Source organism: Ipomoea nil, unplaced genomic scaffold (assembly GCF_001879475.1).
Source record: "Ipomoea nil cultivar Tokyo-kokei standard unplaced genomic scaffold, Asagao_1.1 scaffold1576, whole genome shotgun sequence".
In the NCBI taxonomy this organism is placed as follows: Eukaryota; Viridiplantae; Streptophyta; class Magnoliopsida; order Solanales; family Convolvulaceae; genus Ipomoea; species Ipomoea nil.
In genome coordinates this window covers 1,667,950-1,731,988 of record NW_017618004.1, presented here as the reverse complement: position 1 = coordinate 1,731,988, position 64,039 = coordinate 1,667,950, and the positions used below count along the sequence as shown (strand labels likewise).

The 64,039-nt window shown below is 33.3% G+C and overlaps 3 protein-coding genes across 5 annotated transcripts; all 3 read left to right on the top strand.

Annotated features, from left to right (window-relative positions):
• Window positions 1-3,778: 3,778 nt before the first annotated feature.
• On the top strand, window positions 3,779-23,998 carry LOC109190225 (uncharacterized protein At4g26485-like). 3 transcript variants are annotated; one of them, XM_019340681.1, is made up of 5 exons: window positions 3,779-3,983; window positions 5,261-5,459; window positions 5,602-5,967; window positions 23,405-23,870; window positions 23,910-23,998. In XM_019340681.1, the coding sequence occupies exons 1-4, from the start codon at window positions 3,821-3,823 to the stop codon at window positions 23,778-23,780; spliced, it is 1,104 nt and encodes a 367-aa protein (XP_019196226.1). In that variant the 5' UTR covers window positions 3,779-3,820; the 3' UTR covers window positions 23,781-23,870; window positions 23,910-23,998. The 3 variants fall into 3 exon arrangements, with proteins under 3 accessions (XP_019196226.1, XP_019196227.1, XP_019196228.1); XM_019340682.1 differs by lacking the exons at window positions 3,779-3,983; window positions 5,261-5,459; window positions 5,602-5,967 and adding exons at window positions 21,344-21,576; window positions 22,287-22,485 and having other exon boundaries at window positions 23,039-23,870; XM_019340683.1 differs by lacking the exons at window positions 3,779-3,983; window positions 5,261-5,459; window positions 5,602-5,967 and adding exons at window positions 21,641-21,695; window positions 22,287-22,485 and having other exon boundaries at window positions 23,039-23,870.
• Window positions 23,999-32,783: 8,785 nt separating this feature from the next.
• Window positions 32,784-33,140, top strand: LOC109190303 (heavy metal-associated isoprenylated plant protein 16-like). The gene has a single exon (XM_019340776.1). The coding sequence runs from the start codon at window positions 32,784-32,786 to the stop codon at window positions 33,138-33,140; it is 357 nt and encodes a 118-aa protein (XP_019196321.1).
• A 7,433-nt stretch (window positions 33,141-40,573) lies between these two features.
• Window positions 40,574-41,650, top strand: LOC109190265 (heavy metal-associated isoprenylated plant protein 47-like). Its single transcript, XM_019340740.1, has 3 exons — window positions 40,574-40,674; window positions 40,805-40,883; window positions 41,307-41,650. The coding sequence occupies exons 1-3, from the start codon at window positions 40,669-40,671 to the stop codon at window positions 41,588-41,590; spliced, it is 369 nt and encodes a 122-aa protein (XP_019196285.1). The 5' UTR covers window positions 40,574-40,668; the 3' UTR covers window positions 41,591-41,650.
• The last annotated feature ends 22,389 nt before the right edge of the window (window positions 41,651-64,039 follow it).

Genomic DNA, 64,039 nt, shown 5'->3' with positions numbered 1-64,039 from the left:
TAAAAATACAAAATAAAATTTACAAAAAATAAAAAATAAAAAACAAAAACCAGTTCGAACCGACAATTTGAACTAGAATCGTCGATTTCATAACCAGATGTGGAACTATTATTCAAGGTTCGGTTCCAGTTCGACTGATTATGATACAAGGAATTCTTATCTTCACTTAGTAATGTCAATTGTACTCACACTTGACGGGGAACCCGATTCCCCGTCCCCGTAGGGATGAGGGCAATTTTGAATTCCCCGCGGGAGACGGGGGCGGGGATGGGGAGTACTCTCCCCGCCCCGTCCCATCCCCGATAAGTGTTCATGTGGGAATAAGTGTCTAGGAGAGAAATGCGAACCAATCAGCGCGCGCCACGTGTCAGCATTCATTGATTTGGTGCACCTACTTTCACCTACAAGTGCACCTACTTTTGCCTACAAGTGTATGTAGTTTTTGCCTGCATTCATTGATCAGGTGCACCTATTTTCACCTACAAGTGTACCTACTTTCGTCTACAAGTGCATGTAATTTTACCTTGTTAACATTCATTGATCTGAGTTCGTTCTGTTTGGCATCGTTTTTGTTCTTGCGAGGAGTTCAGCAGGTAGTAGTACCCGTGAAAACCACCCGCAAACATTCATGCACATAGGTGCAACTACTTATAACTATATGTGCACTTAGTATTGATGCTCAGTGTAAATTTTACTTGCACCTATAATACATTTTACATGTACTTATAATACGTTTTACATACACTTGTAATACATTTTACTTACACTTCGACTAAACGGGGTGAAGATTCACCATCTCCGAATAATCCCCATCTTATCTTACTATATAAAAAGCCACACACCTTGGGATACACAATAGAGCCAAAAATTCCCGCTCAATTAAAACGACAGTGTTTTGGTAGCATTAAACAATAGTAAGAAATATCTGCGTTAAAAAAAAAAAAGAATGATAGACTTTTGGATTCCCGATCTACAACCTTTGGTTATCCGATTTCCTATAATTTATAAGATGTTGGATAACCAAAGGTTGTAGATCCGGAATTCAAAAGTTTGGTATCCAAATTTTTAGCATTAATTACCTTTAATAGCAGAGTTCATGTACACCTATAAAACACGTATTGATATCAAATACAAACACTTGAAAATTAAAGATATTATCACAATACAAATTTCAAGCATCATTCCTCCGAAAAGCAGCCGTGCTATAAAACACATCTCTGCCTTCTTGCCCGTAAAATCTCTTCTTCGAAAACCAACCGTGCTATCAAAGCTTGATGGCTGCGTAAATATGAAATTCCAGAAAGAAAAGGCAGTGAATCAATCAATTATAAAAACTGTGTTATCCATGATCAAGATTCGAGAGGTATGCATAGTAATGGTTTCTTATTTAATTTTCTGTTGTTTTTTTCATTTGTATAAACAGAGTATACTATGAAAATTCTCAATGATCGAGAGAATTAGTAGATGTTCATTGTCCGGAGTTGCTTTATAATCAAGACAAAGATCTAACATCTAAGTTTGAATCCCAAGAAGAAAATGGAGACTTTGTCGAGGTACAGTTTCAGTCAAACTGATTAGTGTTTGTTCTTTTTTTTTTAGTAAGATTTGTTATCATATTTTTTTAATAAATGGTATTGTCTGGTGGCTACTTCACTGTTGGTTTTCTATTTTTTTGGTTGTTTCAGCTAACAAAACATTTAATTTGTCATTGTGAGAAGGCATTAATGTCAGTAGTAGTGTAAAGAAACAGCTATCCATCATGATCAATGGGAGATTCATTGACAGATATTTTATCTTTATGCTTGGCCTAGCAATGTTTTAAAATATGGAGCTTTTTGCCAACTGTTTCTGGGATCAAATCTGTCTTTTTTCATACTCAACAATTGCATATACATACATTTTTTCATCAAATCTGTCTTCTTTCATACATTTTGTACATTTCATACATTTTGTACATTATAGCAGAGAAGCTTTTGCATGCTCATCTTTCTATAGAGCATGTGTCTTTAAGTATACAAATAAATTTGAGAAAGGCAATGTGTATTGTATTAAAAATTTATTAATTGTCACGGTTCCATGACAAAGAGCTAATCTGTAAGTTTTAGTTTTCTATGCAATCTAAATTTATTCTCTGTTTGTAACAGCAGTACTAAGGGCAAAATACCCAGAGATATATTCTTTGCTCCTGTCACATTGTGATGCTAATAATTTTGTATCTATACATTCTGGTGTTAAAAGTCATCTATTTTACCATAGAAGATGCAAAGTATTTAAAACTGTTTATACTTATCTCAGTAATACTTGGTTAATATTTTGTGAAAATATTAGGTTGAAGTGTACAGTGTGGGATGATCAAGTTTCAAAGATTTGAGTCATGGTTTAAATCTAATAATGGTCCTGCGTTAGTTCTCTTGCAGTTATGTAGAGCCAAGCAGGCAAGCACTGCATAAACTTAGTCTACATAACTGTTAAATTAGTTTTTACTGTTTCTTTTATAATTTGATGATTCTATACCTAAGTTCTAAAGTATTGCCAAAACTATTTATATTTCTAGAAAAAGTATATAACGTATTTTATGTAAATTGGAACTCATTTCACACTGTTAAAATCATATAGTTCTTGAGCATGGGTATCATACGCGTATGTGTATATATATATATATATATATATATATATATATATATAAACTTTAGCTGTGTATGGTCTTTCACTTTATATATATAATACGGATCAAGATTTGTCTTTATTTTGCTCTTATATTTGGCTTATATATTAATTATTACTTCTTCGTATCTAATTTTATTTTATTTTTGTAGAAAATTGTTCTCCTACATGCTATAATGTACAAACGAACACAAGTCGATCATTGGTTTATGGCATTTTCCAACGACAAATTTTGTTTGGGCATTGCATGGATAATTTAAATAGATAGATCTAGGATGGAGAATCGAGTAGTGAACATCTACATGTGGTAAACACGGTAATGTTGTTGAAAACCATGCATTAACATTGAAAGTTGGATCACCAATAATGTTGTTGCGAAATATAGATCACTCATTAGGCTTATGTAATGGTACAAGATTGGTTATTACAAGATTGTCTGAGCATGTTATTGATGCCAAAATAATGACTGATGACAACGACGGGAGTTTGGTATTAATACATAGAATGTTTATGACTTCATCAGATACAAAATTGCCTTTTAAATTCTAACGGTGACAATTGCCATTAAAGAAATCAGTGTTTATACACGAATAATTGTATGTGGATGCGTAAGTTAGCAATCCTAAGGGTCTAAAAATTCTAATTTGTAATGTTTTTTATAAAAAGACGTACTTCAACAATTAATGTTGTTTATTAGAAAGTTTTTAATAATTTGTAAATAAATGTTAATTTTTCAACTCAATATCTTTTCGTTGATCTTGCAATATCCTATAATAACTTATTACAATGTTATATCTATAATTTATTATCATATATTCAATTAGTTTATTTATTAAAATAATATTTTAAATTAAAATAATATAACACGGGTACAATGCTAGTATAGATAAGAATGGGGAGATTTTTTCCTTCCCCTATAAGAACGGAGACGAGGACAGAGAGTCAGAGAGTGGGAAGAAAGTTGGGGTCCCCCATCTTGCCTCGTTGACATGTGTATCTCCACCTACTGCATGTCTGCGTCCCAAACCCCCCAATGCATTTAATAATAATATAATAAATGCGACATAGGACTATAGGAGGGACCAACACAAATAATTTTGATTGTCTGGGAACTGCAGGCTGCCATTGTTGACTCCTCAACTTCAAGAAAGAGAAAATGGTATTACAACAGCAAGAATGCGAAGAGAGATGGCTGATGCATTACTCCTCACTTCATCAGATTCTTCTAGTGGGCGATGGAGACTTCTCTTTTTCTGTGTGTTTGGCCAACTCTTTTGCCTCTGCTTCTAACATTCTCGCTTCTTCTCTCGATTCTTACGGTACATACCCTCTCTCCAGTCTCCACTCACACACACAAACGCTTTTTACTGCGTTTATATCAACATTTTGCTACCATCTTTAGGGTTTTGGAATGATATATATATTGTGCTGAGATTATCATACACTCCACTCCCATTCCCTGTATGCTCTCTGAAGTTGTCGTTTTCAGCGGAAAAGAGTTCAAATTTTCATTTGTTTCTTTTTGGGGATTGGGACTACATGGTTTATTGAATATCCATTTAGTTGACTTTTGAAATCATTTTTTAATCTGTGGTTCTCATGTTTTTTATTATGGTAAAGCTTATTTAATCAAACGATTGATATGATGCCAAAGATTTTGTCATCAAGCTGTAATTTTCACTCATCTCAGATGTACTAAAGAAAGAAAGAGTGAAGAATCTTGGTCCATTTTCTATGAGTTTAAGTTTAGTCCCACTATATTAGCAAAATCACAGTTTTGGTTCACATGTTTAATTCCTATTAATTTACATTTATGACTATTCTTTTAGTACCAATTTTTATACACAACTATTGTTGTAGTGTCAAAATTAATCTCGCCGGCCAGTCACCCTTTTAAAGTTAAAAGACGTGCCAAAAAATCTAAAAATTTTAAGGGTATTTTTTTCATTTTCAACTTAAGATCCCAATTTGAGCATGAATAAAGGGATTTAAACCCTAAGATCGATCCCAATTCGCAGTTCTCATCATCATCCTACCTTAATTTGAGGAAGAGAATTGTGAATTGAGATCGCTATTAGAGTTTAAATCACTTTATTTATGCTCAAATTGGGATCTTAATTTGAAAATGACGAAAATACTCTCAATAATTTCATATTTCAGCATGTTTTAAACGAAAGGGTGACCACGTGACCGGCGTGGTGAATTTTGGCACTAAAACAATAGTTGTGGACGAAAATTGATACTAAAATAATAGTCGTGGATGAAAATTGGTAGGAATTAAACATGTAGACCAAAACTGTCATTTTGTTAATACTCGTGGGACCAAAATGGGTATTTGCTCTTTAGTAAAAGTTTACCAAAATGGAGATATTGAATAACTAGCTGCTATTAAATGGTTTTCATTTCATTGAACTTTCCCCATTTTACTTGTAATTATGGGTACCCTTTTCATCCCCTTTCCCCTATTGTAAGGCAGGATGTTGGTTGATATTTAAGATTTTGGTTGCCATTGCTTTCAATTTTTTTATGCTAATCACTCTTGGAGTCTTGGGTTTTTGACTTGAGATACTGGTATGGTATCATTTCATATATGCAGATATGGTGACAAAAAAGTACAAGAATGCAAAATCGAACTTAGAAAAATTGTGGCATTTGGGAGCCACAATTTTGCATGAAGTGAATGCTATCAAAATGAAGCAGCATACTGATCTCCGGATGAGGAAATTCGACCGCATTATGTTTAATTTCCCCCATGCAGGTTTCTATGGGAAGGAAGATAACATCCATCTTATCCAGTATGTCCTCATCTGCTATGACTTTATTATTACTTGAATTAGGTTTTAATCTATTAACTATTTAGTCTTCCCACTGTTTATATGACTTGCTGTAAAATTTTCTTGATTTTGAAGGACAACCTAACATTTCGTGTATGGACAGAATGCACAGGAATCTTATCAGTGGGTTCTTTAGGAATGCAAGTGGCATGCTCCGACCGTATGGTGAAATTCATGTCAACCACAAAACAACAGGGCCATTCGGTCGCTGGAATCTTGCTGAATTGGCATCAATGAGTTCTTTGGTTTTGATCGATTGTGTTGATTTCAAGAATGCAGATTACCCTGGTTACAATCATAAAAGAGGACATGGTTCGAGGTGTGATGAGCCTTTTCCCTTGGGCAAGTGCAGTACCTTCAAGTTTATATTCTCACCATTTGCAAACAAAATTCCCAGTTCTTTAAATCACAATGGATTAGCTCAAAGGCACCCCAGAGTTTCAGTTACAACGCCACAACTTTCGACCAAATTTGATGCTGTGATGAATGGCTCTTCTCACTGGGCTGGATTACTGCAAACCTCAGAGAAAGAATGTTTACATATCTTCGGTGGGTATTTTAATCACGCCAGGGAAACGTTTGGGATGATGGAGTATAACATCGAATCATCTGTTCGTAAACAATTATATCATGCAAACGTGAAATACATGGTGGAAACGCCAGGAGGTAGCTTGAGTGGCTATATCAATCTTTTGGAACAGCTTCACCATTTGAGCACATCAAGATCAGCAGGGTTGAGAGAGAATCTGGTTTTCCTTAATCAACAACTCAGGCAAGCTCCTCACTTTTAGTTGAGGAATTTGATGGCACTGCACCTTGCTATCATGTTTGTTATTTATGCGTTTATGTGCATTTATATTGAATTTGGTTTGCTGTTATCGTTATTGACTGATGTAGGACCTATGTTATCGTCATATTGTATGTGTTTGGGACCAAAGAATATTCTATGTGGGGAACTAGGGTTTTGTTTATGTATGTGGGGCTGTGGAACTTAGAATGTAGTTAATGGGGACCGGCCTTGCTTGAAATTTAGTTTATGGGCTGGTCCCCATTAACTACATTCTAAGTTCCACAGCCCCACATACATACGAACAAAACCTTAGTTCCTCACATAGAATATTCTTTTGGTCCCAAACACATACAATATGACAATAACATTCTATCTAGCTTGATTTTCATTTGTTGGACATAATTAGTCATCTTTTTGAATTTTTGTCATTCCATTATTTAATAAAAGTGATTAACATCTATTTTCGTCATTTAATTAAAAGAGTAAAAGAGGGTGAGAAATTACATATTAACTAGGACAAGATGCTTAAATGATACGGAGTAAAATTATATGTTGACCTTTTGACAAAAATAAAGGATGTTTGGTTGACAATCACATCGAAAGTAACTGAAACCTTGCTCTATTATATCCTTACCCTTTGTTCAATTTGGCTGAAATGTTTGGTTGACAATCACATGGAAACTAACTGAAACTAATCATTAATCATTAAATAAAAATTAATGAACCTTTTATGATGATGACCAAAATGATACTCCGTACTAAACAAAAAAAATCTTGCTTCAAATTTAAAATTTACTTTATTTTATAATTCTAAACTATATTGTTGCTTAATATATACACTAATATCCTTAATTTGTGAAATCGATTTGATTAATTCAACCTAGTGTAAATTAAGCTTCATTCGGAGTAGCTCAGGTTACTCAGATCTTTTTCATCCACTTGGGTTAATATAATGTCCCCTCTTATTTATTTGTTTTTTTTTTTTTTAAATTATTGCAATTAAAATTTGTCAAAGCAAATTATTCCAGCTGGCAGCTTGTTTTATATGGATAAGATAGAGCTAAGAAGAAGTCGTTTTCCTATGGCCTCGCAAGGGCTTGATATTATAAAGACTTTAAAATTGATTAGTGGCTTGCACGATGATCCAAATTGATGGCTAATTAAATCACCTTTAATTTGACCTTTCATTTTAGACTAAGTCCATATGCTCTTACTTTCATTCTTTGGGTATACCCTACAGAGTTTGATATCAACTTCTAGGGATGGTTATACTGTGCATCCGTATGCACCATGCATGGTATATACGGATGCAAAAACGACGTCGTTTTATTAAAAACGCGCATTCCATTTTAAATGTAATCAGTTACTCCTATTATGCTTAAGACTATGATTCCTAATTAATATGATATAATAACGTATTAGGACTAAACTAATGTATCCTATTACGAATAAACTTAGTCTAACAAATGTAATCAGCCATCCATGCCGGTTTCCTTCGTTCTCTCCTTGGCCTAGTAGCTTGGGTTGTTTCTTTTCTTTCTCCCAATTCTTGATTTTCACCTTCTTTCACTGTGGATATACTCGTATCACAAATATTTAATGTTTATTGATTAATAAGAAATTGATCAACTACATTACTCCTGAATTAATATGAATAATAAAGAAATGATACGAATGATATAGCGAAGGCCGTGAGACCGTAAATTGTATTAAATGCCGTGGAATTGGCTATTACAATGATTCTTCGGTACAAAGTGTGTCCGTAAAGTAGATCGTGTCCTAACTGGACAAGGTGGAGGGTTTTTATACAACCCCGCCCCTAACCGCCACCCCCTAAAGCGAGGGGTGGTTAGATCCGAGTTGACCGCGCCCGGTCTCGCGACCGGGCCGTGCTGTGGGGCCAGGCCAAGCCCGTCACGGGCTCGGGCCGAGCCCATTTGGAGGTCGGCCCGGCCTCCTGGAGAGGCCGGCCCGGCCTCCGACGTGGCCCGTGCGGGGGCCACGTGGCGAGGCCCCGTCCGGGGCGGGTACGTGGCGCCGCCCCGGGACCCGTTCTTGTCCGCGCCCTCGGGTCGGTGCGGGTCGGTTCCTAATATATCAGTCACCACCTAAAATCAAAACTCCACGTCTAATCGTTGTACAAGTTAATGGGTTCAACAAGAAATGGTGCGTCGAAGTACAATACAGGTACGATTGTCTTCATTTTTTTGTTTGTTATTTATGCGTTTATATTGAATTTGGTTTGCTGTTATCGTTATTGACTAATGTAGGACCTATGTTATTGTCATATTGTATGTGTTTGGGACCAAAGAATATTCTATGTGGGGAACTAGGGTTTTGTTCGTATGTATGTATGTGGGGCTGTGGAACTTAGAATGTAGTTAATGGGGACCAACCTTGCTTGAAATGTAGTTACTAGGGTTTTTTTATTAGGTAGAAGACATTGGGGTCCACTGTGCATTTGGTGTTTGCTTTATGAGTATTGCAGGTGTGTTGTCTTCTCTTTTTTTAATGTAAATGTATCTACTTTGACCAATTATGCCTAAAAGCATGTGTTGTGCACTGTGTATGAGGCTTATTGTTTTACCAAGCTTTATTATAAAGAAATGAAAATTGTTAGTTAAATACAGCAGCACAGTGTATTCACTTTGTTTAAACTGGTTTTTGTCTTCATCATTGATTATTTTAGGTGGAGTAGAATCCTACAATTTCACTCTGTTTATAAGGCATGGAGGTATGATAGAACAATCTATCCCACCAAAATATTTGGGAGGTAAAATGAATAGCTTTAGTGGGATACATTCTGATGAATGGGGTTTTATCACCCTAAAAGAGAAGTTTGGTGAATTAGGGTATAAAGATGGTAACTTTGGGTTCTTTTTAGACTCTGATAGACAACCCCCATTACCACCTTTATACACTACAAAAGTTGGAAGACCAAGGAAGCTTAGGAAAAAATCTGCCCATGAAGTCAAGAAAACTAACAGCAGATGGAGTGCATGTAACACCCCGTGTTACGGTCCCTAAAACCATTTAATTAATCAATCAATAAGTCCAAGAGAAGGAATAAATCATAATGATTAATTAGGGAAAAAGGCCCACCATAGTCCATGGGCCCTCATATATAAACCCAACCCCTAAACCCAATCCTTAGTTCCGAAAGGAATAGAATTAGCAAGCCTATAATATTAGTTCCTAATTAGGACTCTTAAATATATAAATAAGGGACTTAGGAGACACCTAGAACTTCCCACACGCCTAAACGCCCCACCTCCCCAGGAGAGCTCCAAGAATTCCCCTAGAAGAAAGCAAGAAAGCAAGAAAGCTTAAAGAAAGACCCTTCATAGCCAAGGAACTAATTAAGGCTAAGAGGTAACCCATGTCTCAACAAAATCTATTTTCATAGCTATGATTTCCCCCTTAGGGTTTCCCCATATTATTGTGTATTAATGACTTGTGATAATTATTGTTGATGATTGATGTGATGATCCCATGGGGATCTTGATAATCTTGATATTTAGAGATTCTTGATAATTATGATATTCTTGATGATTATATGGAGTTCCTGATGATTATGTGTTGTTCTTGATAATTGGGTGATGATCTTGATGATTATGTGTTATTCTTACCGAATCTTGCAATTAGAAGACGAACTGTATTCTTGTTGATATAAAAGTGATTAGAACCCTAGGTTGTATCGTATGATCTTATTCTTGGATTATCGGGTGGGGAAATCGCATGTTTGGGTGTTGATTATACTTAGAAAAGCATGATAGGTTATGTGCCGTTCGTTCCTCGTATTTGATTCATTAATTGTCTACGGGTTGTCGTTAATTGTGTTGTAAAGTGTCTAAGCATGGTTTCGGGTTCCATAACGGTTCCCGGGGCGTAAAGTGTGTGAAAAGAGTCAGTGGGGGGTAGGGGACCCGCCACCTACCCATAACCGTAAACCACCGCCTGGCAGCGGGTGGCCGGCGGGCGGGCAGCTACCCGCTGTCCGGAACAGTAGAAACCGGCGGGCAGCCCACCACCCACCGGCTACCCGCTGGAAAGTCGTCCCACCCGGGACCCCGGCTTCCCCGTTTGACGTTCCCCGTTCCCCGTGGTGTCCCAACGGACCCCGTTTATCGTGCCTATGTCTAGTTTGATGTTTCGGGTACCGTTCGTAGGTTTATGAGTCTATTATATTGCATGCTGGTTGAATTGGTACCCCGTTGACCTAGGTGGAAGAAGTATGAACCCCTTAGGACTGTTCTTAGTATGTGATGGATCACGCATAGGTTTTGTTATGCGCTTTCTCCCCCTTCCTAATGTGTAATGTGGGTACACCGTTTGGTTGCGATCAAACGTTTCTATACGAGCTGCGGTTCGTCTTTTTTCCTGGCTGCGGTCAGATGACATTCTCTTGGGCTGCGGTCCACTGTTTGGTTGCGATCAAACACTATGATGAGCTGCGGTTCATCGGTCGGTTGCGATCGACCCCTCCGTGTTACGATACGGGGCAGGGTGCTGCGGGGCCGTGTCAGAGCTATATGCGCTGACCCTCATGTATGGGCATGCGATTGGTCCTGTGGCGCCAACAAAGTGTGTTATGTGTTGTGATATGGATGAGTTGTGATTATGAGTGTCTTGGGGGATGTGACTATGGGATTTATATTGGGGATTGTTCATGTTGGGTTATGATTATCGTTTATGCTTGCCTTGTCCGCCTTATCTTTTGTGAACTGCATATGCTCGTTATAACTGTTGCTTGTGTCTAGCCTTATCTGTCGAGTCATTCCCGGTTTTAAAGCTAGAGTTCGTAGGATATATCTTCATGCTCATAATGGTTTTCGTATATCTATATATATATATATATCTCTATATGTATTGTATTTCAACGCGTTGGAGTGGGTTACCAGCATCTCTCGCTGAACAGATATATTTGGCTTTCAAGCACAGAGGACTAGAGCACTGGAGCGCGCTAGAACTGGAGCGTAGAAGTAGAGTAGTTTTCCTTTCGGCCTGCGTGCCATGTTATGCTTTGTGTTTCAATGGATATTAGTTAGACAGCCTGTGCACCTGGGTTCTCTAGCCCAGGTGTAGCATAGCACCCCGTACACTTATGATATACTTTGGGATGTAATGAGATATTACCTTTATTATATAAGCTTAAAATGTCTTGAAAATCTGGGGTGTTACAGTGCATGTTTCTAGAACAAATGTGAAGCTTCATTGTAGAATATGCAAGAAAGGTGGTCACAATAGTAGAAGATGTCCTCGATCAGGTAACTTTAACAAATTCTAATTGATAAATAAATGATTTTTTTCCATCTTTTATATAATAATATGCAGAGGAACATGCAACCTGAGATGGAAGCACAAAGGCAAGGCCAACCTGAAGGGATTGCTGATGATGAAGAAGCTCAAATTAAAGAGATGTGAATGTTGAAGGGACTGCTGACCATTATGACCATTATGTTTCCATTTTGTATGACCATTTCCTGATCATTTTAATACCATTAAGATCAACAGTAAGTGAGCATTATATGGCCATTTCCTGATCATCCTTACTGTACTGCAAAGCATACTAGTAAAGCTTATTAGATGCAAAGATTTAAACATAATTCCATTTCACAACCAACATATTACACCATACACCCAAAACACCTAAATCCATTCTTCCATTACCACATCATTTAGTAAATTAAGCTAGAGGAAGCCTAACAACCAATTTATCCCTACTATCACATGTGGATATCATAATCCAAAGTATACATACACTGACCACAATGGTTTAGTACATTTTGACTTTGTCTTCACTACAACACATCTGCTTCTTCTTAACTTCAAATTCAAGCTCTCAATTTCTTGCTCATATCGATTTATCTTCCTTATCAATCCAGAGATTATCACCTTTGATCTTTGACACATTGGGGCACTACAAGAAAAATGCACATAGACAACACTAGAAAGACAACAGTTTTTAAGAAAAGTGTTGTCTTTTGTATAAAAGACAACAGTTTGGTCCAAAACCGTTGTCTTTGATGCAACACTTTTGTCAAACACAACGGTTTTTACTTAACCGTTGTTATAAGTGTGTTGTCTTTGTGCATTTTGTGAAAAGACAACACCACAACGACAACGGTTTTTAAAAACCGTTGTCTATGTGCGTTTTTTTTTTTTAAATAAGACAATGGTTTTTTTAACTGTTGTCGTTGGTGTGTTGTCTTTAAGCGGATTGGAATACACAACACTAGAAAGACAACGGTTTTAAACAACCGTTGTCTTTGTGCGCTCTTTTTTTAAAAATAGACAACGGTTTTATTTAACCGTTGTCGTTGGTGTGTTGTCGTTAAGCGCACTCGAATACACAACACTAAAACGACAACGGTTTTATATAACCGTTGTCTTTGCATGTTCTTTATTTGTTTAAGACAACGGTTTTATTTAACCGTTGTCTTTGATATGTTGTCTTTAAGTGTATTTGAATACACAACACTATAAAGACAACGGTTTTAAAAAACCGTTGTCGTTGCGCATCATTATTTAACATGTATATAAAATAAAAACAAAGATGTTAACTAGAAGAATTGAACCTTTGACCTCATGCTTAACAAATACAACGTTTTACCAACTACACAACACAAACTTTTATATCTTAAGGTGCAACATCTGGTATATAACTGGGTTTCTTCTGTGTTGTTTGTGAAAACCAAGACAACAATTTTAGATGATAGTTGAAGAATTCCCCCAGGAAGAATAGAACCTAAGACCTCTAACATAATAAACTAAGCTAAACCCACCAAGCCACAACAACACTTATTTATTCAAGTGCAACATCTAGTATATTACCAAAATAGTTCTATTTTCGTTCATATTTAAATATAAAATTATTCACCAAAATTTCAAAGTAAATTCATTAAAGTTTTATTTTCAATTATATTACAATAAAGGCCAATCTATGAATTCAAAATAATAATAATAATTATCAAGTATAAAAAACAATATGGGGTGGTGTTCATAATGGTGCGGTATATATGATGTGTAGGGGTTTAGGGCGGTATATATGATAGGGGACGGGGTTGGTAATCGACTATTCCGGCTAGCGCATGACTAACAAGGTTAGCTATATGTTGGTAATTAACCCTTACGGCTAGCGCATGACTAACAAGCTAAGGTTAGCTATGTGTTGGTAATCGACTCTTCCGGCTAGCGCATGACTAACAAGGTCGAAACTGTTGGTAATCGACCCCTCCGACATGCCTGGAACACGTTGAGAATGGATATGAAAGAGTAGTTGATCGATGCCGTACAGTTTGCTATATCCCATTTCTTTTGCCGCGATCTTAATTAATTAGCTCTATGTTCATAATTACCAAACTATATATTCATAATTTTTGAATTGAAATGCATATTCATAATGATTGAATAACTCTGATCTATATTCACAATTACAGAATTTTGTGTTTATAATTTGCGATGTTAATATTCCCAAGTGTTTATAACTATACATTTTAGAAATTGTGAATCAACAATACAGATTGTGAATATGCAGTATAGAAATTATGAATTTATTGTATAGAAACTATTAATCTATACAATGGTATTTAAATTAGAAATATACTGTATAGAAATTATGATTCTACATTATAGAAATCTATGAATTTCGTGTTCTGTACCTATATACCCGGTTTTATTTTAATTGACCGGATGTAGCGACTCGAGTAATTAAACTAATATTTTGTTACGAAATTTCCCTCTAATTAAGCTAAGACAAATTAAAATTTCCCCCTAAGTCAAAATTTCCCTCTAAGACAAAATTGGGAATTTTTTGTCTTCCCTCTAAGACAAAATTACGCAAAGGTCGTAGGTTAGTCCAAAATTTCCTCTCCTTCAGGCTTCAGTTCGCCGACCGCCAGTCTCCGCTAACAGCTCGTCCGTGTCCGGGGGGTTTCTGCCGGCTTCAACAACACCAACGACACAGCTCGTCCGTAGGTCTCCGCAGTGGGTGCTCTCCGCCGACCGCCACTAGCCATCTCCGCCGACCGTGTACCGCCGCCGCGTCCAAGCTTCGACGCCGTCGCCAAAGCCCAACCTCTTCGGCCATCGCCGCCGCCATCCTGTGTCGCCGTCGGTCCAGCTGCCGCCGCCGTGAGGTATCCAAGTTATTTTAAGGTAATAATCTGTCAACTTTATCCAAGCTAGGATTGTATCAATGTGTGTATCAATACAATATTTGTTTTTTTGTGTGAAAATATGATAGAAATTTAAATTATGATCTCTGGGTGTGATTATTGAATTTTTCAATCTACTCTTGCATAAGAAAGAAGTTGTAGCGTTGACAACTTGTTTATGCTTGTTCAATCTACACTTTCTGCTTCTCCAGAAACTTGTTTATGCTTGTTTTTGGTATACTTTAAATTTACCACTTAGATAGCTACATATTAGTCTCTATGAATATTATGCATCAATGCACCATTCTCTTGGTAGTTGGATTCCACTGAATTCTGTATTGTTGGTAGAGGTGAGCAAAAAATGAAGACCGAAAAACCGAGGCCAAGCCCATACATTTTAATACCTTATAAGCTCTAATACTCATTTATATAAATATATTAGTTTGCTTTTAGCCCCTAAGCCCAAACTGAAAGTGCCCAACACAGTGAACACACATTGATATAGAAAATAATCTAATTCCCTTAACCACTTAGTTAGTAGTTAGTGACTCAGTAGTTGCTTACTGCTTAGTGAGTTAGTGTAGGCTGTGTAGTAGATTGCTTCATCACATATTAGTGAATTTATGGATTGTTAAACATTTAATTTTTAATACTTTGCACATTGGCAGTGAGCAGTGAGCTCATTTAGACTTTGGAGCATATTTTAAATTATGAACTATTATTAGTTTGTTAGACTTGTGATTTTTATTATTTATGGACATTTGATTTTGAAATCTTTATGTGATTGAATGTTTTAACTAGTAATGTGTTTTTAGTGTTAATTTTGAAATCTTTATGTGCTTGTCTATGAACGAATATTGTTATTCTGCAACTGCAAATTCTGCAGTAGATAAGCTCTTATGGTGATGATAGTAATAACACAAAGGAAAAGGCAAAACATGTAATGTTATATGTGAGTTGTAGTGATGATGTTAGTTTTTTTTTTTTTTTTTTTTTTTTTAGTAATTTTGTACTATTTGGGGTGGGAGAATGTCTAGTGGGTACTGACTGGGAAAATGAGCTCATCACTTCATTCCATGCAGTTTAATTTTAGTCTGTTTCTTTCTGCTCAGGACCACCTCATAAGCTGATCAATAAGAACTTCAAGTTAAAATCCTTGAAAACTTCAAAAAATCCTCAGCTTTGAAAATATATATACAAAACAAATGAAATCAACAACAACTGGTGCATGTCTTGCATGCAATTTGCATCCTAGATTCTTGTTTTTACACACACATACAGATCAATTATTAATTGCTTCTTTGAATCCCATTATATATATATATATATATATATATATATATATATATATATATATATATATATATATATATATATTCTCCCATGCACATATGTATGAAAGAATTGACATTAATCTACCTCTTAATATAGCCAAATTACAAAACCAAATTAAACTTCTTTCTTTCATATAATGTGAAAAAGAAGAAAAATATTGCATGCTTAATATAAAAAGTTACAGCTTTTTGGAGTTTGGGTCAGGAAGGGAAAGAGAAAAAGGAAAAGTTGCATTCTATTTGACTGCTGCTCTGTTTTACTGATGTTACACTAAAGTGCACATCATTCCTGTGCTAGAACTCACACGAATTGCTGGACAGACCACATTATGCTGTTCATTTGTGTTTTTTTTTTTTTTTTTTTTTTTTGGTTTTGTTTTCAGTCTGATCAATAGATTATTTTTCACAGTATTATTGTGATTTCTGATTCTTTTGGTACTTTGTATTCGAGTTGATGAGCATGTATTCAATCTCTGGGTATGCCTGAATATATATATATATATATATATATATATATATATATATATATATATATATATATATATATATATATATATATATATATATTATTTGTCTTGTTACTTGATTATTTTTAAGCGACATGAATTTATTTTTCTTGTCACTTGACTATTTTGTAGCATTGAAATGGACAAAGAATGGATGTCAAAAGATAGATTATGTTATGAATATGAGGTTGGAGTAGAATCTTTTTTAGAATTTGCTAAAAAAAAATGTCGTTGATCCTAATTCAATATCATGCCCATGTGCAATATGTGGCAACCTAAGGAAGCAACCTATTGATACTATAAGGGCACACTTGTACCGTAATGGAATGGATGCAACGTATGTGTCATGGATATGGCACGGGGAGAAGGCCACGTTTAACAACTCAATAGATGAGGGATGTCAAATTAGGGGAGAGGAGCAAATGCTTTTTGATGAAAACCCTATAGATATGGTAAATGCTGCTTATGACGAATACGTTGAGGATCCCAACAAATTTAGTAAATTACTAGAAGATGCAGAGAAACCGCTATACGCTGGATGTACTACGTTTACAATGGTTCATGCAATATAGGGTAAGAATGGTTACAATTTACTTTCAATTGCATATATTGTGTTGATGTAATATATAATTATGTGTTTGTGTGTGCATAGCTTCCATTGGGTTCTGACAGTTATCAACATCACTAAGGACTTAGTTTATGTGTGGGACCCTCTTAATCATCGCATTCACGATGATGATTGGAAGCGTGTTGTAGAAATGTAAGTTTTTATTTTTTATTTTTTTTTATTTTCATTCTTTCGATTTATTATTACATAATCTGAATATATATATATATATATATATATATATATATATATATATATATATATATATATATATATATATATATGAAGGGCTATTAAAATGGTTCATGCATCCACTACGAATGCAAAGAAATTAAAGGACGCAGTAAAACTGCTTGGGAAATTGTCAAGGTAATTTCATATTTTTAACTATATAAGTGTTTGTATATAGCTAAATTGTAATGCAAATATTATTTAACATTTGTAGGCTCCTCGTCAACCGGATAGTAACCAATGCGGTTTTTTTGTCATGGCGTACATGAAAACTTTAATTGAGAATATGCCAGACTTCGAAGATAAAAATTCTGTTCAAGCACTGGTATTACATTCCATTTCTACTCTCTCTTCCTTGTTTCTCGCTGTTATTTAATTGCAGAATGGTTCTAGGTTTTTAATGCTTTGTTAGCTTGGATTTAAGCCTCTCTCTTTTTCACTTGATTTGGACAGTTATTGATGATAAATTTGATTTTTATTTTTTATTTTTTATTTTTTAGAATAAGTTTGTTGCTCTGAAATTTGGGTGTAGAATGTGTGTGAAAGCTCGAAATTTTGGGCATTTTAGTGCTTGATGTTTTGTAATTAATAAGGGATTTCTTTGTCGTTTGTGTTTAAGTTTCATGCATTATATTCTCATGAGATTTTATCTGAATTGTTTATCAAATTTGGGTGTCTAGTAATCTCCCAAAGACTTGAAGGCTAAGACAAGAACCTGAATCATGTGTATCTGATCTGTTAACATTTTTTTTGGGGAGTGCATTTGTATTGCTTTTTCAAGTGTCTTTCTTTACTTGTTGGCTACACTTGTTATGATTCTCTTTAGGGAACTCATTATCTTGTTATGAACAGCTTGAGTATGAATGTGGTGAGAGTAAGAGGGCAGTTTCATTTCATTGCAAATTATTTATATCTATACTAATTTATTTTCTTACTTTTTACATGTAGTTTCAACAAGTTGATTATGACAAAGAGGTTATTGATCTGGTGCGATCTGAATGGGCCGATATTCTATCAAGTCATATAGAGTAGGTATGATTTGGTCATTCGAACGTTGTGATCATCTAGACTTGAATTGGTTCGGGGAATTGTTTTTTGTGTAGTAGTATTATGACTTGAATGATAATTAGAATTGGTCATGGAAGTATTTTGACTTGTTATTTTGAACCTTATTAGCTTGTGCACAATTATGTAACTACACTTTGCAACATATGGTGAATGGATAATTTTTTTTTTATACGATTATAATTTAAGCAGGTGAAAAACGGTTAAAAACCGTTGTCTATTTTACAATAGACAACAGTTAGAAACCGTTGACTTTTCTACAAAAGACAACAGTTTATGGGTGTTTCAACAACACACAATAGACAACGGTTTATAACTGTTGTCTTTTAAAGAAAAGACAACAGTTAAAAACCGTTGTCTATGTACGTGACTTTTAACAACACTGGTTTCAACAACGCTTAATAGACAACAGTTAAAAAACCATTGTCGTTGGTAGAAAAGACAAGGGTTATTAACCGTTGTCTATTGCGTGGCTTTTAACAACACCGGTTTCAACAACACTTAATAGACAACAGTTAAAAAACCATTGTCGTTGGTAGAAAAGACAACGGTTAATAACCATTGTCTATTGCGTGACTTTTAACAACACCGGTTTCAACAACACTTAATAGACAACGGTTAAAAAACCGTTGTCGTTTCTAGAAAAGACAACGGTTATTAACCGTTGTCTATGTGCATGACTTTTAACAACACCGGTTTCAACAACACTTAATAGACAACGGTTAAAAAACCGTTGTCGTTTCTAGAAAAGACAACGGTTATTAACCGTTGTCTATGTGCGTGACTTACAACAACACCGGCTTCAACAACACTTAATAGACAACGGTTAAAAAACCGTTATTGTTTCTAGAAAAGACAACGGTTAAAAAACTGTTGTCTATGCGCGGGACTTACAACAACACCGGCTTCAACAACAGAAAGTATACCCCTATGACAACGGTTATTAACCGTTGTCTATGTGCATTTTTCTTGTAGTGGGGGGTCAAACCAACGAACAAATCCACATCCACCACTAATTCCTCCATATAACAAAAAAAAAAAAATTATAAAATTATCAAATCAAATTGGATTATAAGCCAACGAACAAATACTCACATTTTCGGATTCGCACAGCCAAAACCTACGGCCTAGACTGTCTTTAGTCCATGAAGCACATATCTTGAGTTGTTGACCACACTGGCAACTATGCCTCGTTGAAGATTCTGTATTTTCTAACACCATTTTCTTGATTTTGGACGATGACCCATAGCTATCCTCACTGTATTTTTCTTCCATAGTAGACACGAGAAATATGATAGATGAAGAAAACTAAAATTCGAAGGAAACACAAGCATAGACTGATAAAATTTGAAAGAAACAATCTGAAGACCTAGGTTTATAAATGCAAAGAGAGGAATGCCTGAGTATTATTTGAAGTTCCTAAAATACCCTTGCATTTTGACGGTTAAGTAGACTGAGGACCAAATCGGTTAACGGTTAGTATAGTTGAGGACTCAATTGGTCACTTTTGAAAGTTGAGGACCAAAGTGGTGAAATCCTCAAAGTCGAGGGACTAAATCGGTAATTAACTCTTGTTTGATAGAATAATTAGTTTATCAGTCAATTTTGACTTATTTGACTTAATTAAACAGTCCATATAACATTTTCAAAAAAAAAAAAAAACAGTCCATATAACTATTTGATTAATAAAATATTAGAGAAAATTACACTTTTGGTCCTATGACTATAGGGGGGTTGGTAATTTCAGTTCGTGACTTTTAAAACTAACAGATTTAGTCCTTTTAGTATGCTTTTTTTCACACATTAAGTCCTTCCGGCTAATTTGCCGGTAGATTTTCGCCGGAAAAACCTATTCATTTGTTTATTAATTTTTTGGAGGGGTAAAATGGTCACTAATGTCTGAGAAAAAAGGGGATAAACGGTGGCTTATATTTCCTACCTTAAATAACGTCCACCTTAAACGTCAATTAAGGACTGGAAACACGTTCGATAACTTTGCGCTGGTGAGTAGAGGTGCAAATGGGGTTCAGGGGTCTGTGTTGAACACGACTGGTCAGCTTGCTATAGTTGCTAATCCTCCGGTGAGTTTGGGTGTCGGAACAGGGGTTGTGCGATCGATTTCTGGGGTGATTAATGCTCAGGGTACCCAACGGAATCTGGGAACTAGTAATACGAGGGAGAACAATGGCTTCTCAGGTGGGGATATCGCAGGGTCTTCAGCTGTTCCGGTGAACATGAACGGTCAACAGATGGGCGGGAACACAGTTGACTCATCTGCCTCCCGTACGCTGGGTTCGACAGATACTTTTTCGATGGATAATGGGCGGATAAGGATGAAGTGTTTGGCACAAGAAAATTGCAGTGGGTTCCAAAACAAAATGTTAACAAGAAGTAGACCACAACTACGGCCAACAGAATGAATATTCAGAGACCGATTGTTGTTGGGAAAGCGATGGAGAGTGAGATTGCAGGCTGGAATTTATTGAATCTGAAGAAGAAATTTTCCAACTTGAGAAGGATGAGGTGTTGGAGATTGAAGAAGTCAAGACATACTGCTTGTTGGGTAGGTTTGCAGGCTGGTTTCCCGGCATGAGAGCTATCCAAGAACTTGCATGGAGCTGGAAGGTGGATTGCAAACCAGAATATGCTCTAAACGACCATGTGTTTTTCTGGTTTAAGAAGGAAGAAGATGTACAGAGTGTGATCTCAGACATTAGTGACCATTTTACCCCCCAAAGAAATTAATAAACAACTGAATGTATTTTTCCGGCCAAAATCTACCGGCAAATTGGCCGGAAGGACTAAATGTGTGAAAAAAGCATACTAAAAAGACTAAATTTGTTAGTTTTAAAAGTCACGAACTAAAATTACCACCTCCTCTATAGTTATAGGACCAAAAGTGTAATTTTCTCTAAAATATTATTCCCAAACGTTAAAATTCAAAAAGCTGATCAAAGTAATTTTTTAAAAAGTTCATTTTATAATACTATTAATTAGTCAAATTTACTAACATAATCAGCTATCAACTAACACAATGATTTAAACCAAAATTTGGACGTTTGAACATAATGAGGGTTTATAAACGATGGTAATGTCTAATGGTAAACTGGTACTTCCATTCAAAACCTCTGCATTTCAAAATTCGAATTCCAAGAAATTTTGATTGGGGGCCGGGGGGGAACTGCAGGCTGCCACTGTCATCCTCAACCTCAAAAAAAGAGGGAAAATGGTATTACAACAGCAAGAATGCGAAGAGAAATGGCTGATGCATTACTCCTCACTTCATCAGATTCTTCTAGTGGGCGATGGAGACTTCTCTTTTTCTCTGTGTTTGGCCAACTCTTTTGGCTCCGCTTCTAACATTCTCGCTTCTTCTCTCGATTCTTACGGTATCCTCTCTCCACTCACACACACAAACGCTTTACTGCGTTTATATCAACATTTTGCTACGATCTTTAGGGTTTTGGAATGATATATTGTGCTGAGATTATCATACACTCCACTCCTTGTATGTTCTCTGGAGTTGTCGTTTTCAGTGGAAAAGAGTTAAAATTTTCATTTGTTTCTTTTTGGGGATTGGGACTACATGGTTTATTGAATATCCATTTAGTTGACTTTTGAAATCATTTTTTAATCTGGGGTTCTCATGTTTTTTATTATGGTAAAGCTTATTTAATCAAATGATTGAAATGAGGCCAAAGATTTTGTCATCAAGCTGTAATTTTCACTCATCTCAGATGGATGTACTAAAGAAAGAAAGAGTAGGAAGAAGATTCTTGATCCATTTTCTATGAGTTTGAGGGAGATAATGGATTATTGATTCAACAAAAGTTCTCAGCTTTCTTAAAGCAGGAATCACAAAATTTACCTAAATGGAGATATTGAATAACTAGTTTCATTTCATTGAACTTTCCCCATTTTACTTGTAATTATGGGTACCCTTTTCATCCCATTTCCCCTATTGTAAGGCAGGAGGATGTTGGTTGAGATTTAAGGTTTTGATTGCCATTCCTTTGAACATAATGTTTGATGCTAATCACTCTTGGAGTCTTGGGTTTTTGACTTTAGATACTGGTATGGTATCATTTCATATATGCAGGTAAGGTGACAAAAAAGTACAAGAATGCAGAATCAAACTTAAAGAAATTGCGACGTTTAGGAGCCACAATTTTGCATCGAGTGGATGCTATCAACATGAAGCTGCATACTGATCTCCGGATGAGGAAATTCGACCGCATTATATTTAATTTCCCCCATGCAGGTTTCTATGGGAAGGAAGATGACAACCGTCTTATCCAGTACGTCTTTATTTGCAATGACTTTATTATTACTGGAAATTAGGTTTTAATCTATTAACTTCCTTGTGGCATTATTGTTGTATGATTAGCCTTTACCTGGCCATGAATCTTTTTGCACCGGTTTTCAATTTTTTTGGCATTTACTTGTGTTATTTGAGCTCATCATAGCAAATTATTGTTATTGCTTATTAGATTGAAAGGCCATTACTTGGTAAAGGTATGTTTATTCAACATTACGTATTACTTTTCCTGCAATGAATGAACGATTTGCATTGTGGGGTAATGTTGTCTCGATTCCCTGTAGTTGAATTTATTGCAATAATAAAGGGGAGGCTTGAGGTGATATAAAGTACTGATGAACCACCCGTTTTACTTGTGCCATATATCAGAATGTTTATAGTTTTCAAGTGAAGTTATGCACAGATAATTGTATCCAAAATTTGGATTAAAAATGCATTAAATTATGGTGGTTTCGTGTGAATTATTTCGCCTTCCCTCTGTTTATATGACTTGCTGTAAAATTTTCTTCACCTAATATTTCGTTTATGGACAGAATGCACAGGAGTCTTATCCAGGGGTTCTTTAGGAATGCAAGTGGCATGCTCCGAGCGGGTGGTGAAATTCATGTCAACCACAAAACAACACCGCCATTCTGTCACTGGAATCTTACTGAATTGGCATCAAAGAGTTCTTTGCTTTTGATCGAGTGCGTTGATTTCAACAGTGCAGATTACCCTGGTTACAATCAGAAAAGAGGAGATAGTGCGAGGTGTGATGAGCCTTTTTACTTGGGCAAGTGCAGTACCTTCAAATTTATATTCTCACCCTCTGCATACAAAATTCCCAATTCTTTAAATCACAATGGATTAGCTCAAAGGCATCCCCGAGTTTCTGTTACAACCCCACAACTTTCGACCAAATTTGATGCTCCGTATCCTTTCAATGCCCATACTGCGATGAATGGCTCTTCTCACTGTGCTGGATTATCGCAATCCTCGGGATGCTTCCAGATCTTCGGTGGGTATTTTAGTCATGCCAGGGAGACATTCGGGAAGGTGGAGTATGACATTGTATCATCTGTTCGTAGAGAATTAGATCACGCGTACATGAAATACATGGCGGAAAGGCCAGGGTGTGGGTTGAGTGGCTATATCAATCTTTTGGAAGAGCTTCTGGATTTGAGCTCATCAAGATCAGCATGGTTGAGGGAGAATCTGGTTTGCCTTGATCAACAGCTCATGCAAGCTCCCCAGTTTTTGTTGGGGAATTTGATGGCACCTTGCCATCATGTTTAAGCTCTAACACAAGTTTATGGTCATCTGAGGATATGATGTTGAGTCTGTGTAGCATGGCTAACAAGTTTTATCCATAGTATCTAAAACATGTCTTTTGTTTTTGGGGTATACCCATACTTTCCACCGTCATCTTTTGTAAGTATTTGTTTATGGTTTCCTAGTTGGGTGTCCAACTTGTATGAGTTTGAGAACGGTGGCTATATTTGAATGATGTTTCATCCCGATTAAAATATTAAGTTGATAGTTGGACTATACGTTTATGAACAATATGTGGGTTATAGTCCTTCTTTTTTTTTTTTCATAAAAAAAATAAATAAATTAAGTTAGCACTATGATACTAAATTGAATGATCTTAATTGATAGTTAGATTGTACATTTGTGTTTAGATATTAAATGTTCATCAGCTCTTAACATTTAGTACCTAAAGAATGCCACAGATAAATACATCACTTCAATATTGTCTATAGATTACTTCTGATGGGTTGAGTTTATTCTTTGTCATATATAAAAACAAGGAGTTAATTCCAACAATGGTCATCCGAGTATGATGATTTTCCACAATTGGTCCTTGACTTTTAATTTGGACAATTTAACCATACGACTATTAAAATCTTTCCAATTGAGGTCCTTCTGTTATATCTTGGTTAAGTAGACCTTTATTTGAGGGGTAAAAGTGTCTTTTTAGGTTCTGAGTGTATATTTCATCTTCATTTCCCACCGTTGATATTGGAGTTGCATACGCGGCGTAGGAGCAATTCCTCTTGCACATCGCCGTACACTCATGAAGCTCATGCCGGCATCCACAATCAAACTCACTTCATCTAATTCAACGCCAAAAACCCATAGTTTTCACATTCCAAACCATGAACTCTAACGCACCCGTTTGGGGAGAATTTGTTCCAGATTTTGTTGGTCAAAATCCACATGTACCGCTCTAGGTACTCGCCATGGCTGACATGCAACTTGGAGAATATTGTCTGGTTGTGGAGCTCAAACGTGCAGTAATTCTCGGATTTCGTGGAGACAAATGAGAATGTTATGGCCGCTGTCAGATTCATTTTTGGGACGCCACTAAACCGGATTCCATTCCAAGCTTTGCTCCCGTAAATTACGTCGTTTTTCTTCCTCAAGAATGCTTCCGGCATGCCGTTGGGCTGGGTCGATACGTTGACCAGATTGAATTCCCACCTCCATACACCAAATAAATATTCCCATCTTCGCCGATTCTAGAATTCCCCGGCCGGTGGCATTCGTGAGAGGTGTGTCCCTGTTAGCAACCCAAACAACGGTCTTCTCTTTGATGTCCATGTAGCATCGGTCGGAGTTTTCAGGGTGAAGAAGCCTATCTCAAAAAGCGCGCTGGAGGAGACTAAGGTTTGGTCTCCGGCGAATGGGTGCGTCAGGGTGATGCAGTCGAGTACAAGAGGTGCGGTGAGAGTTGGGAGGATGAGGGTCTGGAAAATTATGAAACACCAGATGCAGAGTTAATAACAATATGAAATAATTCATAATATCTTTTTAAACTCCCAATGGTGTAGTGTGTTATCACCACTGCAATCTGGCCTCGTCCAAATGGTTTGCTATGGCGACGGGCAGTCCCGGTTTTGGTCATTCCGTCGGCAGGGGTGACTGGTGAAGGTTCGAACTGCATCGTGACGTACTCAGGCTTGGCAACCTATACCAGCAAATTAAAGTGTGGAAGTGGGCATGATTGAAGGAGGAGAGTGTGGTTTTTCGGTGAAGCTCCCACCAATCATTCCCCAGCTCAAAAGCCAGAAAACTCAAATTCTTTTGCAATCACACTTTCAGAATCTTGGCTGCTCGGACCACCGGATTTTCCCTCGCAATCGCCTCCTGGCTGGCCACCTTGTAATCAAACAAACAGTCGTAGCCATCGGAGTATCTGTGCTTCAGTGCTTAGAGTAGAACACCTCCCCGCACCGGCACCGGAATCCCACTTGCCCAACTTTCCGCCGTCATCCCGCTCCCGAGCACCGGCAAACCGCAAACGTCCCTCGGCCTCTTCAAGGACCGAATCTCCGACGCCTCGGAAGCGTTTTTTTGTCTCCGATCTTTTTGGCGACCATGCCGGGTTAGATCTCAAGTCACAACCGCCGGAGAGTTTCGGATCTGAGCTCTTAGGTGATATGGCAGAAGTAAAAGACAGAACGCTAAATGTCCTTAGAGATAGATGCCTCAACGTTATTGTCTGCCTTCTGTTATCATATAAAACGTTGGCTGTGGAACCAAGATGAAACTATACACTCAGAACTTGAAAAGGCCCTTTTACCCTTTAAATAAACATCCACTTAACTAGAATATAACGGAAGGACCTCAATTGGAAAGATTTTAATACTCGGATGGTTAAATTATCCAAATTAAAAGTCAAGGATCAATTGTGGAAAATCATCATACTCGGAGGACCATTGCTGGAATTAACTCTAAAAACAAGCATGTAGTAGTAGGGTGTGACATGGTAAATTACAATATGGACCATGATCCACATTGCAATGTGGATCATGAATAAATGTGTTTTTTTTTTTTTTTGGGAAAATAATGCTCATTTTTAATATAGTGAGTTTTTATTATTTTTGTACTCAATAATGTTCATTATTTGATAGTATACTAAATAATGAAGCTCCGTTTTCAAAAAAATAAAAATAAATAATGAAGCTTCAGAAAATGAACATTTAATATATTAAAAATGAATTTTAGCATATTAAAAATATATCTTATGTAAGTAATCCACCTTACAAAACGAATCATGGTCAATAGTATATTAATGATTGGTGTGACTATTATTATTATTATTATTATTATTATTATTATTATTATTATTAGAGTGAATTTCATTTTTGGTCCTACTGTTATATGGGCGTTTCCAATTTTAGTCCACCTTAATTTTTTTTGCCACTTTATAACCACTATTATTGAATGTGTTCCACTTTTAGTCTCACCGTTAGTATTTCCATCAAGAGGCCGTGTAATATAGGAATATTTTGACCTATCTTCTCATCCAAGAATATGTTTGACTAAAGAAATGAGAACATTAAACCTAAAACCTAGGAAACCTCGCTGGCCCATGTTGGAACGAACGAACGATGTAGCTTTGGCTTCCCATTCTCATTGTTCGAAGAACCATCTTCGAATATCGGAGGAGGAGAACGAAGCGCCTGGATTAAAAGAGAAGAGACAAACATAAAAATACCAAAATACCCTTTGATTATACGGCCTCTTGACGGAAATATTAACGGTGGACTAAAAGTGGAACACATTCAATAACAGTGGTTGTAAAGTGACAAAAAAAATTAAAGTGGACTGAAATTGAAAACGCCCCTATAACAGTAGGACCAAAAAATAGAATTCACTCTTATTATTATTATTATTTTCTTTTATATAAGTTATCGGGCTAATCAAGCCAACCCAATTAGCCGGAGAGCACAATTAGTTGTTATACCATGGATCAGAGTCCACCTTGCAAGGTGGATCCTGATTCAAAATACACAATTTACATATTTTTTTTTTGAATGCTACTAGCTCTATTACAATGTAGTATCTGTTTATATACTTTCTCAACCTACTGAAACACAAAGAGATAACGCCTCAACTGAGGCTCGAATTCACAATCTTTCAAATGGAAGTCCAACCCGGGTACCATTGGACGAACATAGTCCTGGTTCAGAATTTACATATTAAATGTTCACAAATTACTTTTTATAAAATTGTAAACATTCAGTATGTAAATTGAACATTTTTGAGCCGAATTTATCTTGTAAGTGGATCAAGGTGGACCCGGGTTCACAGAATAATTTATCAAGCACAATATAGTTGGCTTGATTTCTTATTAAGTTTATATTATATTGATCAATTTTAACTCATTAATGTTTTAATTTTATTCGATCAGCCCATCAATTTAAGGTTACAATTGACATTCCTACGTATTTTTATTTTTTATTTTTTATTTTTTTATATAAAATAAAAGAGGTTAAAGACTTTGCTTAGAATCTTCATGTGTTAAGAAATACTTAGGGTGTGTTTGGTTCGCACATGCGAATCAGTATTGAAATGAGAATCAAATACTTGGTAATAGTAATGAGTTTTGATTAAAGTATTTTGCATGTTTGGTAGTAGGATGGAAAATTGGAATGATTACCAATATTGATGTTTGGTTATGTATGATCCTATAATGGGAATAAAAGTTTTAAAAATACAAGAACAAAAAATCAAGACAATTTATTCTAATATAAAGACATCCAAGACACCAATATAAATTTAAAAAAAAAAATTCTAAAATCACTAATCCAAACTTAAATCAAATTACCGATTAGGAGGGAGAATAATGGAATGAAACTCTTATTTTATTAGGGAATGCATTTTCTAATTAAGGGGTAATCAAATCCATAGTAGTATTCTAGAAACCGGTCAACCAAACAATAACAATAACTTTAATTTATAACTAAACTCATGAACCAAACACACCCTTATTTTCAAAAAACAAAAGAAATACTTTAGAGTTTAGATTAATAAGATTATTATATATAATTAAAGGAAGTTCGTAGTGGTCAGTGACGGATCCAGAATTTTTTTTTTTAGTGGGGGAGAAAAATAAAATAGTCATAAATATTGTTGAATATATGCGAAAAATAAAATACCCTCATCAAAACTTTATAAAAATATCGATATAACAAAATATGAAACATAATTAATTTGATAAAATAATTCAAGTAAGAAACACATTATATATATTAAAAAAGAAGCAGTTGAAATGAGCAATGAGGAGTAAGGGATTCAAACCTTGAACCATTTCTAGCATCAGACATGCTTTTACCAACTCGTCCAACTTAATCAATCTTTGTTTAGTTTTATCTGTTTGCATATATTTATATCTAAAACATGTATTATATATACATATATATATACACTAGGACTATATATAGAGTAGGGGTGGGATGAATAGAGACAGCTGACCCAACTGACCCCACTGTAGCTACGCCCCTTATAGTGGTTGCATGTTTATTAAGTTACAAGGAGCTTTTGTTAGAATAGTGATTCCATTTATGATTATATTCCACATTCCATTATTATATTCCACATTCCATTTAGTGCTCATAAGCTTGCTAAACATGTTGTGAATCAGGCAAATTATTTGTATTGGGACCGTATTCTTCCTAGCTTCGTTACGAAGCTCTTTCATTAATCTATTTGCTTTTCTTTCAAAAAATATTCCACATTCCATGCATGACCTTTTTAAAACTCAATTCTCATCATTGGAAAACATTCCACATTCCATGCGTGACCTTTTTAAAACTCAATTCTCATCATCGCTTGCTATTTCAATGATGTTGACATTATCAACATGGATAATGGTTATTAAAAATATGATCAATGATGTTGCTACACCTACTTTGATATCCATATCTTGGCTGGATTAAGATTAAATAAATTAAACATATTAGAAAAAAAAAAAAACCCCAAATAAGTTTGAACACGGCAAATTATTGTGTCTAGCTGTATGGACCATGGTCCAAAACGACGTTGTTGAATTTTATGAGTTAGAATAATATATTGTGTTAGAATAATGTACATTATGTGTTTAGAATAATAAAACTTCTGGGGTAAAATAATGTACTTTATGAGTTAAAATAATGTATATATGAGTTATACAAATCTATGTTGCAGTGGGTCACGTGAAAAAAATATACGCAAAACGACGTCGTTTTTGGACCATGGTTCACACAGCTGTGTGGACCGCAGTCCACGCAATAACTATTGTTCAAACACCTTTAAATCAGTAAAAAAATTGTTATTTAGTTTACCGTTGATATGATTAATTTGGTGTATCCTAAATATACAATTTATTATTATTATTATTATTATTTTCAACCACCGACGACTTTTTAATAAATTTTTGATACACCAGAAAGTGTATAATAGAGAGTAAATAAGAAATACTATAAAAAAAAAAACTAAAATCAAAATAATATGAACTATTCATTTTAACAAACAATTACACCAACATTTTTTTTTCCATTAAAGGCCTAACTTTATTGGCTTTTATTATATTTGTAGATTTGTAGATATTGGTGACAAATTATCATAGTTTAAATACTTAAATATAATTGTCACAAGAATATAAATATTTGAAATTTTAATACCGGTATTGAGTTTTTGGGAACACGAATAAGATTTGGACCATTAATGTAATGGAATACTGATTATAATAAAGATTTCACAAATCAAAGATGCGCACAATTAGGACTAATTAAAATCAAAATATTAATTCTCAAAGTGCGTTAGTTGATTGAGGAATGAGGAGACGACTTAAAATTTTCAAAGAAGAAAAAGAAAAAGAAAAACAAACAAAGTGTTGATTTGATGAATGTGTTATGTGTATAGTAAATATAAAATATAAGGGTACGTATATTTACAAATATTTTCTTTATATATATATATATATATATATATATATATATATAATCGCACTCAGGTGCAAATGCTTCGCCCAGGAGCGAAATAGGAATGAATTCTGTATGTTCACGTGTCCAGATCTAATGGATTAAAAATACTGATTTTTTTTAAAAAGCGCGGTGGCATTTTCGTAAATAATTGAACATCGAAGTGCAAGTAAAGTGTATTACAAGTGCATGTAAAATGTATTATAGGTGCAAGTAAAAATTTACACTGAGCATCAATACTAAGTGCACCTATAGTTATAAGTAGTTGCACCTATAGTTCTAAGTAGTTGCACAGATAGTTATAAGTAGTTGCACCTAGGTGCATGAATGTTTGCGGGTGGTTTTCAGGGGTTTTACTACCTGCTGAACTCAGATCAATGAATGTTAACAAGGCAAAATTACATGCACTTATATGTGAAAGTAGGTGCATCTATAGTTATAAGTAGTTGCACCTATAGTTATAAATAGTTGCACCTATAGTTATAAGCACACCCAGGTAAATGAATGTTTGCGGGAAGTGAATGCTAACATTGCAAAATTACATGCATTTATAGGTGAAAGTAGGTGCACTTGTAAGTGATTTTACTTGCACTTAGATGTTCAATTATTTACGAAAATGTCATCGCTTTTTTTTTTTAAGCTATTAGATCTGGACACGCGTCACGCGCTGATTTGTTCGCATATTCCTTCCTGGGCACTTATTCGCACCTGAGTGCATCCATATATATATATATATATATATATATATATATATATATATGTAAAAATATATTTGTAAATATTTTTTTTAAAATTAATGTACTAAATAACTAATAAGTGGTTAAATATCACAAAATCTATTGAAATAAGAAAAAGAAAAATTAAAAATCTAAAATCTAAAATATTTTAAAATTTAAACATTCTAATTATTTATAATTATTCATCAACATCAATTTTCACCAAAAGAATAGAGACTTAAACTCAAACTCATTTAAATATAGGTTTACAATTATGAAGACTGAAAATCCCTCCCTAATATTTAAACAGTGTTTGGCGATGCGCAAAAAGAATTTTACTTGTTCGACATGCATTGTAGGGAAGGGGTACCGTTGATTATTCATGAGGTGTAGTCGAGGGTCCTTGAATTAATATAATTAATGTATGGTCGACACAGAATATTCAAGCTACTTCGGCTATGTTTGTGCATCAGAATCACTTTAGTTTATTCATGCATGCAGATAAAGTAACATGCCAAGTTAATGCAACTATTTTGCCTCATAGTGGTCGTAACATTAAAAAATTTTTAAAAAGCGTAGCGATGGTTACGTTGCTACAAAATTTCCCATGTAACAATGGCAAAAGCTTTTAACAGATTTTGACGATTATTGAAAAGAGATACCCATCAATGGTGCGTTTCTTATTGTTTGGGTTCGGTCAAGAAACCCAACACATGTCTAGGTTTCGAACTCATATGGTCTTTAAATATTGTGATTGAAATTAATATATGTCAATCTAATGTACATTGGTCTTTCCAATAACTTTGTGGTTTAATGTCATGGGGTGACTCCTTCAAATGGGAGATTATGAGTTTAATTCTTTATACTTCAGTAGGTAATTTAAATACGATGATCAACATTTAAAATTTTTAGATTACATTGAATAGTTAATTCATAAAAATTAAATTAAAAAAAAAAACCTTTTCATATTAAAATATAATTGTATATTCAAAGTGTGTTAGAGAAAGATAAAATTAAAATATATAAACATATATTTTAAGTGGGTTAAGAAGAGATAAAATTAGCCAGTATCTATAGTGGCTGGGGTGGGTGACGGGGACAATTGACCAGTGCCCCCCCCCCCCCCCCCCCTGTCCCCTCTAGAGCCGCCACTACTATATATATTACTCTATACTATAAGAAAACGTAACAAAATAACATTCAACATGAAGGTATGTATATATGTTAGTTTTATTCCAAATCACTTTAATTTTTACATATATATCAATCTTTAACGTTTTATAACATTGATGATTGATTTGTGTTCTTTATATATATATATATATATATATATATATATATATATATATAATTGAATTTAGCAAAAAATCACGATCAGTCTGCCGGTAAACAACGATAAATGCAGGGCAAAGGCTATGCAAATTGCAGTATCTACTCCAGGTAATTAAACTATACATATACTCATTAATTCATATCATAACATCACATCACAAAATGTCAGTTCTTTGTTTGCTTTCTTTCTTTTGGATGATGAGAGAAACTCGTCATTACAATTCGAGGGTATTTACAGGGTAAACCCCACCTTCTGACCCTAACGGGCAAAGAGGTGAACTAGTTTATAAGTTGTCCATAGCTGACCAGTTCAAACAGAAAAGGTTAGAATTCAAATTCTTGACATTGTAATTACAAGTGTGTATTCTTAGTCTATTCGTTACCAGGTTCATTTTTTCTTTCTTTTAAGTGATGAGGGAATTGAAACTTATCCCCACTCCTGAGGATATGCACATGATAAACTTGTCATGTTGTCTCAAAGGACGTACCCAAAGGAAGTAATGGTGTTTGGATGTGATGCAGGGGTGATCTCGGTTACTAGTGATGCAGATAAAAACCAGTTGGTGGTTACTGGCGACGGCGTCGATTTATTTGCGTTGATGAAGTGCTTGAAGAGGAAATTCAGATGTGCCAGCATTGTCTCCATTGAAGAAGTGAAGCCGCCGGAGAAGAAAGACGAAAATAAAGAGGAGAAGAAGAAAGATGATAAGAAGGAAGAGGAGAAGGAGAAGAAAGACGAATGCTGCAAAACTTGCCGTTATCCTTGTCCGCCGCCGGGTTACAGCAATCCATGCGTACAGTACTACCCGGTGGGTCAACCCGTTTACGACTCCTATCCTAGTTGCTCCATTCAATGAAGTCAAGCAAAATTGGAAAGTGGAATAACTTCAATTCCTCAGCTCAGTATACTTTGGGTTTTGTACGTTTTTTATGGTTAGAAAAAATCCTGAATAATTATTCAAGAGTGTGTACTAAGTAAACTCCATAAATTGCCAACTGATAATTGTTAGGTTGTTCTTATATCTTTTCATGTTAACAACTTAATTATAACATTTTTTTTTTAATTATTGTCAACTTTTTCGTCGCTTATGATAATGTTAGTGATCGAGTTTCTCAATTGTTATGTTTTGTAATACGTTTTTTTATTCCTACAAACTTACGAGAGGGGGGGACATGCTAGAAGTTGATACCATGCGCTGTAGGGTATATATGGATTTAGTCTCAAATGAAAGGTCAAAGGTGGTGCATATATGTGTATATGATTTAATTAGACATCAATTTGGATCGTGCAAGCCATTAAACAATTTTAATATCAAGCCCTTGCGAGGCAATAGGAAAACGACTTCTTCTTAGCTTAATTTCTTTTGATGATAAGTTTTTGTTATCTGCGGTATTTTCTTTTCGAATGTATGATTGCTTTCAAAAAAACTGTTTTGGTTCATTTAAAATATGCAATGATTTTTATTATTATTATTATTATTATTATTATTATTATTATTATTATTATTATTATTATTATTATTAAGTTGTTGTTGTTGTTGTTGTTGTTATTATTATTATTATTATTATTAAAACCTCACAAACCACAACCATATCTAAAAAAGTCAAAAGTCCAAATCCCTACAATTACCCAATATTCTCCCCTGAGCAATGGTGATTGGCGAAGAAGATGGTTGGCTGGGCAGCGACGATAGAAGCTCAGCGTGGAGATTGACAGCTGGCTGGGTGGCGACGGTGGGAGCTTGGCATGGTGATCGGTGGTGGCGTTGGGCGTGGCGACGGTGATGACCTAGACAAGTTTGGGGTGCGACGGCGGCTGGCAGCAAGGTGGTGGCGCAAGGCGTGGCGACAACAACAACCTGCCCGAGTTTGGGGTGCGAGGGCGACTGGCGAATGGCGACAACGGCTGGCAGGTTGGCTCTGCAAAACTTGGGTAGGGAGAAAAAGGTTTTGGAGAAAAAGAAAGAAGATTTGATGGCTCTGGAAAATGACTCATTCCCCCTCCCCACCCCCAAAAAAGGGAAGTTGTTTTCTGGAAGAATTATATTAAATTCATTTTTGGCCCTAGATTTATAGGTGACAGTTCACTTTTAGTCATTTTTTATTAGAACATCCTCATTTTTTTTTTTTGAAAGCCAACAGCATCGGCATATATTAATGAACGAACGAAGTAATAAAGTTAGGAGGGGCAGAGACCCAATACAAAGAATGTTCCTGATCAAAAGGTACCAAAGCTAATGTATGAGCATGTAAATTAATAGATCTAGAGACAACATTTAATGAGCAATAATTAAATAAAGATATAGTTGCACGACACTGGTCCACAACCATCCCAACGTAAGACAAGATAGCAGTAGGACTTGAGAGCAAGTAACTTCGCAATTGTGAGCAATCTGTGAGAAGATCTACATCTAATTCGTTTCGTTCCTGAGCCAAGATAGAGCCTCTTTGCACGCGAGCGCCTCCGCCATAAGGGGCGAGAAGCAGCCCGGGAGTTTTCCGTTTGTTGCCGCTCTGAACGAGCCATCTGGATCGAGCAGCACCACACCATATGTCGCTTCCTCGGAGGCCGGCCAGAACCCCGCATCGACGTAACATCGTGGGCGAGTACATGGCAGTGCCGTTCCTGCTGCATCCCACTGCTGCCGAGGGGTACGGTGATGAGCCTGTGTGTATGCATGCAACGCAGTAGCCGCACGACTCCAAACATGCTCCGGCCGTGTTAACATTCCGTTCCACACGGCTCCATTCCGGGCGTTCCATAAGTGATAAAGCACGGCAGCCGTCATGCGAAATTGTTCCTCTGTTAAATTGTGACAGAACATCCTCATTTAGTTCTAGTATTATTGTGACATGACAATTTTTTATCATCCTCCCACAAAATCGGTGAAATGTCGTTAAATACAAAGATATTTCAATCTTTTTTTATTATATACAAAGTAGGTTGAAACGCTATATTTTTTATGTTTATTTTTTTAAAAAAAATCCATAATTGAAGACCGAAATACCCTTGTATTTAACGATATTTAAATTGTTTTGTTGATAAAGGACCATAAATGGTCATGCCACAATAATACTATGACCAAAAGTGGATGTTCTAATAAAAAAAAAGACTTAAAGTGGATTGACACCTATAAATCTAGAACCAAAAATAGAATTAACTCTTTTTCGGAAAAACCCAAACTATTTTCCCTTTGACCCATCCTCATTTTCAGTTGACTCTAATTTCCCTCCTTTGTCAAACACGACCTTATTGGAAATTAAGATCTTTTTGGTTAGACAGTGTTCACACACAGAGCTTTCAATTTCTAACATTTCTTGAGAAATGAGAGTGCACAACCACTAACACCAATTAAGCTGATTATTAAAGATGCACAAAATTAAGCTTAATTAAAATCAAAAGACAAAAAACTTGTGTGAGACCGTCCCACCGTGAGACGGGCCGGGTCGGATCAAGATGAAAATGTAATACTTATATGCACAAATGTCATACTTATTATATGCTCAAATGTAATACTGATCAGGAATAAAAAATTTGTTACTTATAAGGGTAAATGTAATACTTTTAAGGGAAAATGTAATACTTTTAAATCAAAATATAAAAGTATTACATTTTTTTATAAGTAACAGATTTTTTATTCTTAATTAGTATTAGGTACATTTGAACATATAAATATGATATTTGCACGATGATTCGACCTGATCCGATCCGTCTCACGAATAATTAAGAATCCGTCAGACGGTCTCACACTAGGACACAAATTAAATAAGAATATTTTATGAATTCTCTGTGCGCTAGTTGAATATATTGAGGAGATGACTTTGCAAAAGCATTTCATAGTTGACTCCTGGCTTCTTTTGTTGACCAACAGTGTTCAATTAGTCCAATACTCCAATTATAAAGGAAGAAATGGAGAGAGGAATTTTTCAACAGGAAAAGGGAAAAAAAAAAACAATGATTCGTAATTTTTCTTTGATTAAGCGGTTAGCGAATCAGATTGTCCATTTACTGGTTAGGAACTCTAGTTCTGTGTCTGACCATGTTGATTGGTTAGATGTACCTCCCTCTTTTTTTTTTTTTTTTTTTTTGTAAGTGCTTTGTTCTACGATAGTGAAATATAGTTCTGATGGTTTTCAAAATAAATAAATAAATAAAAATAACTACTGACGACTTCTTAAGAAATTTTTGTTCTTGAAAATTTATTATTCCCCACCGAAAATTATTTTCAAGAGAGATCAAACCCTTCAATTAAGATGAATGGGGTTTAAACGTTATAATTTGAACAAATATACTCACAGTTTGTCTATAGGACGTGGTTTATAAGTTTATAAAAATCTAGCCTTTGGATATAGTTTTCTTTCCAATAAACTGCTATAAATTAAAAGTATTTGGTTATATATTAGTGAGAAATGATTGAGATCTTTATATTTTGTGGCAATTATGCATAACAAGTATGATTTGTTTAGTAATATAGTTAGCTTATCAGTTAATTTTGACTTATTTGATTACTATTAACTGTTTGACTTGATTAAACAATCAATATGAATGTTTGATTAATTATCTTTTTATAACAGCTTGTTGCTTAAAATGCTACAAAAAGCTGCTCAAAAAAGCTTTTTTGATCAGCTTTAATTTTTGATAAAGTAATTTTGCATGTAATTAGCTATCAACTAATTTACCAAACACTTTTCTACAATCCGATAATCAACTAATGCTATCAATTAGTCAAACTCACTAACTCAATCAGCTAACAACAATTTACTAAACACCCCTATATTTTTTTTATATTTTTTTTGGAAATACCTATAATTAAAATTTTAAAATTTAGTAATTTAATTTCAAATCATTGTCCTTGTGACAATTATATTCAAATTAACATATAATATCTAGCCTAAAAGAATTGACATTGTTGAGTTGGCTATTAGTTAGCATAAATTTTTTTTTAAAAAAAAAATTCGCATCAACATCATTTTTTAAATTTAATCTATTAAAATCTCTAGTCCATATATATAACTAAAAATTCCAAATTACAATTTCAAAATCCACATACAAAATTATTAGGTTCAAATATTATACCCACCCGCTTATAGTCAATTTAAGAAGGTTGAGTAATTTTTTATAGATAAAAATATAACTATCACATATATAATACAAATATTGGTGACAAATTATTATATTTTAAATATTTAAATATAATTTTCACAAGAATATAAATATTTGAAATTTTAATACCGGTACTGAGTTTTTGGGAACAGGAATAAGATTTGGACCATTAAGGTAATGGAATACTGATTAGGGCGTCACTGTTGGAAATTATAGAATTGCCGACCACTTTAAAGTGTTTTTAAATCAAGTTGAAAGCAAAAAGTGATCGGAAATAGCAACAAAGGTTTTTCCGGATACCAAAAGTGGTCGGAACAAGGCTTTCGACTTGATTTAAAATCACTTTCAGGTGGCCGGAAATTTCATAATTTCACTAGTGCATCCCCATTAGAGGGATTGTTCACAGATTTTAATAAAAAATTGTCACCATGGATGAAAGAGAAGCAAGTGAGAGAAATGCTAGACATCCTCTTGTAAAGAATGAGATTTTTGTGGTCTCAATACAAGGTAAAGATAACAATTGATTGTTCTTTTTTTCTTGCATTAAAAACCTCTTTTCATTTTTATTTTTTATTTTTTTTTTCTTTCCTCCTCATCTCTCCTACTTGGCACCTAAAAAACTACACCAAAGTCTATGCCCTTATAAAGATTTCACAAATCAAATTAAAGATGCGCACAATTAGGATTAATTAAAATCAAAATATTAATTCTCAAAATGCGTTAGTTGATTGAGAGACGACTTTGCAAAAACATTTCGTAGTTGACTCAACCCTGTTTTTTGTTGACCCACTAGTGTTCAATTATGTAGTTATCCTATATATAATGAACATGCATATCTAAACAGCCCACAGGGTAATATAAATTTTGAGTTCACTAACTTTGACGAATTTTATGTACAATTTGAGGTTGTCAAAAATATAAATTTTGTCCTTATATTATACTCGTTTTATCTAGGGATGACAATATGCCCCGTCCCCGATGGAAATAACGGAGATGTAGAAAATTTTCGGAGAACGGGGATGGAGACGAGGAATGTATGTAATTCTCCGATGGGGACGGGAATACCCCTCCCCGCCCCGTCCCCGAATAATTATTATTATTATAATTAAAAATAAAAATAATAATAATTATTAAATAAATATATATATAATTTTTTAAAAAACTAAAACCTTACTTTTTAAAATTAAAAATTACACTAATATAAGATTTTTGATTAAGAGTTCATCGGGGACGGAGAATTCTTGTCCCCGCTTAATTCTCTGCGAAAACGGGAATGAGGACTATTTTCAATTCCCCACCGGAGATGGGGACGGAGTCGGAGTTTCGGGGATCGGGACGAGGACGGGGACGGGGAGTACACTCAGCTCCCCGCCCCGTTGTCATCCCTAATTCTATCAACTTTATCATATATTTTTTCTATTAAAATTTTAATAACTTAATTTAATTTCATTCAATTTATACCCTTCAATTCGTTAAAAAGGTTAGTTATATCTCGTGTTTTTTACTTGATCGGAAATAAATTCTACTTGCTACCTAGAAATTATTTTTAAAATAATAATAATAATAATTCAATTGCTATTCTAGTCCATCCAACAATTCTTAAAAAAAAAATAAAAAAATATCATCATTTATATCCCTTTTTTTTTTGACTCAAACAAATTCTGATCTAGCTTGCCACTTATGTAAAAGTATTAAAAGACTCATTTTGATTTTTTAAAAAAATTGGCAAATCAATATAATAGCTTATTATTCGACCACTTCAAATTGGTCGGAACTCGAGAGTTTTCAGTAACAAAAAGTCTTCTCACAAATTCATATCACTAATTAAAGTAATACAAATTTGCGACCACTTTCCAATCACTTTTCTAATGTTTGGAAACTTTGGTTGCATAAGACGCGCATGAACCATAACATTTTGACCACCAGGTGGTCGGAAAGTGATAAAAAAAATTGACAATTAGTGGTCGAAACATTCAAAAAAAATTTAAAAAACGTACCATGGTTGCTGCAAAATTTCTCCTGCAACAATTGGAAAGGCTTTTGATAGATTTTGCTAGAAAATTGATAAGATGAACCCCTTAATAGGGCGTTTCTTAGCGTTTGGGTTCGGTCAAGAAACCTAACACACGTCTAGGTTTTGAATTTATATGGTCTTTAAATATTTCAATCACCTTTTAATAGTGATTGAAATTTTTGACCACCTTAAAAGATGGTTAAAATAAATTTAAAAATCTATTTTTTGGAGTGCTCAAAAGTTCACTATTTTTCAGCCATGCAAATTGATACTTTTATTATTTGAGATTGGAATATAATCTTTCGACACACACATATATATGTCATGATTTTATTATAGCAAGTATTGTATGTTCACTTTATTTTTTACTGAATTAGTTAGAGTATACTACATCAACATGATGTAAAAACATAAAGAAAAACTACTTGGAGTGCATGTAATATTAGATTAATAAGATTGATCCCACAAGAATTATATGTATTGCATTAATTAGTACTATAATTTGCCACCCCATCGGGTTGAATCCGTCTAGTTAATTAGGTAGGTTCCTAAATTAATATATGTCAAACTAATGTAGATTGGTCTTGCCAATGATCCTGTGGTCTAGTGATACAAAGTGGTTCTCCTAAATGGGAAGTTATGGGTTACGTTTGAGCCTAACTATAAACAGATACTACATTTTAATATAGTCAATAGTAGTAAAAAAAAAAAAAAAAAAAAAAAAAACTGTTTACAGAATAATTAGTACACACTTAAATTTTGTTTAGTAGGCGAAAAATAAAAATATGAAATGGTTAAAATAAATTTTATATCATATATCTATTAATATGTTATTCATAAATAATTTTTATTTTAATTAGTCCAACTCTAAGCATTTGTAGGAAAATTTAAATACAATGACGGACATTTTAAACTTCTAGATTACATAGTTCATAAAAATTAAATTAAAAAAAAAAAACTTTTTTATATATTAAAATATAATTATATATTTTAAGTGGGTTAAAAAGAGATAAAATTAGCCAGTATCAACTGAGTTATCTTAATGCTTAAGATTCCATACATTATTTATTCTACTAAAACATATACCTATATAGTGGCTGGCCTGGGGTGGGTGAGGCCGTGAGGGAGACAACTGCCCCCTATTGTCCCCTCTAGATCCGCCACTGTACTGCTATATATTACTGTATATAAACATCCATAAACAGCCCCCAAGCCCCTAGCTAGGTCGGGGAAAGCGAGAAGAAAACGTAACAAAACAACATTCAACATGAAGGTATGTATATATATATATATATATATGTTAGTTTTATTCCAAATCATTTACATGTATATCAATCTTTAATGTTTTATAACAGTGATGATTGATTTGTGTTCTGATCTTATATGTTTATGATTGAATTTAGCAAAAAATCACGATCAGTCTGGCGGTAAACAACGATAAATGCCGGGCAAAGGCTATGCAAATTGCAGTATCTACTCCAGGTAAATAAGCTATACATATATACATATATATATATATATACTCATTTTATATCATAACATCACAAAATACCAGTTCTTTGTTTTCTTTCTTTCTTTTGGGTGATAAGGAAACCTACTGTTACTATTTGAGGGTATTTACAGAGCAAACTTCACCTTGTGACCTAACTGGCAAAAGGTAAACCAACCTAGGTTGTCCGTAGCTGATGAGCTCATACAAAGAAGGCTGGAACTTGAACTCGTGACATTGTAGTTACAAGTTTGTATCCAAGCTTAGTCATGCATCTTGGTTACTCCATTTTTTTTTTTTTTGAGTGATGAGGGAATTGAAATTTATCACCACTCCCGAGGGTATGCACGGGATAAACTAGTCTTGTCGCAAAGGACCAGAAGGAAGTAATATAATGGTGTTTGGATGTGATGCAGGGGTGATATCGGTTACTAGTGATGCAGATAAAAACCAGTTGGTGGTTACCGGCGGCGGCGTCGATTCCTTTGAGTTGATGAAGTGCTTGAAGAGGAAATTCAAATGCGCCAGCATTGTCTCCATTGAAGAAGTGAAGCCGCCGGAGAAGAAAGACGATAAGAAGAAAGATGAATGCTGCAAAACTTGTCCTTGTCCGCCGCCGGGTTACAACAATCCATGCGTACAGTACTACCCGGTGTGTCAACCGGTTTACGACTCCAATCCTAGTTGCTCCATTCAATGAAGTCATGCAAAATTGGAAACTGGAATAACTTTCTCAGCTCAGTATACGGTGGGTTTTGTTTTCTGTATTTAGTAGAGTTTTATGTATATTTAGAAATAAAATTATATGAACCGACATGCTTGGCCCGTGGTTCAGCACCTTGTCCCTTAAGCATGAATGGTTGGGGTTTCGATCTTCACCCATGTAAATGGAGCAAATCATTTGACCAGTGCCCTGACCATAAGGACGAGGATTAGTCTTTTGACTATTGACTGGATGATACTCTGGGCAACCAAAAAAAAAATTGCCAACTGATAATTGTTAGGTCGTTCTTTTATCTTGACTTGATTCAGTTTCTCAATTGTTATGTTTTGTAATTACTATACCTTTTTTATAACTACAAAGTTTCTCAATTGTTATGTTTTGTAATTACGTTTTTTATAACTACAAACCTATGAAAGGGGGGAAACATGCTAGAAGTTGATACCATGCGCGCTGTAGGGTATATGTTACGTTTTTTATAACTACAAACCTACGAAAGGGGGGAGACATGTTAGAAGTTGATACCATGCGCTGTAGGGTATATGCTGTTACAATGTCTTTTGTTGAAGTACTACTGACTATATTACAATACAATATCTGTTCATAACTACTTTCTTAACTTACTGAAGTACAAAGAGTTAATACTACTCCCACCGGGACTTAAACCCATGACCTCTCACGGGTAAATTATATCGTGCATCACGGTGCATAATCGATTATGCACAATGCATTAAAACGACCTCGCTTTATTTTAATGAAAAGAAACGTCATCTGTTTCACACCCTTCCGCAAAAAGTAACTTTGTTATTCAGTTTCATTTTGTATACACTCAGTTTCAGTTCAGCACAACTACAGTTTCATTTCGATATAACTACAGTTTCATTCGATATTTATAGACTCAAATATGTGAAAATGTTATTTAATTTTATTTTATATACACTATAGTTTTATTAAAACACAACTACATGATCATTTTGATATAATTACAGTTTCATTGTACAATATACACTCAAATATGTGAAATGTTATTCAGTTTCATTTTATATACACTGCAGTTTCATTTCACCACAACTACAATATCATTTTGATATAACTGCAGTTTCATTTGATAATATAAAAATAATACGTGAGGCAGTGTCAGTTTAGATATACTGTAGTGTCAGTTAGTAATTAACATACAAAAGATACGCGCTCCTTTAATACTAACGGCGCGCCGTTTTGACCGCGGTCCACAATATAACGACTTCCTCCCACTTGGGAGAGTCATTGTGTGCCACTAAATTAAACCACAACTTCATTGGCTATATGGACTTAGTCTAAAATGAAATGTCAAAGGTGATGCATGTGTATGATTTAATTAGACATCAATTTGGATCGTGCAAGCCATTGAACAATTCTAATACGGAGTATCTTTTAATATAATATCAAGCCCTTGCGAGGCAATAGGAAACCGACTTCATCTTAGCTTAACATCTTTTAATGATAAATTTTTGTTATCTGCGGTATTAGTAGCTTTACTTTATTTTTTTCAATACATTAAAAATAAAGAAATATAAGTCAATTTTTTTAAAAAAAATAAAAAAATCATAATCATACAATACCAATGCAATTTGCTATCAAGAGAGGATGAATATATATACCTTCCCCAAGTACAACTGAACCTCATTTGTAGATGTATAATGTATGCAAGTATTCACCGCTTGACGAATATATTTAATGCAACAATGCCTAACCCTTTTAGTAAGCTCGTTAATAGTTTTAACTATATGAAGATGATGATCCATCTCCTTGCCTCTTTGTTTGCCCAGAAAAAAGACAGTTTTTTGGTTCCATGATGACCCCCACGCCCTAGTCCTACAGAATAGTGGAATGGTAAATTATGATAACTCAGTGACCTATTAGGTAGGAGTTGAGTCCAGGCTAATATCTGATGCCCACAAGGAGTCCATCACATTGGGTGTAACTCCAGACTATGGCTTTCAGAGTTCGATCATGTATCTTTGCCTCCGTATTTCTCATATTCAATTGCTACTTTGGGAATCACTTTCGATTAACCTCATACCCAACTTTATAACAAACCATAATAGATCATCCAAAGGTATGTTGTCAAATTGCAAGCTAAGCTACTTTAACCTAGCTTGTAGTAAAAACCACATAGCCACATACTCTGATCTCTCGACAATTTTACAACACTCCCCCCGAAACTATTTTTCCTAATTATCCCTTAACACTGCCATTTACATTTACCTTATATAAACTCATCCCAAGCATCCTTAACATTACCCAAAATGTTTTGCATCTCGTCTAGGCCACCCAAACTCAATTTGAAAATAAAGATCCATTCCTCTAGAACTAATTCATCCAAGCTACAACACTAAACACAATCTTCCATGGAAATCCAAATACAATAGCTTTACTCTATTTTTATTTTCTTTCCAATATGTTATGACCATAATGCCTTATTAATGTACACACGAGCTGAGAGTGAGAACTATATTCCATCTGCATTCGTCCACAAGGTGACATCTTTTTACATGCATGCATGTTTTGTTTATGTGCGTAAGCATACGATTGACGATTTATCTCTAAGTTGACATATAGAACTTGTCCAATTTTTGTGTTCTCCTCCTAGATCAGATTGAATAGCTTTAATTTTTACAAGATCGCTAAACCACTGCTTGAAACTTATGAAAAATTGTATAAATATCTAGCTTTAATTAGTTTAATTTCATGGGGAAGAACAGATAATATTAAATTAGTAATATAAATTTAAAATAATATTTTATCTATCATTTGACTATGGAAAATTTTTACGTAGTATAATTTTTGTTTGAATATTTGCATACGAATTATTTTAATTTATTTCAAATATGTAAAATAATTTGACGAAATTTGAATATTATTATTATTATTATTATTATTTTTTATATCTTAAATTAGTTGTATAAAATAAATTTTTATTGATAAAAAATAATAATTTATTACAAGTTCATGTGATACCGAGACCACTTTTGAAATATGAAAGACATCGAATTGCATGGAGAATGAATACTAATTAATTACAAATTTAGTAATATGACATTTTGAAGGTAAGAGAAGATTTAATGAGTGCAGATAGTATTTTTTTTTTTTTTTTTTTTTTAGTATAATGCAGTATCATTTCATAACTACTTTCTCAACCTATTGAAGCACAAAGAGTTAATAACGACTCGCAACTCGAACCCACAACCTCCCATATGGGGAGCAACTTGATGCCACTAGATCACAAGATTTTTCGCCAAACATCGAGTGACGGTACGTGTCACTGGCCAAGCTGCAATTGTAAGATTTTGCAATATACGTCTTAAGTCTAAAAGTGAAGAGGGGAACACATACTATACCAGCACGTTTGGTTCACGGAATGAATTTTGAGGTAATAGAAATGCTATTCCATAAGGAATGGAATAGGCAAAGAATAGAATATGAATTGTATTCTATTGTTTGGTTCACGGAAGGAATAGACTTTATGAATTATATTACAATGTTCGGTTGATTTAAGGAATAGAAATAAAATATGTTTTAAAAGATATAAATACCCTTATAAAAATATGTGATGGTGGCGGCGGCGATGGTGGCGTTGGTCGTGGTGGTGGTGGTGCTGGGGTGGTGGCGGTGGCGGTCGTGGGGTGGTGGCGGCGGTGGTGACGACGACGGCGGTGGCGATGGTGGTGGTGAAATAGAAAAAATTTAATTGGAGTGTAAAATAGGAAATAGAAACTTTAGGCTATTTCTGAGAACTCGGGAATAACCTAATACCATGGCCCCCCAGGAATCTCTATTCCTCTTGCAAGGGGAATAGGTCATTCCCGGGAACAATGTTCCTGTTAATACAAGTGGTTACCAAACAGAGGAATAGACTTATTACTGGGAATGCTATGTCATTCCAGGCTTATTGTGAACCAAATAGCCCATACATTCAATGATATAGTCATATAGATCTTAGGAATAGAAGACAAACTTTAGATTCTAATCACGAATTTTCTGATTCTGACCTAAGAATTAAATTTTTAATTTGGATTCCTAACGTGTTTCTTAATTTCAGGAATGTATTTTTGGGTTTTTATTTAATAATTCTAAAATAGCCAATGTTATAATTCATCATCATTATGGACATTATTATTGTAACGTATGTAACTGTTATACATTTATTGCATCAATTTAATACCTTTGTATTATGTATATATACTCTATACTTAGCTTGTTGTAGATGAAGATGATAATGAAGAGACTATCATCCTTTCTCCCTCATCTCTCTATTCACTATTCTATTTTTTCCTTTTAACACGTTATCAGCACGAGCTCTAACCAACAGAGGCTCCAGGCCAGCGATTATCACAGTGGTTGGAGATTGGGGCTCTTCAAGGTACTTCTATTTTCTGGTCACACTTTAAAGTACTGGTGTGGTGAGCTTATCATCTGCAATTATTTCTAATCGGCTGGTCCAAAGTGATCTGGCTGGTCATAGAACACATGAAATCATTGTTCCTAATCGGCCTACCTTTGGTAATTTGGCTGGTCATAGGACCTTTGATGGAGCTACTCAAACCACACTACCAGTACTTAGTGTTCCTGCTAGTGATAGTGCTATTGTTTCTGATTTTCTGGTCTTGATAATATGAATACCACTGTTAATGAATCACAAAGTGTTAGTGGTCCTAGTGTTAATGCTCTTAATTGGCTAAGTATTGGTAATGTCCCTTTGATTTCTTCTGTTGCTAATAATCCACTTAGTCGTGGCAATGAGGCAGCAAACAGAATCCAGTTTGATAATTTTTTTTTAACCATGTTAATAAGGATATGTGTGTTTGTATTATCCATTTCCAGAACCTGATAACATATGCATTATGACTAATTTTTTGTATGTATATGTGCGTATGCATATTATAAACCCAGTATCAAAGCAAAATTAGCTTGTGGGAGTACACTTCTTAGCATAGAAATACAGTGAAAATCAAATCAAAGGTTGGAAAATCATGCTAGAGTTTCGACCATACTCTAGCGAGCTTTGTCTTTGATCCTACTTGATTAAAACTGCTACATCATCTATGCCTACTTGATTGATTATGCACTTCATATTATTGCCTTGAATTATGTCAATAAATTATTATTATTATTAGGCAATACAATCATATTGCATAATGTTGTTATACCATGTCAAATTATAAACTGAAATGTGGTAAAAGGCATAGATTACTTGAACTTAGATGAGTGATTATCTTTTTAGATAATTTTGACTATGCTTATTATTTAAGATAATCATATGTCATATGCATGTCCATCCTGTTGATGCCTAATTTTTTTTGAGAGCTTAATTGAAATATATAATGTTGTGACACTACTGATTATTACATGACAATTATTGTTGTGCCACAATTTGCTCTCTTATGCAATATGGCTATGTGTATATCATAGAAGAAAATGTGACATAACAATTATTTGCTATAGGCCATATATGTTAAGATTTATTATAAATCTTAATGGGTGCTTTGCCCAGATGAAAAATTAAAGTCATTGATTTATATACTTATTATACGATAGTCCTTGTAGGATTGTCATGATCAACAAGTGGTTACAACATGAATTTTACACATAGCATTGCCCAGAAGGCGAATTCATAGCACTAGTTATATGATAATAACACTACGACAATTTATATGACTAATGTCAAATTGAGTTAATTCTGTTTTGGAAGTCAAATGATTTATTTTTCCAAATTCATGCATATTGATGGTGCTAATTTTTATCATAAAATTATATGGCATGAGTCTTGAATCTTGAATATCTCAAATGTGAGTATTTGAACACAATAAAAGTGCATATTTTCAATATTGTTTTGCCCAGAAGGTAAACACTTAGAGCACTAATTTTTATTTGACACCTTTTAGTCTAAACCATCGGTTATGAATATTTGATCGAAAAGATTTAGAGTCTAAGTTGATCCCTGAAGGATCGTATGATCCTATGATCAATAAATTATTGTGATCCATTAATGTACAAAATGGACGCATGATCTGAGAAGTTAATTCTCGTGGGTTACCCGAAATTATTTGACAATTTAGAATTTACTTCTCTATGTTTAATTTTCTGGACGGGTTTTTACTTCCCGGATGGTACCTTTTCGGATTGTACATGAATCCGTTGTACTCTAGTAGAAGTACATAACTAAAAATTATTTAAAATAGTGTGCGTCTCATTGTCATATGTGATAGTCACCTTGTACTCCTGTAGTAGTACATGACCAGATTATAATAAGTATTTTGAATGTCATTGTTTTTTAAAAAGACATCAAAATTTTAGTTTTTTTGTTGGAATGTACTTTATGAGTTCCGTGCCTTTCCTACTTGGCAAATATGCTTGGTCATTGGATCATTTTTAATAAAGGTCTATAAGACCTCAAATGGGATTGATCTTTAAGGTGATTTATGACTCATGAATGAAGTTTGCAACTTCTATTTCTAATGCTATGCTACTGTCCAAAAGTTAAAATTGACTCACATCATGTTGGTTTGCCTGAAGCAAACAAGTTGTGATTTTTTTTACACATAGTAATCACTGCCTGAAAATTCTGACAGGCGCAGTTTGAAAATTAAATTCGTGAAAAATACTTGTTGAACTCCTTTTGGCATGAAATTTTTTCTGGAGAACCTAGACTCGTGATATTTGATGTCTGTAAAAATATTTTGTTAAAAATATGCTTTGGTTATTCCAGAAAAATTTGTAAAGTTTTGGCAGTGTGCTGCCAATTATTTTTCTGCCTGGAGCAATGTTGTGAAAAATTTCAGAAAAAAATACTTCCACACCTTGGATTGAGATGAAAATTTTTATGTACGTTCTAGACTTGCTGAACTACATATCTGCCAAACTTTGTGTCAAAATGTGTTACCGTTTTCCCCCAGAAAATCCTGCAATCCAGGTCAAAATTCTGAAAATTTTCTGCCGTCTTCAGCTTGTATATCTTGCTGTTTTGTGATGTTTTCATGCTGATATGAAACTATGAAATAAAATGAGAGCCTGCTTGGAAAAGTGCTATTTTTGACTCCCCGAAATAGGAATGAATGGGCCCGGCAGCGAACATGTGCTCATTATTCTTCGACGAACGGTACTTCTCTCATTTTTCTAATTTATGAATTAATAAACAATATCTCTTGTCATGTCATGCCTTGTGTGTACCAAACATGATACTCTTTAATGGATGTGCATGACTCAATAGAGAGTTTGGTGTCCAAGACATAAGGGACAATTATATCACATGCTATTGCATGCTTCTCTTTAATTGACAACTTTTAGCATATAATCTCTTGATTAGGCTCATATAACAGCTTTTGTTATTTCTTGTTGGCAATTAATTATTTGCTATAGGCCATAGCTATTGAGATTCATCACCCTACTTATAAGTGTGGCAATATCATGAATTCTCAATATGGTTAGGTTGCACCTGTCGTTGCTAAACCTTAGCTTGCATGTGATAATAGTTAAAGGCTATGACATGTTTACAGTGCTAGTTTCTGCTATAGAAACTTTTTGACATGAGATTTGGGCATATGATATTTAAATTTATAGCCCTCATTGTTTTGTATATTTATTTGCCCAGAAGGTAGATTAAGGATTTTAATTCTCTAAGTCATCCTTTTAGGATGAATCTTGACAATGAATTCTTGACCAAAAATGGTCAACCTATCCCATCAATCCCCGAAGGATTGCTTGACGTTACTATGAGTCAAGTTTTTTTTACTAAGTCTAACTCGATGCATATCACAAATCAATCCTTCAAGGATTGTTATACCCCCTTTTTCACCTAGTACGTGGTTTAAGAAGTAACATTTCCCTATCTGCGTTATTTTATTTGCGCAGTCTATTTTTATATCACCACCACAACGTACCTCTAAAAGGGCTACCAAAGAAACCTCCATCTATTGATTAAATACCGAAAGCCCATGATAGGGGATCAATACATATAATTGGGTACGTTGACTACATTCCTAATGAAGATTGTTTCTCGGCATTAGGGGGAGATAATATACTACTTCGTAGCTTTTTGGAATGCCAAGAAATTTCATAAGAATAAAAACATCTTCATTATTTAAATCCATGTACTAGTTAGATTGAACTGGAAGTTCAAAAGATAATCTATTTTGTGATTTTAGCAAATAATCTGCCAAATACATCTATTGATCATAATGATCATAAAAGAAGTGACTAGGTCCTATATCCTTGGACCAAACATATCTATCGATACTCCTTGACACTAGAAGTGTAGGAGATCTATCGGTGAAAGAGATATGGATCATAATACTAGATCTAGTAAAGAAATATTGTCACTCTTGAAATAGATTGAACAATTATGTCCTGCAGACGTTCGTCCAGATGACGAAAAACCCTGGTAAGATTTATAGGTGCACCAAACAAACGTAATACTAGGGATGCGGAATGACCAGATCAAAATATCTTTGGGAAATGTTTAGAATCTGGTTGTTTTAGAAATTGCCATTACTTTTACAAATATGGGAGTTTTACAAAAAGGTTATAGTTGTCGACAACACTATTGCCATTACAAATTGCTCGTTATATGATAATCTGGATCCAGAGTTAGGCACCAGAAGTGCCATGACTATTTAATATATAAAGGAGCAATTAAGGCATAGCTTGACTCGCTAAAATGAATAAATTCTCTTTATAACAATACACCATTTGAGCATTAACCCTGAAGGTTACAAATGAGTGTGTGCATGAAAGAGAAATAAGAATAATGAGGTGATAAAACGAGTTTGTAGCCTATGGGTTCACGCAGAGACCCTTAATTGATTTTAATCAAATATAATCTCCCACGGTAAATGGCATTAAGTTCTGCTACATAATACAATTGGCAGAATAATAAATTTAGATATGCAGTTAAATTTATCTTGAGAAATCCCTGATGGATTCATAATTCTCAAAATGAGGATTTTTAAGTATTATTATGTGTCATTATTTACTCTTTAAAGGGTTGCGAATGGAGTTAATATCCTCATTGAAGGAATAATATGTACCATTGTGTGCTCGATAAAGGGTTGATAATGAACTTATTTATTATTTATTATCTCAGTCAAGATTGATGGTGTAAACATCAATAAAAGATATAAAGAGCTTAATGATGTCAGTTCATGTTTAAAGACTGAGACTTTTGAAACAAAAGCTTGTGAAAGCTATAAGTATTATCTCGACTTGGAGATCGAGTTTTTATTTGAAGATTTTTTTATATACACCAGTCAGCCTACATCTAAAAATGCTTTTTCATATGTCTATATGCATATAAGTGTCATGTTTTTATCAAACTAAAGGTTGCCTAATAATCTCTTGAAGCAGATAAGGAACCTTTTTGGACTCGAAGTCCCTTACTTCATTATCGTTGGAGCACCATTATAGAACCAGAAGTTCTATAATCGCAACATATTTGCGATGAAATTGCTAGCAAAATCTAGTGCTCTCCCCCTACAAATGAAGTACTTGAATAATGATTAACATATCCTCCGGTATCTTCGAGATACAAAGACATGACATTTATGTAAGAAACCATGATTCGGTTTTAATAGGCTACTTGGGTACTGGCTGTTTTGTTTGATCCCCGCAATGCGAAACCCAAACTGGTTATACAATGAACTTTCCTAAATGTTCAAAATGAGGACAATAACACTTGTGTTGCACAAATGTTATATGAGCTCTAGAAGAGCCATAAGATTATTGTACACTATAGTGACAATCCAGAAGATTTGTCCAATCCATCTCTTCAAATTTTGAAATATATGTAGAACTTGAAGATTGTTATCTTCAGGGGGAGACGGGAAGTACATTTACTCGAATCAATTCGGAAGGTTGGACGTAAAATCCTGAAGATTAAGTCATAAAAGACTAACAGTTGCGCACTATTTGCAACACAACGGGAAGTACATTTACTTGAATGAATCCGGAAGATTGAACGTAAAATCCTGAAGATTAAGTCATAAAAGACTAACAATTGCGCACTATTTGCAACGCATAAATACATAAATATCATGTACTCTTTTCCTCACTAGTTTTTCTCCCATTGGGTTTTCTAGTGTGGTTTTTAACGAGGCATGAGTATGATATAGTAATGACAATGAGGAAAAAGTTGCAAAATAATTGCTTAAATGGACAAACCCCAAAATCCTGAAGATTATGCGGTTTGCGCCCTGAAGGCTTATGGTTGTACTCTTTTTCCCTTAACTAAGTTTTTCCCACAGGGTTTTTCTTAAGTTAAGGTTTTTAATGAGGCGACCAAATACAATATATGTTTTTACATATATCATGTACTCTTTCCTTCAACTAGGTTTTTCCCACGTGGTTTTCCTAGTGAAGTTTTTAATGAGGCATGAATATATTTTCTATTGTACTCTTTTCTTGTCTAGGTTTTTCCCACGGGGTTTTCCTAGCAAGTTTTTTTTTTTTACGAGACGAAATCGTGGTCAAATAATGTCCAAGGGGGAGTGTTATAATTCATCATCATTATGGACATTATTATTGTAACGTATGTAACTGTTATACATTTATTGCATCAATTTAATACCTTTGTATTATGTATATATATTCTATACTTAGCTTGTTGTAGATGAAGATGATAATGAAGAGACTATCATCCTTTCTCCCTCATCTCTCTATTCACTATTCTATTTTTTCCTTTTAACAGCCAAAACTTTTTCAAATTTTTTATTTTATTAGAAAATAGCACTAAAATAATTTGGAACAAGTTTTAGAAACTAAACGTTTACAAAATGGAGATACATTACCCTACAAGAGTTTGTGTATTATATGTGCTCAATTTGAGTTCACTAACTTTGACGAATTTTATGTACGATTTGAAATTGTCAAAAATATAAAATTTGTCCTTATATTATACTCATTCTATCAACTTTATCATATATTTATTCTATTAAAATGTTAATAACTTAATTTAATATCATTCAATTTAATTCATATCATTCAATTCAATTCGTTAAAATTGTTAGTTATATCTCATGTTTTTTACTTGATTGAAAATCAATTACTTACTTGCTACTTATACAAATAACTAGTATTTTTTATGCGCAATGAGCAAAAAATAGGTGCCCAATATTAATACATTATATTAAAATTTTAAATTTATTTAGATTTTAGATATTTAAATTATTCTAAATAATAATAATAATAATAATAATAATAATAATAATAATAATAATAATAATAATAATAATAATAATAATAATAATAATAATAATAATAATGTAAATCATTTTTATAAATTTGATATTTATATTTATGTCATAATTAACATATAACTCAATATTTAATGTGTATCTGGAGGAAACTGTGGAGGTGAAGAGATGCCTAGGAGTCTACGAGGCCTACTCTGGACAGGCGGTCAACCTTAGTAAGTCAAGCGTTTCGTTCAGCCGTAATACCCTGGGTGACGTGAAGGAGTTCATTGCAGGATCCCTGGGGGTTGGCCTGACGGATGATTTTGGTAAGTACCTGGGTTTGCCATCTGTTATTGGAAGAAATAGAAAGGTAGTTTTTACTTATATTGAGCAGAAGCGTAAGCAGAGGTTTGGTTCCTGGAATAAGTGCTTGTTATCCAGAGCAGGGAAGGAGGTTTTATTGAAGAGTGTAGCTCAAGCTATGCCCACTTATACGATGAGTATCTTTCTGCTACCTAAGTCTTTGTGTACCTCTCTTGAAAGATTAATGGACAGGTACTAGTGGGGGCGGAATGAGAGGGAGGATGGTATTCACTGGTTTGCCTGGGACAGGATGTGCAAACCCAAAAAGTTTGGGGGCTTGGGTTTTAAACGTTTACATGAGTTTAATTTGGCTTTGTTGGGCAAACATGGGTGGCGGTTTCTTACAAACCCGAATCTCTTGTTGCACGGGTTTTTAAGGCAAGATATTTTCCTGCAACTACCTTCTACGATGCTACCTTAGGGGGCAATCCGAGTTATGTTTGGAGAAGCATTATGGCTAGCCAGGGTCTTGTGAAATCAGGGAGTAGACGAAGAATTGGAAGTGGCAGAACGACTCAGGTTTGGTCTCATCCTTGGTTGCCAGTTCCCCAGGAGCCTTTTGTGACTACGGGCTTGTCTATTACCAACCAGAATCTATTGGTATCGGATCTCATTGACAGTGTCACGAATACGTGGAAGTCTCCTCTTGTTCAGCATTTGTTTGACCCGCATGAAGCCTCTCTAATCACGCAGTTGCCCATTAATGTAAATTTCAAAAACATGTGGTTTTGGGGAGGAGATTTAAGGGGATGCTATTCAGTCAAGGATGGCTATAGACGGCTAGGGGAACTAAATGCTCCTGGTTCTTTGGTATGGAATAGCATCTGGAAGCTTAACATCCCACCTAAATGGAAGAATTTTATGTGGAGAGCCCTCTGTAATATTTTGCCCACACTCGACAATCTAATTAGGAGGAGGGTGGACCTTTTAAATGTTTGCCCGGCTTGCGGGTTGAATGAGGAAAATATCATGCATATTTTTTGTTCATGTGCATATACTACTCATGTTTGGGTTATTTCGCAGCTTCCGTTTCCCCTATTAATGGTAATAACTTTATTCAATGGGCAGAGATGTGGCTGGATTGTTCTGCCGGTTTCTCACGAGACACTCAGGGACAGCTTTGCGGCTTGCTACATGAGTTGTGGGCGGCAAGGAATATGGCGGTGTGGGATGGCCAGCTGCCTACCCCTCAGGCTCTCTGCCGTGCATTTGCGGCAAAATGGACAACCTGGATCTACAGCAATGCAAAGCAGCCTACTGTGCAGGTGCACCAGTCGGCGCCAGTGCCACACGTGGGGCTAACCTGTTTCGTAGATGCTGGATTCCATGGCCCTAGTCATGCGGCGGCTTATGGTTTCATTGTGCATGATGACGAGAGGTTTGTTGCGGCGGTAAATGGTCCTATGTCTTGCCCGTATAGTCCACTTATGGCGGAGGCTATGGCGATGTGTGAAGTTATCTCATGGCTCAAGGACATTGGCTATACATCAGTTAAAGTTTACATGGATAGTTCTGTCTTCGTATCAAGTCTTAGTAATGCTAGTTCTTTCCGGTCTTATGTTGGTTTTACTTTAGACTCTTGTTTACATTTACTTACATCTATATTCATGGTTCTCATATTTGTTATGTTAGTAGGGTCGCAAATCAAGCGGCTCACAACTTAGCTAAGCATGTAAGTGCGAGTATTGCACGATCTACTTGGAGGGATGTTCCACCTCTCTTTCTTCTGCCTGTTTTGGCTAATGCAATCTAGTTTGTCCTGTTTTCAAAAAAAAAAAAATTATTATTAATGAAGAAGATAAGAAAATATAAGGTGAATGCATGTGCATGGTAACAATAGTGGAAAAGATAACCGAAGTTATAACGGTAGGGGTATGTTTGTCCAAAATATTTTAATGTACAACCTTTATAGCATAATGTACAAAAAAACTTAACAGAAAAAACGGACATAAATCAGGGGTATAATAACTTTCGTTCACACTTATTATGTTTTTAGATTTAGATATAAATTTTAAAAATAAAAATTCAATTGTTTATTCTAGCTAGTCCTTCCAAATTAAAAGTAGAAAATCATCATTTATATCTCTTCGATCTCATTTTTAATTGACTCAAACAAATTCTGACTTGTCACTTGTATTAGTACTACTAGAACGGAAATGGAATCCATGGAAAAGCAAAGGAGAGGGAAATGTATGAAACCAAGAACTAACTCAAGAGAGAGAGGACCGGTCCATGTAGCATTATCATGTATCATGAAAAAAAAAATGTTGTTGTTTGATTTTAATTTTAGAAAAAAAATTATTACCGTTTTCCTAGTCGTTACCGTTGTATGAACTTTGTTTTGTAGTTTCATTTTCCCACACACTAGTTTCATTATAGTAATGTTGAAGTATTATTTAATTTTAATTACACTTTATTTCTTTGCTATCCACTTTTATTTTGTACACAATACGTTCATTATAACAACACTACATTCATTTTAATTTCACTACAAGTTCATTTGACAATATACATATCTGTATAAACTCTGCTATTGAGTTTCATTTTATATATACAATAGAAACATTATAGCAACACTAAAATATCATTTTAATTATACTACAGGTTAATTTGACAATATATATACATATATGTATAAACTCAACTATATTAATTTCATTTTATACAGATAATAAGTTCATTATAGCAATACTAAAGTATCATTTTAATTCCATTGTAGGTTCATTTGACAATATATATATATATATATATATATATATATATATATATATATATATATATATATATATATATATATATATATATATATATATATATAAACTCAAGTATTCATCAGTTTCATTTTATACACATAATAGGTTCATTGTAGTCATATTAAAGTATCATTTTAATTCTACTACATGTTCATTTGACAATATACATATTTGTAAATATAAACACCGCTATTTAATTTCATTTTATACACAACACTAAAATATTATTTTAAGTATAATACATATTCATTCGATAATATACATATTTGTGACATGATATGTCATTGGTTTACCGTAACTGTTGGTTTTAGGATTTTTGGAGTCCACGGAGATCCAACACAACCGGTAGTTGGTGGATTCACCGGTAGGAAATATCTAAAATGGCTTTTGAGAGAGAATGATGGCTAAGCACTATGTAATTTTTGTTGTGATTTCCGGGCTCTTTTCCCCACTAAGAACTGGTCCTCTTCATGTTTGAGGGAGACCTATTTATAGGTGTCTGGCCTATATCAACTGAATACAAGTTTTAATGCTCAATAATGGAAATAAAGGTCCAGAGCCGTTGGGTCGCCGTTATCGGGCTCCTCCAACGGTCGGATGGACTCATATTAATGACGGGCATTGAAGTTGCCGACAACGGTCACCTGCTAAGCTAACTCTCGTTGATGTCGACTCTCGGGACTCATCTCCAAGCTCGTCCGAGCTCCTCACGTGGTCTTCCCCCAAGGCCCACAGGGCAGTTTTCCCGATTCGTTGGGCCTATTACAACAAGCTCATTCCTTTGATTCATCCTCCTCTCTTGGGCCTCTAGCCCATTGAGTCCATACCCCATTAGTAACAAATGCTTCTCTCTTTTTTTAATTTAAAAAAAAAAAAAAAAAAAACATCGTTGTATTGGAGTATGGTCCACCTGTGTGGACCATAGTCAACCATTACACCATATAACGATATTGGTTATTGTTATGTCGGGTTTTGATAATCAAAAGCTTAGTAGTTTTATAAGGTGGAGTTGTGTTGTGTCGTCACTTTCGTGACAAGTCGCCGTTTTGATTTTGTGAAAGCCTGCTTGGCTAGTTGGCTCCATGAGTTAGTTAGAAGTTTCAACTCCCACCAACTATATATGTGGAACATGGTCCATCGTCGTATAACGGTTTGTTACCGTTACGATATAAATTGCCGATAATTAAAAGCTTATTTAATTTGTTTTGTATGGAGGACTTTAGTCGGTTGTTATACTGTGGACCATGGTCCAAACATGGCGTCGTTTCTTTAAGTAAAGAAACGGCAGATCCTACATTCTAATAAATTTCGTATTTTTTGTGTGTTCATAACAAAATAAAATTACAATGTATCTAAAATGGTCTCGCATATTGTGTTTATATTATCAAATGAAACTGTAATTGAATTGAAATGATACTTTAGTTGTGTTGCAATGAAACTGCAGTATGTATAAAATGAAACTGAATATTGTCTCACATATTAGTGTATATTGTCAAATAGAACTGTAGTTGAATAGAAATGATATTGTAGTTGTGTTGTAATAAAATTACAGTGTATATAGAATTAAACTGAATAACAATTTGCTGAATCAAAAAAAAAAAAAAAAACTGAATAACAATTTCACATATTTGAGTGTATATTGCCCAATGAAATTGTAGTTATATCGAAATGATACTGTAGTTTTTTTGTAATGAAACTACAGTGTATATAAAATGAAACTGAATAATAGTTTCACATATTTGAGTGTATATTGTCCAATGAAATTGTAGTTGTGTTGTAATAAAACTACGGTGTATATAAAATGAAACTGAATAGCAGTTTCACATATTTGAGTATATATTGGCCAATGAAACCGTAGTTGAATTAGAATAATATATAATTTAGTGATGTTGTAATAAGAATACAATGTGTATAAAATGAAATTCAATAACGTGTCTCATTGTAATAAGACTATTGTATGTTTAATGTCAAATGAAACTGTAGTTGAAACAAAATGAAACTGTAATTGTGTTAAAATGAAACTACAATGTATATAATATGAAACTAAATACATTATAAAAGCATAGCTACTTACGCGCAATGAATATCATTTTTTTCATTAAAAGAAACGACACCATATATTTTGGAATATGGTCCATAATGCTATGTGAACCATGTTCCAGAATATAATTTGCCGACTTGTATTGTGTCAACACTTTCGTGTCAAGTTGCACTTTTGATTTTTGTGAAAGCCTTATTTGGCTAGTTGGCTCCATGCCTTAATTAGAAGTTTCAGCTCCATTTCTGAATTCCCACCAAGACAACAACGCTGATGGATATAAGTACTTATATATACTAGTATTTGCGCCCGTGCGTTGCACGGAATGAATTTGTTATAATATTTTAAAAATATTTAGATCGATATACAATTGTATAAATTATAACATCGAATATTATAAAATATAATTGAAGAATTGAGTTGCACCGATTATGTTTTCTGATGTTATCAATACTTGAATTCGAGTAAATAATTGCCCAATTAATAGTTAACGTGTAGATATACGCATTCGGTGTTGCAACTTTAGAGATTTTATATATATCAGTGTTTATAATTTGTATTAATTGGACTAATTAGCTCGTTGTCTAGCAACTCAGTTATAGAAATTATTTATACGGAAGATATATTTTCTATGTAGATATATAGCAATTTTGTCATCTTTGTATATAAAAAACCATAATATCAATAACTTGAATTATACATTATTGAAAATCTCTTTGTAGACAACATTGGTAGTAGTAACGGAATTTTATCCATTCTCGTCTAGAGTTAAAACCATCAGACCATCAGGATGGATGACTCGGGAAAAATTCACATACAATAAACTGTGATTAAAGACGAGTTGTTTTAGTAATAACTCAACGTGAGTTAGTGTTTGACCCTGACTTTTGTTGATAGTCATGGCATATGCGAGCATCAACGTGAATTGTTTTCGTTAGAACTTGAATGGCAATCTCGTATCAGAAGGGCGAAAGACATTTTAATTGAAGATTTTACTTTTATTAATAGTATAAATATAGATTGGTGTAAATAATAATTAATAAATTATTATTTTCTTATAAAATTACATATAATTTCAAATGAATTTTCTCATTTATTACGCAGAATTTGTTTCCATTACTCTCACAATTATAATGGTTTAATTATTCTCAGCATTTGATAACCATCATCCATTTTTAAGTACACATTGACTTCAATGTGTGATAAAAATTCATTAGATATTAGTTAATTTTCATATAAAATTTTGTTACCAATTAAGCTTTATTAAATTTTTTTTACCAATTAATTAATATTCATATTCATTTGGGCGGGAATGTTGAAGATGATAATTTTACTTTTATTAATAGTATAAATTGGTGTAAATAATAATTAATAAATTATTATTTGTATATAAAATTACGCAGAATTTCAAACGAATTTTCTCATTTGTTAGGTAGAATTTGTATCCATTATTTTTATAATTATAATAATTTAATTATTCTCATAATTTGGTAACCATTTTTCATTTTTATATACATATTGACTTTAATCTGTGGTAACAATTCATTAGATATTAGTTAATTTTCATATAAAATTTTGTTACCAATTAAGCTTTATTATTTTTTACTAATTAATTAATATTCATATTAATTTGGGTTGGGATGTTGTAAAGGAGGATTTTACTTTTATTAAAGTCATTTCACTAAGAACTTGGAGGTTGTGGTTGAGTGGAAGGGACGCATCCATCCTTATTAACCAAAGACAAGGATTTGATCATTGCCTTTGGGAATTGAGCAACTTTAAATCTCCAGGCCAGCCCTTTCACCCAAAAGAGGGGCATTAGTCACTTTATCTAATCATATTATATTAATTTCATTTTGAAATCATTGGTTCACATATTTGATTTATTTATTTTTTCTTTAATTATTCTCGTTATAAACATAAATGATATTGCAATAATTAATTTATAATATTTATCAAATTGTATTTTTTTAAATGTAAAATTTTCTCATGTTTAGGGATTAAAAATATTTTAAAATTATTTTTTATTAGTAAGTATTTTTATTTCTAAAATATTTTCCAGCAACCCAAACACTCCCTTAGTCTCTAATAAAAAACTAAAAAATAAAAGTTATTTCATTAAGAAAATTAAAACTAATTAAAGTAAATATAATCATGCTATATTTATTTGTAACTGTATATTAATTTCATTTTGAAATCATTGGTTCACATCTTTGAATTATTTATTTTTTTTCTTTAACTATTATAAACAAAAATTATGATATTTATCAAATTGTATTTATATAACATTTGCACATGTTATGAGGTGTTAAAAAATATTTCAAATTATTTTTTATTAGCATGTATTTTTATTTTAAAATATTTTCCAGCAGGATAAACACTCCCTTAGGCTCCCATAAAATAAAATAAAAAATTGATAAAGAAAAGTCATTTCATTAAGAAAATTAAAACTAATTAAAGTAAATCTAATCATGCTATATTTATTTGCGATTGTATATTAATTTCATTTTGAAATCATTGGTTCACATTTTTGAATTATTTATTTTTTTCTTTAACTATTATAAACACAAAATTTGATATTTACCAAATTGTATTTTAAAAATATATAACATTTACACATGTTATGAGGGGTTAAAAAATATTTTAAATTATTTTTTATTTGTATGTATTTTTATTTTAAAATATTTTTCAACAATCCAAACACTCCCTTAGCCCCCATAAAAAAAACTGACAAAGAAATGTCATTTCATTAAGGAAATTAAAATTAATTAAAGTAAATCTAATCATGCTATATTTATTTGTAACTGTATATTAATTTCATTTTGAAATCATTGGTTCACATATTTGAATTTGTTTTTAATTATTATAATTTATAAACAGAAATGATATTGTACTAATTAATTTATGATATTTATCAAATTGTATTGTTTAAAAAATATAAGATTTACAAATGGTATGAGGGGTTACAAAATATTTTAAAATTATTTTTTATTAGTAAGTATTTAAAAAAAATAAAAATTCCACCAACTCAACACTCCCTTAGCCTCCCATAAACAATTGATAAAGAAAAGTCATATCATTAAGGGAATTAAAACTAATTAAAGTAAATGTACTCATACTATATTTATTTGTAACTATATATTAATTTCATTTTGAAATTATTGGTTCACATATTTGAATTATTTATTTTTTTCTTTAATTATTATAAACATAAATGATATTGTATTAATTAATTTATGATATTTATCAAATTGTATTTTTTAAAATATAGTGTTTTACTCGAGAATTTTTTTTGTTATTATGAATTTAAAATGAAATTAGAAAAATAAAAAGATTTTAAAATGTACAATATAATAATATAGTTGGACTTTTATATATTTGGTCAAGTATCTATTTTCATAACATACAAAATTAAAATTAAAATATTGTATGGTTAGTATAATATCTAATCATGTACATATTTAGATAAGTTTATAGAAAAAATTTATAAAATTAAATTGATTTATTACAAATTGTATTTCATATATATATTATAATTTCAAAAATATTAATAATAATAATAACTAAGAAAATTGTACTTAGAAATCAATAAAAATGTAAATTCTAAATTTTGTATGAATAAATATAAACTCTAATCGGACGCATATCCTTATATGATTGAATAATACATTGTATATACACATAATATTTATTAATATGTATATATAAAAATTCTATAATATAATTCATTCATTATAATTTGTATTAATAGATTTATATTTAAAAATTTAAAAAGCTGTGTTATATTTTCGGTAAAATATAAACATATTCATTCGTTTTTCTTAATATTTCATTTCCTTTTGAGTATATTCAGTTCTTTTTTTTTCCTTCATAAAAATAATTAATATTTATTTCTATTCATTTTTCCTAATAATTGAAATTAATTGGCCTGATTTCCATGTCGATTAGGATATTAATAACGGATTTCTGTTTGAAATATTCATTTCCTTTCTGATTAAAAAATAATATAATTATAAAAATATAATTACTGATTATATTTCTAATAAAATATTAATATATTCATTTCATTTTTCCTTCATAAATAATTAATATAAGTATAATAATTATAATCATATAATTACTGATTATATTTTAAATGAAATATGAGTATATTCATTTCCTTTTTCACTCATAGAAAGAGTTAATATTCATTTCCATTTATTTTTCCTTCATAATTTTTTCCTAATATTTCATGTGGTGGTTACTAATTTTTTCGTAGGGAAAACGGTGTTATATTTCCAATAAATTTTTAATATTAAATCTTTTTTTCATTTGGCCTGATTCTTGTGTCTATTAGTAACAAAATATTAATAATAGATTCTCGTGTGTAAAATTCATTTTTTCTGTTCATATTCATTTCCTTTTTCCTTCATAAATAATTAATATAATTATAATAATATAATTACTGATTATATTTTAAGTGAAATATGGATATATTCATTTCCTTTTTCATTCATAGAAAGAGTTAATATTTGTTTCCATTTCTTTTTCCTTCATAATTTTTTCCTAATATTTCATTTGGTGGTTACTAATTTTTTTTTGTAGGGAAAATTGTGTTATATTTCCAATAAATTTTTAATATTAAATCCTTTTTTCATTTGGAATGATTCCCATGCCTATTAGTAACATAATATTAATAATAGATTTTCGTGTGTAAAATTCATTCCTATTTCTGGTCATAAAAACAATGTGGTACGTTTGTAATATTCATTTTCAATCACAAAAACAATTTGGTATGTGTTTAATAATCATTTCCTTTTTCCTTTACCCTAATTTTCTGTGTAGCAAATTTGTTATTTACTTATTAAGCACTTTTTTTTTTTAATTCGAGTCCATTTTTAATATTAATTTCTTTTTTCTTTTGGTCTGATTTCTGTGCCAAAAGCTGTGTTATATTCTTAGTGAAATATAAACATATTCATTCGTTTTTCATCATAATTCATTTCCTTTTGAATATATTTATTTCTTTTTTTTTTCCTTCATAAAAAGAATTAATATTGATTTTTATTCATTTTTCTTAATAATTGTCGATTAATTGGCCTGATTTTCATGTCGATTAGTAACATGATATTAATAACAGATTTCTTTGTTCATTTCCTTTCTCGTTCATAAAAAGAATTAATATTCATTTCCACATAATTAAAAGTAATATAATTATAAAAATATAATTACTGATTATATTTCCAGTAAACTATTAATATATTCATTTCATTTTTTCTTCATAAATAATTAATATAATTATAATAACTATAATCATATAATTACTGATTATATTTTAAGTGAAATATGAATATATTCATTTCCTTTTTCACTCATAGAAAGAGTTAATATTCATTTTCATTTCTTTTTTCCTCATAATTTTTTTCTAATATTTCACGTGGTGGTTACTAATTTTTTCCGTAAAGAAAACGGTGTTACATTTTCAATAAATTTTTAATATTAAATCTTTTTTTTCATTTGGCCTAATTCCCGTGTCTATTAGTAACAGAATATTAATAATAGATTTTCGTGTCTAAATTTTATTTTTTTCCTTTCATATTCATTTCCTTTTTTCTTCATAAATAATTAATATAATTATAATAATATAATTACTGATTATATTTTAAGTGAAATATGGATATATTCATTTCCTTTTTTCATTCATAGAAAGAGTTAATATTTGTTTCCATTTCTTTTTTCTTCATAATTTTTTCCTAATATTTCATTTGGTGGTTACTAATTTTTTTCGTAGGGAAAACTGTGTTATATTTCCAATAAATTTTTAATATTAAATCCTTTTTTCATTTGGCATGATTCCCATGCCTATTAGTATAACAGAATATTAATAATAGATTCTAGTGTGTAAAATTCATTCTTATTTCTGGTCATAAAAATAATCTGGTACGTTTGTAATATTCATTTTCAATCATAAAAACAATCTGGTACAATGTTTAATAATTATTTTCTTTTTCCTTTACCCAAATTTTCTGTCTAGCAAATTAGTTATTTACTTATTAAGCACATTTTTTAATTCGAGTCCATTTTTAAT

Excerpts from the sequence above, each read along its gene's own strand:
- LOC109190265 (XM_019340740.1), top strand. Across the intron at positions 40,884-41,306 it reads AATTGCAGTATCTACTCCAG|GGGTGATATCGGTTACTAGT; the intron begins GTAAATAAGCTA and ends GATGTGATGCAG.
- LOC109190225 (XM_019340681.1), top strand. The coding sequence starts at position 3,821 with ATGGTATTACAACAGCAAGAATGCGAAGAGAGATGGCTGATGCATTAC. Across the intron at positions 3,984-5,260 it reads TTCTTCTCTCGATTCTTACG|ATATGGTGACAAAAAAGTAC; the intron begins GTACATACCCTC and ends TCATATATGCAG. Across the intron at positions 5,460-5,601 it reads GATAACATCCATCTTATCCA|AATGCACAGGAATCTTATCA; the intron begins GTATGTCCTCAT and ends GTGTATGGACAG.
- LOC109190303 (XM_019340776.1), top strand. The coding sequence starts at position 32,784 with ATGGTGTTTGGATGTGATGCAGGGGTGATCTCGGTTACTAGTGATGCA.